Source organism: Hydra vulgaris, chromosome 03 (assembly GCF_038396675.1).
Source record: "Hydra vulgaris chromosome 03, alternate assembly HydraT2T_AEP".
NCBI lineage: Eukaryota > Metazoa > Cnidaria > Hydrozoa > Anthoathecata > Hydridae > Hydra > Hydra vulgaris.
This window is the reverse complement of record NC_088922.1, coordinates 23768216-23840304: the sequence shown is the minus strand read 5'-3', so window position 1 is coordinate 23840304 and position 72089 is coordinate 23768216. Positions and strand designations below refer to the sequence as shown.

At 29.1% G+C, this 72089-nt stretch overlaps 2 protein-coding genes across 3 annotated transcripts in view; both read left to right on the top strand.

Annotated features, from left to right (window-relative positions):
- LOC100197018 (palmitoleoyl-protein carboxylesterase notum2) overlaps positions 1-8021 on the top strand; it is a 29135-nt gene extending 21114 nt beyond the window's left edge. For both annotated transcript variants that reach the window (XM_065792708.1, XM_065792709.1), the window contains exons 9-12: positions 2589-2671; positions 2792-2957; positions 6773-6820; positions 7346-8021. In XM_065792708.1, the coding sequence (XP_065648780.1) occupies positions 2589-2671; positions 2792-2957; positions 6773-6820; positions 7346-7649 (601 nt within the window). In that variant the 3' untranslated portion in view covers positions 7650-8021. The remainder of the gene's footprint in view (positions 1-2588; positions 2672-2791; positions 2958-6772; positions 6821-7345) is intronic.
- Positions 8022-19527: 11506 nt separating this feature from the next.
- LOC100202929 (PC3-like endoprotease variant B) lies at positions 19528-67022 on the top strand. The gene is made up of 14 exons (XM_065792707.1): positions 19528-20100; positions 25125-25229; positions 25344-25433; positions 36807-36915; positions 37017-37054; positions 39338-39411; positions 59160-59248; positions 59340-59512; positions 60298-60519; positions 64154-64254; positions 65019-65240; positions 65325-65712; positions 66011-66191; positions 66381-67022. Exons 1-14 carry the CDS (start codon positions 19759-19761, stop codon positions 66845-66847), a joined length of 2601 nt encoding a protein of 866 aa, XP_065648779.1. The 5' UTR covers positions 19528-19758; the 3' UTR covers positions 66848-67022.
- Positions 67023-72089: the final 5067 nt, after the last annotated feature.

Sequence of the window (72089 nt, the reverse complement as noted above, 5' to 3'; positions counted from 1 at the left end):
AATAACTGTAGTGTTTTTCAACCAGGAAATTGCATCAACTACATTAGATAATTAAAAAATCATGAAAAGAATTTTCTAGAATTAAGATAAATTTGGACTGGTCATTTGTTTTTATAATTTTTTAAAAGGAACTTATTTTCAAGTCTGTATTTAGAAATTAATTCTGATTTTTACTGAATAAAATTTTTTTACTGATTTTTACTGAATAAAAAATCAGAATTAATTTCTAAATGCAGACATGAAAATAAGTTCCTTTAAAAAAATTATAAGTATCGATGTAGCAGCACTCCCTTGCAAGTCAGGCTATAAGATAGTCGATGTAGCAACACTCTGTTGCGAGTCAGGCTATTTGTCAGTCGATGTAGCAGCACTTTGTTGCAAATCAGGCTATAAGATAGTCGATGTAGCAACACTCCATGCAGATTTACAGTAAAAAAAATTAAAATAAAAACATTGTTTATATTATTAAAAACATTCAGAATGTTTTAAAAACATTCAGAATGTTTTAAAAACATTCAGAATGTTTTAAAAACATTCAGAATGTTTTAAAAACATTCAGAATGTTTTAAAAACATTCAGAATGTTTTAAAAACATTCAGAATGTTTTAAAAACATTCAGAATGTTTTAAAAACATTCAGAATGCTTTTAAAAACATTTGGGTCAATTAAATTTGCGTTTTTGCGGGGTTTTTTTTTAATGATTAATTTGTAATCAAATTAATGGTTTTAACTTTCTGACAACACGGAAATGTTGGACTAAAGTCAAAAGTGTAATTATAAGTGAGGTATTTGTTGGCATAAGAATCATTTTTTTCCGTACTCCCAAATGCAACAATCTATAGAACTATATATGTATATATATATATATATGTGTGTGTGTGTGTGTGTGTGTGTGTGTGTGTGTGTGTGTGTGTGTGTGTGTGTGTGTGTGTGTGTGTGTATATATATATACAGTGGTGTACCCTCCGATTGTTTATTGGTCACCCTGCAGGCGACTAAAACAGTTTTTATTTCTCATTTGAGTCGTCTGCTTTGATAATCAGTAGTCTGGTTTTTTTGGGGTATCTTTTCTCAGGTGCAAATACTGAAGAAAAATAATTTAAAGGTCTGACTACTAAGATGTCTAATAAAAAAAAGTTTATTTAAAAGTAAAATTTAATAAATTTTTTAAATTAATTGAAGATCATCATTTTTGTTGTAGTTGATATCTGTTTCAAATTTTTATTATTATTGTTTTTTATAGTATTGTTTCTTTTTGTCAAGATTTTGTTAGGTGAAGCAAAAAAGTTGAAAGCCATAACTACAAAGAAGCGTTTTTTAAATAGAAAAATATTCTATTATTCATTCTCAATCTTCAATCAAATTTAATTTAGTTGAATGTTTAAAACGTGTTTTTAATGTTTTAAACATTTTTTATTATACTAAGAATTGTTTGTTGTTTTTTTTTCAGAAAAAAGGAATTTCCAAATGCATCATTAATTGCATTTTAATAATGATTTTTTATGTGCATCTTAGTGTTTTTTATTAATTTGTTTGACAAAGTTAAAATAAAAATTTATTTTACTAATGAAAAACAAAAGAAATTCTGTGTTATTAATCATTCAACTGTCCATTCACATGACTCAAAATGCGACTATAAGGTTTAAAAGATAATGATATATTAGTATTTGGAATTAGAGAGAATGAAAGAGAAAAAAAAAGAAATTTTAAGACTTAGTTTGAGAAGAAACGTGCTTCAAAATGCAACAACAACATTTGAAAAAACAGTAAAGTCGTACTTCAAAATATTAAATCGCATGTTGGCTTCTTTTTATTAAAATTGGTAAAATTATATAATGCACTGTTGTATACTTAATTAAACTAAGTGTATTAATTAAATAAATTAAATATTAATAAATTAAATTAATTTAATAAATAAAACTCATTATTAAACTAAGCTTTAAATGCTTTTTAATTTTTCTTTTAATAAATTGTAAGAAATAAAATCTTCATAGATCAAAGTATGGTTTTAATAATAAACACTTTTTTGTAAGTAAGAAACTATCTGGTCGTCCTGCCAGGCTACTAATAGGCTTTTTTCAAAAAATTTTAGTCGCCCTTGCAGAAAACCAGTCGTCTCATGCCACTGGATGACCAGGAGTGTACACCTATGATATATATAAATTATAAATAACCTTTTACTATTAAAATGTACATCATGGCGACAACGTAATTAAGGTCTTTTTGGCTTAATAAAAGCTACACAGTGTTACGATAAATTTTCCTTTTTTTTAATTTTTAATTTTGGAATAATTTACAGTTGTTCTATAAATGTTTACAATAAAAGTTCAATAAAGTTTATTAATGTGCTTATATTATAATTAAAATAAACATTGAAGACATTTTTACTAAAGTACTTTAACTAATCTTGCAGCTAATAGTAATAAATGTGTTGAATAAAAATGCAAATAATAATAATAATAAAGTAAAATTAGAAGTAAATTATTAAATAGTATTTTAAAAAGAAACAATAAACAAATGCTTTTTGACAAAATATTTAAATTAGAACTTAAAGCCACAAACCGTTTATTTTTTTAAATTATGTTTAGCTATTGGGGTGCCTTACTAGACTCTACTTGTGATAAAGGTTACCGTTGCTTGTTCGCAGAAAACATGCTGCTCACAGTAAAAAGTAAACTTAGTCTTAGTTCATATTTTGAATCTATTATTTATTAATGTTCATTTTGTTTATTTTTGCTCAACTTATCTTATACTAAATTATTTTAGTTTATTTTTTGTTTCCTGATTTCAGCTCCAATATTCATGTTCCAGTGGCTGTATGACACAGTGCAAATTATGGCTGATAATCGAGCATTAGAAACACATTTGGATGAAATCTTTCAGCCTAAAAACATGGCCTTTGTTCTGAAGCTTGGAGAAAAAATGAGGAAATTGCTAAAAGAAAGTGATGAGAGAATGTATAGTTTGTATTATCTTTATTTAGTTATCCAAATAATCTTTTTAAACATGTTGCTTACAAGCTAGTTACCAACTTGCAAGGTTAAGTTAAGTCAAGTTAATATGTGCTTACAAGCTAGTTACCAACTTGCAAGGTTAAGTTAAGTCAAGTTAATATGTGCTTACAAGCTAGTTAAGTTAATGTGTCCAATAAATTTTTCATTTTAAAAACTAGTTTTGTGCTAAAAAAATTAGTTTTTAAAATGAAAAATTTGTTAATATTTATTAATGAAAAAAAGTGAGTTTTACTAACAACCATTAAACAATATATAACTCACATCTAACTCTAAGTAATACTATATATAAATCAGTAGATAAACATTTTTTTAAGTTTAATATTTATGGTTCCACACTTGTGTGGTTTGAATTGGTTTCCATAATGCTATTTTTAAATTGTGGAAGAGTTCAAGCAGTTTTTTTCAACTCAGATGTCCTTACTGGCATTTGAATATTTTTGTTGTGTTACTACCACTAGGAGAAACCAACTAAAGTTTAAAATTGAAAAAATAGAGATATAAATCCAAAGTCCTTTTGCATCCCTGGTAAAATAATACAAAAAATACTAGGGTGTAAATTCTGTATGTAGGATGTAAACCCTGGTTTGTCAGGATGTTGAGACAAGTAACTTGGTATACAAATAGTCGTTTATGTGTTTAATGTCTGCCACACATTAATTGTTTCTTTAGTTATAATTGTTTCTTTAGTTATAATCTTTCAATAGGTTTACAATATCATTTATAATAGTTTCAATAGGTTCATATTATTATTTATAATAGTTTCAATAAGTTTACATTATCATTTATAATAGTTTCGTTCCTGAACTGCTAAAACTTTTTTTGTATTTTATTAACTTTAATTTACATTTAAATTTTTTCTTTCATAGTTATTGAATTACTAAAAAACTGTTCTAAAGTTTTAGTTTGTCATTGCTTCTTTGTGATGACAAGTTAAAAATACCTTCTTTTGGTTGTATCTTCATTGTCAAAAAGAAAACAAATAAAAATACTGTCAATACATCAATTCATCACAGTTACATCACAATCCAACACAGTCATATCAATCTGCATTATCATTATAATTAATATATTAGATTTATTATTATAATTAATATATTACAGTTATTATTATATTATAATTAACTTTAATTACATTTCATTTTATTATTATTATTTTTTTAATTCTGTGTTCAACTCCCCAATGCTATTTCTTTTTTTAAATTACTCCAAACATGAGCCTTAATAAACAGAGTGTGGTGCTACCAGTGGCATTTATGCATCAAACTTCATATTTCTTGCTTGAAGTAAGCACTCTACCATCATCACATTTACATCAATCACAATACATCACAGTTTTTCATGATATAATCTAAGTTTTAATATTTTATGGTAATTTATTCCAAAACATTAAAATTTCTAAAAAAAATTTTTGTTATGATTTAACTGAAATCTTTTTTAGTAAGATCTTTTAAATTCAGATCTCCAACTTTTTTAGTTTAAATGGTCTTAAAATGAAAATTTTGTTTTAAAATTTAACTAGAATGAAATCCTTGACTTTGGAGGCAGGAAGTTCTGCGAAATGAATCTTGTTCTGTGAAATATTGTTGTTCTGTAAAATGTTCATGTTCTGTGAATTAAATCTTGTTCTCTCAGCCTTTGGGAGGTGAATTACATTTACAAATTAATTTAATGTCAAAATAAATAAATTTTCATAATAGTCCAGTCTCCGAGTCATGTGACCTTAAAAAGGGTACAACTAATATATAATTATTAATTCTATTTCTATTTTATTTACTGATTATCACTTGTTCTATTTGCAAACGTTAAATAGCTTTATTAAAGTGAGTTTGATCTGACCAGTTCTTCTTTTACTGCTGGGAATAGACATGTATACATGATCAGTTACTATCGTTTCTTACACTTAGTTATTTACTTTTACACTGGGCATCTATCCAAATGTTTCCATAGTTACTCAAATATAACTCTTATATAACTTTGCCTGAGGCTGAATGTGTTTCATAAAGTAACTGGACTTTTAGGTCTAGTTGCGAAGTTAAACAAGAATTTTATTACATAAGTCAAGAGCAATATTTATTTGCTATTCTAAACTGCCTCATTTTTCAAAAATGACCCCCCTACAAAATTATAGTAATCTGAAAATGTAGAAAAAACTGTTGAAAAATAAAAGTAGTTCACATGTTTAGACAATCTAATATAAGGTCAATGGTTCCCTAATTTCATAATGCTGTAATTTATTACTTAATAGCAGTTAATTATAATAAAAAATATTTTCACGCGCATTATGTAGTTAATCAATTAGTTTATATGCCATCATCTGTACGTCATTATATGTCATCATCTGGTGAAACATTTTAATATCAGTTTAAACAAAATTATAAAAAAATCAAAATTTTTACTTCGCATTGTAAATGATTATTTAATTACAAACATATAATAAATTATATATTTGTATGATTTTGAATAAATATTATTAAAGTTAATTCTAAATAAACTATTCTTTAAACAGTTATATTATTGAATTCAAAATAAATAAAAATTTTATATGTAAATGATTGCTAGAAACAGGTGCCACCAGCGCCCCTTAATTTAATATTTATTAAGTATACGTAATATATATATACTTCTTTGGCTTTCCTGGCTTCACTTCACTTCTCAAAATAAATAAAATTTATATATATAAATGACTGCTAAAAGCAAGCATCACTGCCTCCTTTGAATTTTTTAATGCGCAAATAATAATAAATGCGCAGAAAAAGAATCTAAAATACAATAGCTATTGGACTTTAAAATAGTAATACAATACACCATAATAGTTATTGTAATTGTTTTTCATCAAAACATTACAATAGTTATTGTAATTGTTTTTCATCAAAACATTACAATAGTTATTGTAATTGTTTTTCATCCTTCCAATACAATACAAAAGTTATTGTAATTATTTTACATCACAGAACAAAAATAATACAATAGTTATTGTAAATGTTTATCATCACAGCAATGCAATAACAATAAATAATGTTTTAATTATATCTGTGGTGTTACAATACAATATTGTTGTTTGTAATGTGTTATTCTATTGAATTTTTACAATTACAATTACATCAGTCCAAACCCTACTTTTAATTACTAGTGGGAGTAGGGGTACCAATAAAATCTTAAGTTTTTTTTTTTTTATACATGACATCTTTTTATTGTTATCACTTCAAAAAATCATACACAGATTTTTTATGGACAACCCCTTAGTGTTTATAAGTATCTAATGACCAATGCAATGATATAAGCTTGTAACTTAATTAACCAATATTGTATATCACCTCTTAAATTTGGCTTTTTTTTAATGTTTTTTATTTTGTAATAAAGGCTATAGCCTCTTTATACAAAGTACACAGAATAAAATTTTATATACAAAGTACACAGAATTTATATACAAAGCACACAGAATAAAATTAGTAAAATTGTTTCAATTTTGTTAAGTCTCCATTTAAAAAATTATGTCAATTATAACATAAGTCTGATTCTCTGGAAAAAACATTGATAATAAAAGTTAATAAAAATAATATATATGACATAGTATATGATATAAACAAAATATATGACATAATATATGACAAAGTATATATTTGAGAAAATGTATGATAAAAATATATAATAGTTTGTAAATATAATAGTTTGTTATAAAAAAAATAATTTTATTTTAAAATTATTTTTCTTTGTTTAAAAAAAATGAACCAACTTAATAAAAACTTTTTTTCTTACAGTGGTTTGTTTGCGCCATCGTGCATTGCCCATACAGCATTGGCTAGCAGGTAAAATTTCTCTTGAGTTTTCTCACATTTGGACTCAAATTTCATTTTAAGCCAATTTCAGGCAAGAATGAGAGACTTTATCTTTACAAATTTTGTTTTCAAAATATGTATGTCTGTTTGCATGTATGTATGTACCTATATGCATACATAAATATATACCATACATACCTTACACATGATTTTTTCTTTGTGCCTGTTGTAAGGAAATTTGGCGGAGACATTGCCTATAAGCATTTTTTCGCCAAAAAAAAGGCACTTTTTCGCAAAAAAAAACAACAGCAATATTTGCTGCAAAAAAAAAAGGTCCTTAATGTCTGAATTTGGGCGTCTCCCAAATATGTTCAACGCCGTCAAAAAGGGTCTAAAATACACCCGATATATATATTTATATTTATATACATACATTTTTAGGGGAATGTATTAGGGGAATTAGAGGAATTGTTTTTAAAGGACTCAAAGAATTACCCTATTATATTTTCCTAAAAAGTCAGGATTTGTGTATATATAAGTTTGCTTTTTCTTTAGTTCTGTTTTTCATGGCGTTAAAATTAATGGTGTTACTCTTAATCAAGCTTTACAGTGTTGGTTGAGTGAAAGCTCTAATAAAACTAACTCAGGTAAAGATGCCAGCTGTAAAATGAGACTTACAGACAGTTGTCCTCCTATGTCATGTCAAAAAGATTGCCCACCAATCTACGATCCTACAACAGGAGTAGAGATAGAAATTCCTATGACAACTGTTCAAGAATTGGACAAAAAAGAATCTCGACGTGATACTGACTATATGGAATTCTTGAACAGGATAATGAAAGATATTAACACAGGATAAGAAAGCCATTAACATGTTTTCTTCAGACTCGTATACTGCCTTCTAGATAAAGAAGATATTGCTTTCTTAAAGAATTAAAAATGACATTTTTGACATAAAAATGACAATATAAGCACACACGCATACACAGATATATATATATATATATATATATATATATATATATATATATATATATATATATATATATATATATATATATATATATATATGTATGTATGTATATATATATGTATGTATATATATATATGTGTGTGTGTGTGTATATATATACTTAACAAAAAAGAAAATATTTTATAAGAGAATGTTTTGGTATTAAATATGTATCGACTAATATGTAGTTTTTAATATAAATATTGAAAAGAAATATCAGTTATCATTTTTATTTGCTTTTAAATATAAATCAAAGCCGAAAAGAATTTATCATGATCGCTCTTCTTCCAGGAGATTTTATTATATATATTTTCACTTAGTGCATTTTTTGTTTTGGTGTATATTGTTTGCATTTTACCTACACGCATAATATTGGAATATATTATATCCACATGTATGCAAAGTTACTCATATTTTTATGGTTAGAATTTGTCGAGGATTTTTAACATATCACACCCTGTAAATATCCATGGCTAACATCACCCGAAAGGACCGAACAAATCCTTTTAGATAGGCATTATATAGACCTAGTGTGAACATTTAGAGCTGTTTTTGAAATCTTTTAACTACGTCCGAGCCATTTTTTTCATTTTTAAGTTATATAGTGAAAATAACCAAAATCCAAGATTTTCCAAAAAAATAAACAGCTCAAAATCATAAATTACAGTGATTTTTTTAAGTTGTAGGTATATAGAGATCATAATAAAATAATTTTAAGTCATTTCAAACATCCCAGAAGGTCAAATAATTATTGGAAATTTAAAAAAATGAATTTCATTTGAATTTAGTTACTTTATAATGACTAAGCATCAGCAATGATTTTATGTACATGTACGCATGCACACACACACGCACGCATGCATGCACTAACTTTTCAAATTAAAAAGGGTTAAATCCTTCCCTGTCATCCCCCTTCCATTGGCATGAAGTACACAATAAGATTATGTACACAAAAAAATTATGTACACATAAAGATTATCATGAAATTTATGAAATAAAAAACATTCATAATTATTTTTCCTTGTTGAATGAAGATCATTTTTTAAAATGAAGACATAAAGCATCAAAAATGCCAAATAAAGCAAAAACACATGAAGAATGCAGAAAGTCTGTTTGTTTTCTTTGCATGAGGAAAGGAGACCGAGAGTTAAATGACTTTATCATTGGAAGAATTCACAAATTGTTGAAAACAGACATTGACTTTGCAGATGAAAGAGTCCCACAGGCTATTTGCAATGCTTGCCGAACTCTCTTGCAAAAAAGAGATGCTGGGGACATGAGTGTTTCACTTCCTGCAATCTACAACTTCTCTGCAATCATTGTCAAGCCTTTGACACGAACATCTGGTCCATGTGACTGCCTCATTTGCCAAATAGCAAAACTCAAGCTCAACCAGAAACATCCCTTGGCACCAAAAGAACAGAACAGAAACCTTGACCAAGGTGAATCTTCTAAGCCTGGCCCTTCACCAAAGTCCCGCTTACAGTCATCAGAAAAAAGATGCGCACAATGTTTGTCCATTCTTACAAGAGGTTTCAGACATTCATGCACAATCGGAACAAGACACCAAAACTTGCAAGCATCGGTCCAGTCAGATCCTGTTGGTGCTGAGCAAATTGCATCTGCCATCATCAGCTCAAAGGATGCATCTCCTGTAGGAACTGTCCGGCTTAGTCAAGCAAGAGGAGGGCAGTTATTTCCATTAACACCAGGTAATAATAAACTTCTGTGGGAATCACTTTTACTCATAACTATTGTTGTTGTAATCATTCACAAGTAACAAAAAGTTGTTAAATTTATTTCATTTGCTTTTTAGGCCCAGCATCTGCACGCAAATCAACAAGTTCAACACATACAATGCAAAGCTTGTTAAATGTTCAGTTGAACACAGGACTATCCAACACGGGAATGCGACAACTTGCCTCAACACTTAACAAAGCAACAGAAACTCGACTAGTTGAGCCATTTTTCCAGCAAAAGTTTGCTGCTGTAGGAAAATCGTTGAATGATTTCTTTCAACTATCAGTTGTCAACATTTCAGCAGAAAAAGGAAAAGCTGAAGAGAAGAGAACAATCATTCACTGCAAAAATCTTGAGGACTTAACCAACAAGGTGTTGTTGTCAAGGGAATACGGCTCCAATCATTTTGTCAAGCTTGGCATTGATGGAGGAGGATCATTCTTGAAAATGAGCTTAGCAGTTATCAAGGTAACTGATGAAGATGATGAAACAAGAAGTCCTCAACAAAAAAGTCTTCGCTTGCTGACAAGCTCATCTGCCCGAGACACAGGTGTCAAATGGCAGCTCATAGTTGCCATCGCTGAAAATGTTTCTGAAACATATGAGAACGTCAAATTGATGATGAACATCATTCAATTAAATGATGTTTCTTTCTGCATTTCATGCGATCTCAAGATGGCCAACATCATTTGCGGAATTCAATCCCATTCAAGCAAACACCCTTGTTGCTGGTGCAACATTGATTCTGACAATCTCTCAGAATGTGGAACATCCAGAAGTTTTGGATCAATCAAGGAGAGATTTGAAGCCTATGTTGCAGCTGGATCGGATACAAAATCAGCAAAAGATTTTGACAATGTAATCCATCAACCACTGATTAAAATGGATGACTCAACACTCATTTTGGATGTGACTCCACCAATGCAACTCCATCTTCTTCTTGGAATTGTCAATCATCTTTTCAAGAATCTTTCTGAGTTATGGCCTGGTGCCAAAGAATGGCCAACTTTGCTGCACATTCAGCTCCAGCCATACCATGGCGGACACTTTGCTGGCAATGAATGTCATAAGCTTTTGCAAAACCTTGACATTCTCCAAAGATTGCCAGAAAAAGCTTGTGCCTATCAAGCATTTGGTTTCATTGAAACTCTAAGACATTTCAAAGAAGTTGTCACTTCATGCATTGGAACAACTCTGCAGGAAAACTATAAAGAAACGATTCAGAAGTTTAAAACTTCTTTCCTATTCTTGCCAATATCGGTGACACCTAAGGTCCATGCTGTTTTCTACCATGTTTCTGAATTTGTAGAAAAACATCAAACCTCCCTCGGAATCTTCAGCGAACAAGCAACCGAAGCAATGCATTCAAGGTTCAAGGTTCACTGGGAGCGGTACAAGCGCATCCCAACTCATCCAGAATATGGAAAACAACTCTTCAATTGTGTTGTTGACTATAACAGCAAGCATCTGTAACAAACAACACCTACAAACTCAACTTTTTCAGAAATATATGTTTTGGACTAAAAAAAATTAGAACTTGTAAATTTTTTGAGAAATTTAAAAACTGTTTTTGGATTATGCATTTTGTGAAGAAAGCTTTTAATTCTAGTCTCAAATTTGCAATATGTAAGAACTCGTTAAAAAGAAGTAGTTAAAAGATTTCAAAAACAGCTCTAAATGTTCACACTAGGTCTATATAATGCCCATCTAAAAGGATTTGTTCGGTCCTTTCGGGTGATGTTAGCCATGGATATTTACAGGGTGTGATATAGAAAGAGTTTCTGATGTGGGTTACAGTCTAACTAATATTTCGTCCGATGACAAACTTTTAAGGACTGCAAAATATTTTTTTATAATTTTTTTATTTTAATAAAAGTTTTATACTTAGTTTTTGATTTATTTATTACTATTTAGAGTTATCATTTAGATGTTTGCTTTAAATGAAGTATTTCAGTAAAGGTAAATTTCATATGTAGATATTTTATATTGAGCCATTTTCAAAAATCTTCAAGCTTTTTTAGAATTGATAAAACAAACATTCAAGTATTCTTGACCCATATATTCTACCCTAGATATATACTACCCTATTTTAAAACTATAAATGCAATATCCAATCAAAGAAACACCTGAGTTAGTTGTTAGCAATACAGCTTTGTGAGCAAAGCCTGACCTCTAAAAAAGGTCGATTTGAAAAATCAACTTATTCTTCTTATCTCCGACCTAAATGTTTCTTATCTCCTCAATATTTACTCAATCACAAATGAATCTCAAACTTTAAAAATTTCTTTTTTGATTTAAAACTTAAATGAACTTAATGATTTTGCCATACATTTAAATCCTTTTTGATAAAAATTCCATATATTTGGACCTCGATATGCAATGCTATATTCAGTATATTTATTAATGTTTTGAGGCAGTTTATATGAGTTACTTATATTTGCTCTGAGATAATAGTTTTCATTTCTATTTATTTCAAACTTGTTATTAAGATTTTCATGAGAGAGATTATCAATGAAGCGACATATACAAATTAAATGCTGATAGATATTTATTTCAAGAATATCCATCATCTTCATATCATTCATTATAGGTCTAGCGTGTTCACGCTTATTTTTAGAGTAAATGATTCTGCACGCATGTTTTTGTAAGCTATACATTTTTTTTAGTTTTGATGGTTGAGTACTTGTCCAATATATATTTGCATAACTGATGAAGCAATGAGTTAATCCAAAATATATTAGTTTGAGACTTTGTTTATTAATATACGAAGGAACTCGATACATCATACCAATTATATTGGTGATCTTAGATTGAATATATCTTATTTGAGGAAGTCAGTATAAATTCTCATCAACAAAAATTCCTAAGAATCTTATACTGGCTCGTTTTTTAACTAATTTATCATTTAAGATAAGGTCAGGCAACTTAAGAGGAAGGTTTTCTTATGTTTTTTTATGATACAATAAGTAGTTTGTTTCTCTGAGTTAAGTGAGTGTTTGTTAGCCCTAAACCAATTATTTACTTTATTTAGTTCAGTATTCATGTCTGCATATAATTTCTTAATACCATTGTTAGTAAGAAATAGATTTGTATCATCAGCAAACTTTACTGAATTCGGTTTTAAAGACGCGTTGCAAAAATCATTTATATAAATTAAAAACAAGACTGGACTAAGGATAGATCCTTGGGGAACTCCACATAAAACATTTAATACTCCAGATTGTATATTACATACACATCATTTTCTATTGGTAAGATAACTTTTAATCCAATTGTAAGTTTCATTGACTTTTACTAATTTGCAAATGAGAAACTGGAAATTTCAGCTAACGCGGAATGATGTGCTCATACAAGTTGAATGAATACTTGTTGTATTGAAATGATGCTGTATTAAAATAAAGTTGTATTGAAATAAAACTATTATATTTATAATTCTTCTAACTGTTTTAGTTGATAAAAAGTTAAAAATTAAGTATTAACATTTATCCTTCGAGTTCATAACAATTTTATTAACTTATTGACGTTCTAAAGCTTGGATTATTACACAATCAAAGAAGTCAACAAATAACTTTATTTATTAAATAAATCTTTCAAAATAAACGTTACCCAGCAATTCTGTGTATGTTCGACATGGGATTTCTGTGAGAAAAAAAAAAATGAAAATTTTTTTTTTTTATTTTCGATATAAAAACTTTTACTTGTGAAGCAATCATATTGAAAACACAATGTATTATCTTACAAATAATGGTGGAAAAGTCTGATATAATATAAAATAGTGGAAACTTATAGCAATCATGGTGCAGTGGTAGCGCACTTGCCTCAGAAACGTAAGATCTTGGTTCAAACCCCACCTCTGGGCAACTTTTTCAACATCGGTTGGAAAGGAGGTGTGAACTTCCCATTAAATGCTCTTTAGCGGTGCTCTGTGATAAGACCGTAAGGACTTCTTGGGGGACACCTAAAATTATTAAAAAAAAAAAAAATTTGCGCTATCAGTAAGGAAGGAGGCAGGAACTTTCTAGTTAAATACTTTTCCGCGGTGTTCTGTGACAAAACGGTTAGATCTTCTTGGGGGCACCTAAAACAAAAATTAAAAAAAACAAAACAAACGGCTGCATACAAGCAGTAGTTTTCTATTTTTGATATACCAAATCCTCCTCCATTTGGTTGTAAAAGTAAACTACTAGTAGAACAATATCAAGTTCCTGTAAAAAAGATTCTTATTTACATGTTAACTCAGATAAAATTTTAGAAAACAAAATGTTTTTATGTAATCAATTTCAACAAGCTTCAACATTACTTGTCAAAAATTCTAGGTAATGTAAACAACATCAACATCTAATATCTAAACAATAAAACACCCAAAACTTTGATAGATCTATAAAGCATACTTTTAAATTATCCAAAATGTACTTTTCACCCACACAAGTTAATTTTTCAGGAGATAACTCCAATAAAGTAAGTGCAAATAAAAGGATGACGCTAAGGCAGTTGGCGACAAAACTTTTGGCTTGGCGTATTTTATTTCATAGTCCTTAAATCTTACGAAAAAACGTTCTGCCTACCAAGTCAAACCTGTTTATGCTATTTTTGTTTCGTATATCTGCGAATCTTCAAACAAAGTTTTTCTTTGATTATTCTTTTTTATATATATTTCTTATTTAATTTTGTTTTAGGTGCCCTAAGGCCATGTTTAAATCTAATATCTGGAAGGTCTGCCGCAACTTTATAAACCTTCTTCAAATCATTCAGGTTGGAGCTGGTCAGGCCGCAGATGCTGAATCTTGTAGTTGCGTCTGTCACTTCAATATGAATGGTGGAAACTTTTCAATCTGATCCTTCAACTTGTAGTAGGTCACGACTCCGTCCAACCTCGTAGGGACAGCCAGAAACTCCTTGAAAAAGTTACTTTTGTCCATCGCTACATCTTTGCTCTCTTTTATGTATTAAAACCTAATTGGCCTGCAAAAGAGTGTTGAAGAGGGTTTTGGGTTTGTTCTCTTCTGCCTATTTGGTCTGGATCTGTATGGAAATAAGGCAGATAAGGCTACTTCTACTTCTACTGCTGTTCTGGCTAGTTCAACATCCTCAGATACCATCTGCTTATAAACAGACTGTCCAGTGCAACCAGCATATCCTACTTTAGAGATCATAATGGGGTTTTGAGTTCTGATCTCTGAGCTAGCAGACTCTATTATTCTCAAAGCCGTATAATTGAAAAACTCCTGCATGTCAAATGAGGCATTATAATCTTCTGTAATCATCTAACTTTTTTTGTGTAGGTGAGCCTGGTATGTACTTTTTCTTCTTCTCTTGGACACGGTTATAGGCGGGGTACAGCTTGCTGCCCTTCTTTGTGCCACCGTTTTTCATAATCAAACTTTGAAAACTGAATAAAAAAAAAATCATTGAAATTCAATAAAAAAAACAAGTTGAAATTTTTTTTACACCCTGTTGCTAATATTCACAACAAAACTGTTAATTTTAAAAAGAAAATAACATAAGACTTTTTAATACATAATTAATTTTATAAATATTTGTAATTTTTATTTGTTTTTTAAATAATCATTCAGCAAATCTAGAATTTTAGAAAGAACATTATTTTTTTCTTAATTAATTGCAGTTTTGCATCTAGTCTTCAGAAATATAACTTTTGATTTGATTTAATCTATGTGTTGGGTAATGTATGTATGTATACATGTATATATTTCGCCATAAAGAGTTTTTTTTACAAAATTAGACTTTTACAAAATGTATATACACGGCTGGGGCAAGAAGAAGACAAATTCAGTCTTATCGCCAAGCCCCTTCAAAACAAGAATATAAATAACAGGAAAAAAAGTATTACCGTTATCACAATGTAATATCTGCATAAAATGCTTATATAAATGCCAATATAAAAATTACTTTTTATATATATATAGTTTTATTTTTTTTCAAACTTTTATTTTAATATTTCGAATTTAAAAATAAATAAAAATGAGATAAAACATGAACATCAAAGAAAGGTAAAGATTTAGGTTAAAATCAAAAATAAATATGATCAAAAATAAAGTAAATAACAAGTAAATAAAACAAGTGATTACTCCTATTTAAAAGTTTCAGAAGAAGTCTACTTCTTTGTCAATTATCAAAAGTTTATTTTTATTTTATTTTTAAATTGATCAAGGGAAGGAATTTTTTTTAACTCATTATCCAATAACGTGTTCCATAATTTAGGTCCTCTGATTGCAATCAAGAACTTAGTAGCAGAATGATATGCTTTTGGTTGAATATAATTGTTATTTGAATACCTTGTTGGGTGTAAATGATTTATTTTTTCAAAAATTGAGTTAAATAAAATAGGCGCCATTTTATTATCTACTTTGAACATAAATATAAGAATATGATAAAAAATTAAGTTGAAATACGTTGAGTATTTTGAATTTATTAAAAAGAAATTTAGTGTGCGAGAAGCGATCCACATTTCCAAAAATTCTTAAGCGTGTTTTTGTTTAATTAAAAGCTTTTTATTTTTAGATACATTAGTGCTGCACCAAGCAACGTTAGCGTAATTTAGATAGCAATGAATAAAAGAAAAATAAATAAATTTCAGACTAGTTTGGTTTAACAACTGTTTTGCTTTATATAAGAGGCCTATATTTTTTGAGATTTTATTATGAATTATATGGGTGTCAAGAACTGTTGATTTTTTTTTGTTTTAATTCAACCCAATATGTTTATAAAATCAAGCAACAATTAAATCAGGCTGTATAAGTGCGAATTTCATAAGTGCGAATTGGCATGAGTGCAAAATGCCAAATTGGAGCACTAATACCAAATCACACCTACGTCAATTTTTGCGACTGCTTCTCATTTATGCTTGTTCACAACTATGCCAGATTTTGCAACTGCTTTGCACTTGTTCCAGTTTGCACTTATGCAAGTTTACACTTACGCCAGTTCGCACTTACGCCATTCGCACTTATGCCAGTTCACACTTATGAAATTCGCATTTATTCAGTTGCCCTAGTGTAGTACTCTTGCTCAGTTGTTGAGCACATAGGAAATTCTGTAATTTTTTAAAATTTGAGCGTTCTGTTTCCTTAATTCCCACTTCAACTTTCAGTAGCAGTAGACTTGTACCTAATAAAGAATCTTTCCTGAGTTTTGTTTTTCTTCTTTCTTGTTTTTGGTCCAGGAAGTAGCATCCTCAAAAAACTTATTTTTGTCCCAAATTTCCCAGCTTTTTAGTGTAAATTATTTATGTTAAGGCCTATAGAGAGATTATTTTTGGCATATAATATAATGTTTTTCCATATTTTGGGGGTAATTTAAATAAGCAAAGCACATTTGATTTATATAAAGTAGAATTTTCTAAGTGAAAACGACATTTTAGAAAAGTTATTCAGACGACATTAAAATTAAAAGTTACCGACTATCGACTAGATAGTTTTTTTGCTTTCAACACAACGAGAAGTTAAAAATCTTTTTTGCTTTTAAACTAAGTTCTTTTGACTAAATTAAGCTCCTTTTTTTTACGTTTTTTTTTCAATACATCGTTTTTCAAAACGCCTTTAAGTAAAAAAATTCAAAACTGACTTTTTTAGAAAAGAAGCTAATTTAGATGCCTAGAATTGTTATTGAATAAATTTATTTGTATAAATATGAAAAAATTTATAAAAATTGTTAGTTTCAAAAAACTTTTTACAAGGAGTTTCTCCTAATAATTTTTTTTTTAATTGCGTTTTTCTTTAAATACGTATTAAGCATCTTAAGGCGTTTTAAAAAACGGAGGCAGATAGATACAAATAATAACTCTTCTATTTCATAAATCATATTTTTACACATGACCACATAAATTTAATGGAATACAATTATCTACAAAAATTTACATTAAAGAAACGCTTAAACATAATAAAAATAATTACTAATAAAAAAAACTATTAAACAAAAATCACATAGTCATTGAAGGTTCTTTAACTTTCCACAACAACATTAAATTCTATAATACAGCAATAAATCCTATTTATATTAAATCCATTAGTCTATTAATAGGTTTTATGCGTCTAAAATGTATGATTAGATATCATTTCTAATAAAAAGCTTAGTGACTATTGCGCTCAGTTAAACTCAGAAAATTTGGTTTTAAAGTTTTATAAATACATGAGAGTGTAATTTAAAGTTGATTTGTATGTATAAAGATAGGTGTTAAAAAAAGGTTGCACATATTAAGGGATTTTATTAAAAAAACACTTTAATAAAATGCAAATATAAAAAAAAAGTTTCATAATTCTTACTCTTATTTTAATATATGATGTCTATAGGTTGTCAAGAAAATAAAATCTTCAAAAATTGTTTCACTGACCTCTTTTTTATTTATATAATTTTTTCATTTTGACCAATAATTAAAGGGCAAAACATTGCCATTTTTGTTTAAAATTGGTATACTGAGCTTTAAAAACATAGTTGGGAAAAAAATATATCAGTTTTAGAGTGCTGGAGATCTCTAGATTACATTTGTAAAAAAATATTACCCCAAAATAGAAGTTGGTTACGAGTGGTTTAACTCACATCAGGCCCACTGTGCGAATTGCGTTGACACAACGCAACAAATATAAAATATTATTTTATAATAAATATATATCTATATATTTTATAATAAATATGCTATTATATATATTATAGCAGCATATATTATAACAGATATGATATATCTTGCATATATTATAGCTGACATAGCGCAATGGTTAGGGCGCTTGCTTTAAAAGGAAAGGTCTTGGGGCACCTAAAAGAAAAAATGCAATCTTGATTCGTCGTAAGATATTATAATTTACGTCGTAAGATATTATAGTTATTATTAAAATACAACGTTTGGCTATCGTTGGTTTTTGTAGTTGGCGACGCCGCATTCCTTACCAAAATGATAAAAAAACAACGTTGGCGACCTATGCTCTAAAACTATGTTATAAAAAAGACATATAAAAAAAGAAGTGGTAAAGACTGAAATGCGTCAATGAATTAACACCATGAGTTTTATGGACATTAACCATCTTTTATTTGTAGAAGTTTTGATATTTTAATATTTACAAAAAGATTGTATTTAAGTTATATAGTTTTTATCATTGATATCATTGCTAAATACATAAATAGGATCAAGATTGAATTTGCATCAGAAAAAAAAAATCCAACGTTTTCGATGGTTTTACATACGTTGGCCCAGTGTATGAGTGCTAACTGTGCAAAGTTAAAAAGTTAAATGTCAATTTTGTATGTTCTTCGTAAAGAATATAAGTATCATTTAGAAAAAAAATATTGTTAAGTTTTTTGTTATTACAATTTATATATTTTTGTTATATATATATATATATATATATATATATATATATATATATATATATATATATATATATATATATATATATATATATATATATAACATTACGTCTTCTTGAAATATAACGTCAGAACTCATTCTAACGTAGTTTGTAATTTTTAAACGGTTTTTTATATTTTTGATTTTGTACTTCAAGGCTGATGATTGTCGATAGGCATGAAACTTTAATTTCCATTAAAAGTTGTTTTTTCTAAAATTTAATTATAATTATAAAACGCTCTGTTTTGAAAAAATATATATTTTCTTAAATATTGAGCACTCTACAACAATCAAGAGTTTAGTATTTTTAATACTAAATCATACAACAGCAATATATATATATATATAAATTTCTAATAGAGTTGTTCCAAATCCTTTTATATTAATTTATATAATTGTTTTATTTATTTCAATATCCTTTTTATTACTTTTTTAATCAAAGTATGTTCAATTTATGTAAAAATTTAATAATTTCTAATCTGAATTCAAATTAAGTAGTGAGTAACCAGGGCTTGTTCAAATAACAAATTTGAAAATATTTTGTAAATTGTAAATCACTGCAAGTTTTTTGCCAGCTATAAATGTATGGGTAAATCTGCACGCATCAATGCTCTCCTGCGAACAAAACACCTGTTAAACAACAACGTTTCATTTCGCTTCACTTCATTTTAAAAAGAGCAACTTATATGCAATAAATGATTGCAATTTAAAACAAATATATATATTTTAATGCAAAATAGTGAATAAATATTTATTTTTGTAAATTTATTAATTGCAAGATACTTTTTCGATTGTTTCATCAAACGTTTACTATGCTAAGTTAGAAAGAGTAGAACAATAAGTAAAACCGGCTGCAGCAGCATGTTCAACAGATTGACTTTTTTGTTATGTATCTTGCTACTAATATTAGATATTACTATTGCAAATAATAAACATCATAAATCAAAAAAAAAAGTACATCGTGAAGATGTCATTAAAGTCTCTCATGAATATAAAGATGGACGCTTTACTAAAACCCCAAATTTTAATGCTCGTCAGCTTACAAAAAATGACAAAGTATATTTAGGAAAGTTAGAAGACGCTCTGCAGAGCAAAGAAGGAAAATTGTTATATACAAACTCATGGGCTGTTCAGCTCAATCCAGCCGAAGTTGCCCAAGCAGATAGAATTGCCAATAACCATGGTTTTGAGAACTTAGGACAGGTAAAAACTTTTTTATTTTTACAAAGCTAGTTTTAAAAATTTTTTAAGATCTTTTAAAATTAGAAAGATAATATGGATCAAAAAACAAGCAAATAATAAAACCAAATATAGAAAACTAATTACTCGCAATTATAGTTAAAAAACATACTTATAACATTATGTATGTTATATATTTTGTATTTATTATTTTGTAATAAAAAATGCATCTTAATAGTTTGCTTCTCATATTATGTTTGCTTCTTCCAGAAGTATTTTATTAAATAAAAAAATGACATTTTTTTTTAAATAACTTAGATCTATGCATGATTCTAAAGAATATTTTTAAAGTTACACGGTTGTTTTTTTTTTTAAATAAGATACCAAGCAAATGGGCTAGTACTAAATGTTTCTTTAGAGCTTCTTTTCAGAAAAGTTTCAAATTATCAAAAAGAGATAACAACTAAATAAAATACAATTTGAAAACATGTTAATAAGCAAGATTACAGTTAGTCACTCAATGTAATATGATCTTTGGAATTGTCTTTAAACAGAACTCAATATTTTTCTAATTTTGTGTAGTACCACGTAATCCTCCCATTATACTACAGTTTTGAAAATATAAACTTGCTAATAGGCAAGAAAAATTTGTAATACAAGAAAAAAAAACGTTGTTAAACTAGTTTGAAAAGAGCTAGACAGCTAAAAGAAAAGTGGTTTGACATTTATTTAAAAAAAAAGTTTAATCCTTGCGTTCAGTCTAAATATAGACATATGTTTTTTTTTTAATGAGATACTTATAAGATACTCTAAATCCAAATAGTGGCTAAGTTTTTTGTAGTCTTTTTTTTTTTAAGGTAAAAGTGAAAAATTTTATGTTTTTTTCCTTCTTTGATTTGCGAACGCAATAGCTCGCAATAGAACGCAGCAGTAACCAAAATCAAAATTTTTACTAGATAGTGTTAAGATTATTTTTAACACTATCTAGTAAAAATGTTTTACATTTAATGTTGGTTTATAGAATAGACATTAAAAAAACTCTTTAAAAAAATTAAAAAAATCATTCTTGTTCAAACTCAACAACTAAATTGCCGAAAAAAGATAGATATTGAAGCTGCAAAAAATGCCTCCATCACAAAAACTGCATTCAAGTGTGGGGTTCGATTTGTTTGTTGCTGCCGACATCGAACCTTACACTTGGTTCTGAGCCAAAACTCTAACCACTGTGCCATGGCTGCTACAGCATTTTCAATACTAATAAGTAAAAAAAAAAAGAGTCAACAATGGTGAATGTATTTAAGTTCGATAATCGGAACATAAACGCATGAAATCGTTTAGTAAATGTGTAATTAATTAGTGGCACTTATGTTTTACATCTAGACGGATCTCGAACGCTAGTTTGGAAACGGTATTGCAATGTTGTCAAAATAATATTACTATTCATTTGATATTCTACAGCAATTAAATGCAGACCAAACAGTACCAATTAACCTTAGCTATTTCTGAACCGTTTCAACGACGTTTCAAATTTTTTTCTCAACAACACAGTCTTTACCTTTAAACCAGCCATGTAAAGCAGTTTCTGTTTTATCAGGTACATTAGCTTTAGGGTTTGATAAGTGTGAACCACTACAGAAGAAAAATAAGAAAAAAGAGGGATAATAATATGAAGATTTGTTTCCAACAAAATAATCATTTTATGCAAAGCTTTGTAAACTCATAAATAATTCTTAAAATCTAAAAGCATTTAATACGCAATGGGGCAGTCGTAGTTCAAATTAATTTATTATAAAAACGTAAAACAAAACTTACGCTAATATTATTGGAACGGATGAAAACATGCTTTTTGATTTATTGCTGTTTAAAGATGTTTTGAATTGACGATATAAAGATAATTCTCTATTACTATTACTGAGACACAAAGAAGAGAATGCAAATGTAAACTTCACAATAAAGATAGTGATGAGTTAATGAGCATGTTTGGTGATGTCCATTAACTCTTTACGATTTTTTAGAAATTCAGGTTTCAATTTTGCTGACTTATGCTGGCTCAGCGTTTCTTGTAGCATGATTTTTGTAATAAAAGACTATTATTTAATGAACATAATAAAGTGTTAACCTGAAATTTAGTACATACTCCAGTAGCAATAATGTTAGCGCGATAAAGTTTAAAGTATCTAAGCTCTAAAAACAATGCGCCAATATTGTTTTCTACTCGGGTAGACAGTTTCAAATCACCATAACAACATGTAAATTGAATTAAAAAGGTATATATTTAATGGTATTTTGAAATAGATAATGTAATTTTTTGCACTTTCTGTTATTTCGTAATACAGTCGTATGTAGAGCTTATTTATATGCATAAAACGAGTCACCATAAAATTTATTGCTAAATTACTTGAGTAATTATACAAAAGTAGCTGCATCAAGTATTAAGTTGTTAAAAGTCGTTTTTGAGGTCTTTTGAGGTCACTAATAAATTTATTTAATAAAATACTTAATAAATTCTTAATGATAATTTTGATGTACCAAGAGTAGGCTCACGGTTAAGGGTTGTATTTGGTATTTTTCTAAATCTCCTCTTGTTTTTTAATAATAATAAAAAAAAAATTAGTGGCGTACAAGATGGTGTGAATGTAGTGTTAGAATTAATACCAGGTTTATATATATCTAGTTATTTTGTTTGTTACTGGTTGGGTAATTTGTCTCAGTAATTTGCAGCTGGCAAAGTACTGAGACAATCAATCAATCAATCAATCAATCAATCAATATATTTCTGAAATATTTGGTATTACATTTCAAGGTTGTTTACAAATAGTATAAACTACTAATATAAAGTAAACACCTAATGACAATAATTAAAATAGTAATGGTAATAATAATAAAAATAATATTTATAATAACAATAATAATTGTAATAATAAATAATAATAATAATAACATGTTATTTTAACAGTAGTAATAATAATAATATAGTAAATATAATAATTTAAATAAAACCTTGCTTATGATAGGAAGAAAACTAATGGGACATTATTACTCTCCATAATTTTTGAAAATAGCAATAACAGATACTGCTTTCCAGCAGGCTGAAAAACAACACTCTTATAAGCACTAGTTGATTAATTTAAAAGTATAGATGACAGCTTAGAAGAACACTATCGCAAGACTAAAACATTCCGTGCCAGCCTGAATCCAAGAAGTTATGAAAAAAATCACACAAAGAGTCCAAGTCAGCTTTAAGGTAGTTATAAGAGGTACAATGATAAGGAGATTCTGATGATAAAGAAAAATGAGATAATAGTTTTAGAAAGATCAAACCATGATCAGAAGCACCTAAGGGTGGATGTGAAGAAACTGAGCACTGACTAGAATCAAATACAAGACACTTGAGTAGAGAAGATAAATGATTTAGATTGTTTGGAAAACAAGTTGGAAAGTTGACTTTCCAACTTGTGTTAGAGATTGAAAAAGGCAAAAGTTGTGGGTCTTTATACCTGCAGATTAACATCACACTAGAACCAAGCTACTTAGTGTGATGAGCATTAAAGTCACTAACAACAATGATTTTGGCTCTTGGATATAGAGAAAGGGCTTGGTCAGTTTGATCAAAAATAACATTGAAATAGAGTTCAGTTTTAAGAAGAAGGAGAGTGATAGAATAAAGAGAGAGGTGATAGAATAAAGTGGTGCTAAATGAAAGCATATAAAAGAATAGTCTGTGGATTCAAACCTAGTTTCCCTATAAATGAGTGAATTGTAGCCTCGACAATGCACATCAAAACTATGAACAGGGACACTATTTATGCACAGCATGACACTTTTAGTACTCTGATATTTTACAGCTGTTGATGGAATCAGCCTTGCTGAGAGCTACCTAAGAATTACTTTGTTATTATATATGATAATTATTTATTGTTACTATGTCTTTATTATTAAATTTACATGTAGCTATTGTCCTTTAATTTTTTTCTTTTTTTGCTGGTTTGACATGGAATGCCCCCAATTTGTTTTGGGTAGCTAACCATACATTTTTATCAAGCTTTATCTTAAAGATTTTACATCAAAGGTTGGTACCAATCTTTAAAATGAAATGCTTCTGATTTACTTATCACAAATTATTTACAATTTTTTTAATATTCTTTTATAGAAGGGGGATGAGGGTAGAGGTGAAATGTCTCTTCCCTTAAAAAAATATTGTTTTAATTTGTAAACTACTTCCACTTGTTTTAATAAAGATAAAAAAATTTACAAGAATAAAAATTTTTTGATACTAAAGTGTTTAACAACTTTTTTGTATGATAATATGCATATTTTATAAAAAAGCATTATTTTTAAAAAAAAAGTATGCAATTTATATATAAAAATTACAGATTTCATAAAAAGCATTGTTTATCTTCAAAAAAAGTTTACTTGATATCATTTCTTTCTATATTTCTAAAGTTACTTGTAAGCTATGGCCAACTGTGTAAGCACTTATTTAACATAAATTAATTGTTCACTAACATGCTATTAAAAGTTTTCTCAAGCATAATATGAATAAATAGTTTATAAAGATGTGTTAATATATATATATATATATATATATATATATATATATATATATATATATATATATATATATATATATATATATATATATATATATATATATATATGTAAATTATGTTAGTGTATTTTACAAATAGAGTACTCAATGTTCTTAAAGAACAGAGCAATAATAAATTAAATTAATAAAAAACACTTATCTAACTTTTTTCTTCTACTTGTTTCACCATTGCTGGATCATCAGGAAGAGTCCTCTTCCTGATGATCCAGCAATTGTGAAAGTTCAAGTAGAAGAAAAAAGTTAGATAAGCGTTTTTTACTAATTTTATATATATATATATATATATATATATATATATATATATATATATACACACATATATATATATATATGTATATATATATATATATATATATATATATATATATATATATATATATATATATATATATATAATATTATGTAAAGGAAATGTAGTTAAATATTTTATATGTTTTAGATTGGAAATTTAGAAGGATTCTTTCATTTTAAACACAAAAAAACAAAGAGCAGAGTAAAAAGAGCTTTGCATCAAACAACTAAGAAGTTACTAGAAGAGAATCATGTAAGTTTCAATGGTTACATATGTATTTAAAGTAATGTTTGTAAGTATTTGTAAATATTAGTGTCATACACTCTTTGCTTTATTATTGTTATTTGTGTTAGTTTATTAAATCAGGTATTATGGGCTGAGCAGCAACATCTTCTTGATCGTCGTAGAAAAGATGGAATACCTACAGATCCAAAATTTAAAGAGCAATGGTATTTAGTAAGTGCAGTCAGTCTAAATAAACTAATTCATAACATTAGAAAAAATATAAATTTTGTCAGTTGTCATGAATTCCAATATACTATACATTCATAAATAATGCAATAATTTTGTGCAGTAGGCCAGTTAAGAAACACTCAGGCTCACAATCTAGAATTTTAAAATTCAAATCCCTATACGCATCTGGTAGTACTGCTCTCAGTCTGTTTCTCTGCTCAGTGCCCTTGTATAACAAGGTTTTTATATCAAGTTTCAGGTTGATAGTAAGTTACAAATAAATGTACCTAAATAAATGTAAATAAAAAAAAAAGAGTAGCTTTCTTGACTGTAGTGCCTTCTCTGGAGTCTTGAAAGGTGAATTTAATAATAATAAAAAATACCCTCTCATACCTTATTTGTTATAGAGTTTTAATATTAAAATAATTCCCAGACATTCGTACACTTAGATTGTTATTAGCCTAAGTGGATGTATGATGTCTAAGAACTTTTGTTAAATGATTTTGTCATACTAGAGCAAAGGTTTGATATTGATTTTTGGCCGAAATTAAAAAAAAAAATTTGATAATTTTTTTTATTATTGTATTATTAAATTCTACATTATCCAAGTTTTATACTTAAGCTTGAAAGAAAAGTCAATAACTGTTTCCAAAAGTGATTAAAAATATTTAGAGATTCTTTTTTATTAACAAAAATTATAGTAAAGAGTTTAATTTGAAATAATAATAACTTTTTATAATTGAATATTTTCATAAATTATTTTATGTTTTAATATAAATAAATGTTTATTATTCAATTTTAACTTCATCATAAAACTTGAGTCCGCATGCATGACTTAATCAAAATGATTTTATTAAATCTCAATATACATATTTTTTTGAAAAAAATATCAGCATGCATATATTATTATGCAAGCCAACTTTAAAGCTTTTAAAACATACCTATTTTATTTTTTTTTTGGAATAAAAACTATGGTATTTTGAAAGTTTGAGGTAAAAAAATCATATAACATATGCAAAAGTTTTATTGTTTAGTTCTTTTAGCTAGTAATATTATAAATAGTAAATTTATTGAATATGGAGAAATGTGACATTGGAAAAGCCATAAAAACTTTTATTTAACTCAAAGTTCTTATAAACAGCAAGAAGAAATAATGTAGCGATAAAATAATGTAGTTCATTTCAATTATATGCTGTCATCATGAGCAATTTTATAGAAAAAATTTTGAGAAAAATTTTTAAAAAAAATTAAAGATTTCTCTTAACTTTTCTTGTAAAACTAAAGTTTTACAAAAAAAAAAAATGTATATGTAACATCAAGTTGGAAGTTCTGCAGCAAATATTAAAAAAAAGAAAATGGTGGAGATTTTAGTTCACAGGTGGAATGGGAATTAAAAATGCAAGAATAAGGTTAAGTTTGATATCTCTATAAAATTGTTTAGGATTTCACCAGTCAAATTGAAAAGCGTTCCAAAATAATGCAAAATACCTGCAGCAAAACAAAAGTTTGGGGACTCTATAGACTCTATATGTTTTTAAATAGTGTTAAAATTTTGATGCCAAAGTGGTTAGCTCACAGCGTCTCTGAAGTGCATTGCCGTGGTTTAAATCCTTATGCTTGCACATTAAAATTTTCTTTAAAAGCTTTTTCAATTTTTTAAAATAGAAAATAAAACATTTTTGAAGTTCTATAAATATTATAAACATAACATATGTAAAGATATTATATACTAAAACAAATGAAAAGAAGAGAATATTTAAAAAAGCCTAAAATTTCTAAAAACATTAAAACACTGGGAAAAATTTGTTGCGCGTATGTCATTATTGAGATACTTATGTTATTAGTTAGTTATGTTATTAGTTAGTTATTAATGTGCTTAGACAATTAGTTAAGTCTGTGTGACAACTTTCTTTCTTATAGAAAAAAAAGATTATACATTCAAATTTTTATTTTTATTCAAAATTGAATTGAGGCTCCTAATAAGTTACAGATAGTCTGAAATAAAAATTATGGTCTGAAACTTGATAAAAAAAAAATTAATAAAAAATTAAAGTCTGTTTCCATTTTTTTTATAGAAGTTTATAATTTTACAATAAAAATTTATAATATCTCTTCATCTTCTAGGATTAACTCTTACTTCCGATCTTTCTTGGAAACCATATATAAATCTGTTGCAAAATTAGCATCTGCTAATGTTGCATCTCTTTGTTGAGCTCAACACTTTCTTACTCTGGATTATATTCTCTATCTCTATAAATCTCAAATTCGTCCTTGTATGGAATACTGTTGCCATATTTGGGGCAGATCTTTAAATGATGCCCTTTCTCTTTTAGAAAAGGTGCAAAAACATATTGTAAACATAGTTGGACCTGCTCTTGCAGCCAACCTCCAACCATTATCACATCGTCGTAATGTAGCTTCTCTTTCTCTTTTCTACAAATACTATAATGAGCACTGCTCTAAAGAGCTAGCTCTCTTGTGCCATCTACTAAAATTCATTCTCGTGTTACTCGTCATTCAATTAAGTCTTATCCTTTTTCTGTGACTGTTCCTAAGTGCTCCAAAAACTCTTATTTGTCTAGTTATTTTCCTCGAACATCAGTTCTTTGGAATTCGCTTCCTTCATCTTGTATTCCTGATTCATACAATTTGCAATCTATTAAGTTGTCTGTCGATCGTTATCTTGCTCTGCAATCTTTATTTTTTCTCTTCCAGTAACTTCCAATTCTAATAGTGGTTGCTTGCAGCCTTGTTGGAAGTGAAGATGTTTAAAAAGAAAAAAAAAAGAAAATATATGTTTACAATGAAAATTTATGTTTACAATAAGAACTTACAATGTTTACAACAAGAATTTATAATGTTTACAATAAGAATTTATGTTTACAATAAGAATTTATAATGTTTACAATAAGAATTTATAATGTTTACAATAAGAATTTATGTTTACAATAAGAATTTATAATGTTTACAATAAGAATTTATAATGTTTACAATAAGAATTTATAATGTTTACAATAAGAATTTATGTTTACAATAAGAATTTATAATGTTTACAATAAGAATTTATCATGTTTACAATAAGAATTTATGTTTACAATAAAAATTTATGTTTAATTTATGATGTATTGAATGTCTTTAATTCAAAACTAAGTTTTTTAAGATTTGTATTACTTAATAGAATTTTTATTACTTACTACTACTTACTAAAAATTATTGAAATAAAATGATTGTATAAAGAATAAGTATAGAAATGGTTAGTGTGAAATAAAATTAATGTTATTCGTATTATAAGGGTCATGGTATGTCCATTTATTACACATATTTTAAAGTCTATTCATATTTTTAAGTCTATAACATGTTTTTTAAACTTTTTATACCGGTTGTAATTAATCAACACATTTTAAGTAGGTATTTTAAATATTATTTAGTCTGGTACTAATATCCGAATCACTGATAAAAACGAGCAAGGAATTCTATCATTGCCAGAGAAAAAATAAGAAACCCTATTTCACTAGAAACAGCCAAGTTAGTATTTCAGGGTGTCCACTCTGCTGGAAAAACAGGAAAAACTGGAAAAAAGGTTGTTTTTAAAAAACACTCTGTAAAAACTGGAAAATTAATGCTTTAACCAACATTGATGCTGGAAAAACTAGAATTTTTTTTTTAATTTCTGTTTAGTAGCTTAATTTGTGTTCAGTTATTGATTTTTGAAGATTATTTTAAATCTTACTAACAATATTTATTCCTTTTAAAGTTATATATTTTTAATTTAGATTAGTATTGTTATTTTAGTATAAATATGGAGTTAAAAAAGTAAAACATCAAAAATGATTTAAAGATGACTGGTTGACCGATGATAACTTTAAAGATTGGCTAAAAGAAGATCTTGAAGATATTACAATAGCAAGATGTGTGGTTTACCACAGGTCAATAAAACTCTCTTTAAATGGGCGCTCTGCCTTAACAGATCACACAAAAGCAGCAAAGCACAATATAGAATTAAGAAAGTTAAAAGGGTTCTTTGCAAAACCAAAAGAGAAAAGTTCTTTACCATCTGCCTTTCCTAACTTTAATGAGTCAATTACAGAAAAACGAAAGACATCAGATTCGTGTCAAAAAACTAGATGTTAATAAGGCTGAAATTATTTGGCAAATGTAGATAGTGGTTTTTCTCTATGTTAAAATGATGACTTAAGCCATGCTTTTACAACTGTTTCCCAACAGTGCCATAGCTTCACAATTTCAGATGGATCGAAGCAAAACTTCATACAAGTTGAATGATGGTTAAGCTCCTTATTTTAAATCAATTTTGTTAGAAATTTTAAAGCTGCTAGACATCCATGTCTATTCTTTTGATGAAAGTTTAAATGAGGTCACTTTAACTTCTGTAATGGATATTTATATTAGATTCTGAAATGTTAATAGAAATCGTGTAAATGCATGTTGTTTTGGATCAGGTTTCTTAGGTCATACAACACACCAAGACTTATTATGCCAAATATCAATGGATGGTCCCAATGTCAATCTAAAATTTTTTGATGAATTAAGTTCAAGTTTGACTGAAACTATTTTACATTCTCTTATTAACATTGAAACTTGCAGTTTGCATATTGCCCACGGCAGTTTAAAAACTGGAGAGGCTGTCACAGAATAAAATCTGAAAAAAGTTTTGAATTCTGCCTATTGTATTTTACATGATAGTCCTGCAAATAGAGAAGAGTATAACTCTGTTTTTTCTTTTCTTTTTTTTTTCAACATCTTCGCTTCCAACAAGGCTGCAAGCAACCACTATTAGAGTTGGAAGTTACTGGAAGAGAAAAGATGAAGTTTATAGAGCAAGATAGCGATTGACGGATGACTTAAAAGATTGCAAATTATATGAATCAGGAAAGCAAGATGAAGGAAGCGAATTCCAAAGAACTGATGTTCGAGGAAAAAAACTAGACAAATAAGCGTTTTTGGAGCACTTAGTAACAGTCACAGAAAAAGGATGACACTTAATTGAATGACGAGTAACACGAGAATGAATTTTAGTAGATGGCACAAGAGATGCTAGCTCTTTAGAGCAGTGTCCATTATAGTATTTGTAGAAAAGAGAAAGAGAAGCTACATTATGACAATGTGATGATGGTTGGAGGTTGGCTGCAAGAGCAGGTTCAACTATGTTTACAATGCGTTTTTGCATCTTGTCTAAAAGAGAAAGCACATCATTAGAAGATCCGCCCCATATATGGCAACAGTCTTCCATACAAGGACAGATTTGAGATTTATAGAGATAGAGAATATAATCCGGAGTTAGAAAGTGTCGAGCACAATAAGAAATACAACCTTAGCAGATGCTAATTTTGCAATGGATTTGTTATATGGTTTCCAGGAAAGATTAGAAGTAATAGTTAATCCTAGAAGATGAAGGGTAGATGACTCGTTGAGTACATCACCGTTCATAAATATAGAAAGATCTAAAATATTGCAGTAACGATCGGCTGAAAAAAATTTGTTTTTACTTGAATCACTTTTCACCAGCCACTGTGAGCCCTATGTCAAGCTCAAATACCCCCTCCAAGCGATCAGAGAGAGTAGACTTCTTATCAAGACAAGAATAAATGGTAGTACATCAGCAAACAATGTCACCTCAGATGTGAGAATATCTGGAAGATCATTAATGTAAATTAAAAAGAGCCTATTTATATATATATATATATATATATATATATATATATATATATATATATATATATATATATATATATATATATATATATATATATATTATAGTATATATATATATATATATATATATATATATATATATATATATATATATATATATATATATATATATATATATGTAGGGCCATTAAAAGGCCCTATATATATCTATATATATATATATATATATATATATATATATATATATATATATATATATATATATATATACATACATATATATATATATATATATATATATATATATATATATATATATATATATATATATATATATATATATATATATATATATATATATATATATATACGTATATATATATAAGATCTAGTGGAATCAAGAGATGATATTAATGAAAAGTTCTTAGCAAAGTCACTGACACTAGAGCCAAGCCATTTAGTGTGATGAGCATTAAAGTCACCGACAACAACAATATAGGCTGATGGATAAAGAGAAAGGGCTTGGTCAATTTGATCAGAAATAACATCGAAAAGAGTGCAGTCTTGAGATTAAGGAGAGTGATGTAGAACAAAGAGAAAGGTGATAGAATGATTTGGTGCTAAATGAAAGAACATAAAATAATAGTCGGTGGATTCAATCTAGTTTCCCAACAAATGGGCGAATTCTCAGGAATGTAAATGCCCAGGCCAAGCATGTGACTATTGGAGTCTTTACAAATTAAAGGAAGATAACCATCAACATTAAGATCACAAGATGAGACAGTCGAACTTAAATTTGTCTCAAAAAGAGCAAGTAAGTCTGGTGAACTTTGTAAGAGATAAAGCTTAACATAAGTATAGTTACTTTGAAGTCCGCGAATATTAGTGAATGATAGGTATAGAGAACTTGGTGATGACGATGGTTTTTTGTGTTTTATAGTTTTTGGTACTTTGCTCTCTTTTAAATTTGATAAAGAACTTGACTCAAAAGCATAGATAGTACTCAGTACACTATTTAATTGTCCAAGCAATTGCCTCATTACTTTTAATAAACCCTTAGCCATAACAAAGGGCTCCAAATGTGGCCTCGACAATGCACACTAAAAGTATGGACAGGAACACCATCCATGCACAACATGGGACTGTTGTTACTCTGATTTTTTTCAGCTGTTGATGAAATCAGCCTCTCTGAGAGCTACCACAGAATCCGGGAAACCTGACTACCAGCCGGCCTCAGAACCATAAAACTGAGTTTTAGTGCTCTACCCTTATTAGGAGATAACAGAATGAGTTGCCTAGTCATAAAAACAGAGACACAAGCAAAACCCATGCATTGAATCAAGAAAGTTCAGCATTCATTATGCTAAATTGGAAACAATGTTTTATAAATACATCTGCCCCAGCCTAGTAGATGAAGAAGGGGTGCGAAGCTGAATAACAGATAGGACCTGTTTACCCCTTAGATAGGATCTGTTTACCCCTGTTACTGGTTCTCTTGTCTGTCCTCTTAACTTCTGCTCAACAAAGTAGTTACTTCTACTGTACTAGCTCCATTCAAAACATAAATTCACATGCTTAAGATGATAAAGTTTTTACATGACATCTAGTTACTGGCAATTATAGTAAGACAGGCGACATTTGTTGTGAATCATCTGACTCGCTGACTGATACAAAAGTATTGACAAGAGAACCAATATGACTAGATATGATTTCAAATGTTTCTAAATGGTATTTGATTTATACTTTATATGGGTTGAAAACAAAAAGGCGGTTAACAGGATGATCGAAGTGTGGAAAAGTTTATTTTTTTTCTGGAATGCTTTACTTAAATCCAAGTAACTAAAATGTAAAAGCTATGAGAAATCAAAAATTGCTTTTCAAGATCACTTAATGCTTCCTAAAGTTCATTTCTTTGCTTATATTGCAAATATAGTTGAGCCTTTTCTGAACAAATACCAGACAGACTATCCAATGGTTCTATTTTTATACTTTGATGTAAAGGAAATAACAATAAAGTTGCTTGAAATTATTGCTAAATTGGCTGTCCTTGAAAAACGCAGAAGCTGGAAAATGTTGAAAGATTTGGATCTTTCTTTGACTAATAATCTGTTACCTGATAAAAAGCATAATGCAGGATTTTCTGTTTCTAAAGAACTACATCATCTGAAAAAGAATAATTTAATATCATTGTCTCAAAGCATAGAGTTCTTTAAGGTGGCCAAGAAATTTGTTGTTTTAATAGTGAAAAGCTTTTGTGACAAATCTCCATTGAATTATTTGACCCTAATGTCTTGATGGAGTTGACAAAACAAAAATTGGTTGATCGTTTGAAAACTTTACCTGGGTACTTCAAGAGTTTAAGGATTTTATCACAACAGCAATGTGGCTTGATGTTATCTCAGTTTAAAGATTTTAATCATAATGAAGTCAAAGCCATAAAGCAAGAATCTTTTAAGTTTATTTATTTAAAGGATCATCATGATAATTTTTATTTTCAACATGATTTGTTATCAGCAATTGCATTGAATTGTGTTTTATCATTAAATTAATTTTAACATTTAGTCATGACCAGGCTGCTGTTGAGCATGGTTTTAGCATAAACAACTCTTCTGTTAAAACAAACATGACACCTTCAAGTATTATCTCCGTAAAATTGTAAAGGTCCATTTAATTGCCAATTATTTAAAATAGCACACAGTCCAAATTACAGCACCATTGGTCAAAGCTTTTCGATCAGCCCATCAAAAATATATAATTGAGTTGGATTCAGGGATGCGGAATCCCAAAAAGGACTCCAGATTTGAAAGTCACAAAAAGATTACATCTTTCTAGTTTTTGGTATCCAGGAGCTTTAAAAATATGGGCTATTAATGGGGAAAAAATCAAGACTTAATCAGAAGAGCAATCAATTTTTGAACCCGGAATCCTCAGGTATAATGGCAGCAAGGACTCCAGGCTTAAAAACAATAAGTTCATTAAATATAAATTTTTTTCTTATAGCAGATCGTTAATCAACCAACATGTTTAGAGCTTCTGGACACCAGAGACCATTTAAAAATAAAGTTTAAAGCTAGAGTCCTTTTGGAACTCCGCATCCCTAGTTGGGTTATCCTAAAAAAGAGAAAATGAAAAGAGAGCAAAAACAAAAAGCAATGCATATCACAGCCAATACCAAAAAATTAAATCAAAAAGTTAAGGTTGCAATAAAACCTATTTTAATGATGGAAAACGAGATTACAGAGTGTATGGAACTTGCAGAGAAGTAAAGTGATCTGAGTTAAAAGTACAGAGTGTATGGAACTTGCAAAGAAAAAAAATGATCTGAGTTAAGTAAAGCAAGGTAATATATTAAAAAGAAAAAGTATTGAAACTAAAGGTTGAGTTTATAGAAAAACAAATTGAAGAAAATAAAACTAAAAAAAAAATTGATAATTTAGTTTTTATTATTATAAGTCTTATTTTATTTCAGTATATTTTATTGTTATTATTATTTTAAGTTATTTCTCCTTTAAAGTTTTCTGATTTTGTGATTTATTAAGAAATTTTGCAATTTATTAATCTTGACTAAGATAAAAAATGCTTTAAATGAATTGTGCCTTCCATAAGAGTTTTTTTGATATAATAACTAGAAACCTGGTAAGTCTACAAGTAGTTCTTTATTTTAAATAATTATTAATTGGCCGCCATGAATGTTTTGTTTTTATTTTTAGCTTTTTTTAAAGTTAATTGCTTAAATTTGTGCTTCACTCATTGTTATGACTGACTTTACAGACTCTTCAGAGTTTCACTAAATTTAATTTGTTTTAGTAATTCTGAAATTTGTTATATTAAAAAAAATGTCTTATTCTAGTCCTTGCTTTTGTTGTCTTTTTTTCTGAATATATAATTCTCAATGGTGTTAAGTATAGTATTTACAGTGTTAATGCCTTTTTAATTTATTACAGTTTTTTTCGATTAAGTTGAAGTACACAAATATATCTAGTATTTAGCATTTAGTTTTAGGTTACTTACTTTTATGTTTATAATTACAGTGGTTGTCTTCAAGGCAATTTTTGTATTACTTTGGAAATATTATTAGTGCTGGAATTTAAGTGCTTTTTTAATACTGATGCTGGAAAAAGATATGGGTTTCAGGACCAAAATTCTGGAAAAACATATCTAAATGAAGTAATAAGTGCTGAATATTTTTTTAAACTTTGAGTGGACACCCTGTAATTAACTTTTATCAAAATGATGAGTTTTCAAGAATAATGCTAAGAAAAAATAATTTTGTAAGTATTAAGAAAAATCAACATGTTCATTAATGGTTACTACTACTCAATCTTAATGAATTACATGCTGCATTTAAAAATGACTATTCTAATGTTAAGGTCAGTTTGTTAAAGTTTTGTACTCTAAAACCTAAGTGGTGCATAACTAATGCACCAGGTACTCACAATGTATGTATATGCATACATCACTAAAATAAAAAGTAGATAAACTAAAATACAAAATTGATGCAATTTAATAGAATAAAAGTTGCAATTTAATAGAATAAAAAAGATCTCAAAGATTTTGAGTTTAATTGTTTGTTCTCTTGAAAATGGGAAGTGTATGCACCGATTTAAGCTGAGTACTGACCGTATGACACTACTATTACAATTGTTGTCACTAAATGATATTAATAATTTATTATGTGATAGCATTGACAACTTACCAAACATTCATTTATAGCAAAAAGGGTTTGTTTATAAGATTCAAGAAGATATAGCTATATATATTAAAAAAAATCTACCAGATGTATCATGTGTGAAGTATTTTTCTGATGGTTGTGCAGCGTATTTTAAAAACTTTAAAAACTTTATCAATTTTTGTGATCAAATTAGAGACTTTAAATTAAGTGCCGAATGGTTATTTTTTGTTACTGGTCAGGGTAAATCCCCATGTGACGGTATCATCTCTCTGTGATGGTATTGGTGGGACTGTTAAAAGAGTAGTCTCTCAAGAAAGTCTAAACAAGTAACTATTTAACAGATTTTGGAATACATTTGATTTAAGTTATTTTTAATGGAGAAAATTGGCCAAACTCAAGCAAATTTAGAAAAAAGATATTTTGATGGTAGAACAGTTCCTGGCGTATCATTGTTGGCGTATCATTATCCTGATGTATCATTATTTTATTTAAGCGCACAAATTATCATCATTTAAGTATTTAGTATCATCATTTTATTTAAGTACATATACAATGTTATAAAAAAACAAGTGCGAATACATGTACTGAAGTATTTGATACTATTCCAAAAAAAAATTAATAATAATAGTGATAAAGAGATTTCATTAAACATTGTTTTGATGGTAAATGGATTTGGTGGATAGGGATTGCTGAAAATGTAATTTATCTTGATATTAAAGTTAGATTCATTTTCTAAAATTAATATTTTTGCGAGAATTTTTTAAAAGTTAATACTTTTGTGAGAGCTATAAGTTGCTCCCATAAACAACTTTAAAGGAGTGTGGGTGAGAGCTAAATCTCTCATTCTTCATGAGGCCTTTATATATATATATATATATATATATATATATATATATATATAAACCAAGTTTTATATTTAGAAAAATATTAATGTTATTTAGTCAATCATGTTTATGTGAAAATCTATTAAAGTTTATAATAAATTTTTAATTTATTTTTTACTCCAAATTTTAGCTTTAGTTTTTGTTTTTTAGCTTAATAATGGTCAATCTACTGGTCCATCTGGAGTTGATATCAATGTAAGGCCTGTTTGGGAGCAGGGTATTACAGGAAGAGGAGTTGTTGTAAGCGTCTTAGATGATGGTATAATATTAGTTAGTTATTTCTGCTTTATTTGTGTAGAAAAAAAGCTGTTTTTTTAAAAAAGAAACAAGATGACAATTTATTTTTTATAATATTGTTAGGTGTTGATCATAATCATCCTGATCTCAGAGATAATTATGTAAGTATCTCAATCATACTGTCTATTTTGTTGTTGCTATTAGTCAAGTTTTTTGTTTATGCTTGTTATTAAAATTTAAAATGTTAAATGGAAATGTTGAGAATATTATAAGAGTTAAGGACATACTAGCACTAAAGAAATCATAAAACATTTTAAAATATATATTATGTTTATTCATACTTAACATGTAATGATTAATAACAATTTAATATATTAGTTAAAAATTTATTTTATATTATATTTTAATAATATACATATTTTCAACTAATTTTTAATAATAAGTTGCTATAATCTTCTTACAGTAAGTGGCTCAAAATACTCTCATATTTTTTCTATGGGATTAGGGTCATAAACTTGACCAATTTAAATAATTTAGGCTAATTTAAAAAATCATGACATGATTTTTGGTATGAGGCATTATCCTGTTGAAATATTATTTCATTACCATTTAAATCTTCTAAGGATGATAATAAGGGCTCTTGTTATATTTTAATATATTCTTCAGAATTCATTTTCATGCTGCTGCTGACCTTATGCAATTTTCCCATGTCTTTAGGAGAAAAACAACCCCATACCATAATTCCTAGATTTCTGTTTACTCTTTTCTGTAGACAAACAGGATGAATATGCTCATAAGACTTTTGGGTGCACATTTGTGAATGATATAAGTGCACACAAAATAGCCATTTGACTTTAGTCCAGTTTGTATTTTTGTTAATGTTTGCCCACGTTGATCAAGCTTTTTACATTTGTAGATTTTTAACCCTTGGTTGCTTATAAAACCCTTGGTTTTATAAGCACTAAGAAATTATCACACTGACTAACTTTATACTTTCAGAAGATCAAATTAATAGATGTAAATTAATAAAATAATCGATTTTAGCGTCTGATAATACCGTTTAATTATAATATGATCTCAACCTTCTAAAGGAAAACAAAAAGATGCTGAGTACAAGCTAGTTGACAAAATACAAATCATAGTGTCGCTAAGTAAGTTAAGGGTTGGCTGGAAAACAAGTCACAAAGTTCTATCTGGGTAAGAGATAGAGAAAGACACAAATTTTGTCTTTCTTATCTATTGGAATTTTTGCAAATCAAAGGGTATTAACTCTTTACACTAAGATTCGAAGATGAAACAGATTCAGAATTTAAAGTCTTGAAAAGAGCAACTGGATCTGGAAAATTTTGCAAGAGCTAACATTAAAAGTGTTGCTTCGAACAATTGATTGAGACAGTCTGGTGGTAATGATGCACAACAGTAATTTAATGCATAACATAGTACTATTATTACATTGATATTTTACAACTGTTGTTGGAATCAATCTGTCTGGAAGCTGCCATAGAGTTCAGAAATCCTTACTACCATCAAGTATCGGAACAATTAAACTGAGAGCTATACCCTCATCAGTAACAGAATGTCAGTGGTATTGAAAAACTTTTAGAGCAAATTTAAAAACATAAGAGTTTATACCCACCAGGTTTTTATTTATGTAAAACTTTGAAAAATATTGTTTTATAATTGCTTCAACTCATTTTTCAAATTGTTTGTGCTTCAAAATTAAAATTTTTTTGAAAGAAAATGTGTGTTCAAAGTATCTGCAATACTAGGCTTGTCATACACTGTTGAACTGCTATTGTTCTCTCTTTTTACCATGTATAAATATAGTAGTTTGTGCTCTTTTTCACCTTATTTACTAAATTTTGCTCATAATTTACAACAGCATTACTTGTTTGTTTTAGATTATTTTTCTTTCATTTTATTTCTCTTTAAAGCCACATATAAACCAGTTCATTTTTATTTGTCCAATAATTATTTTTGAACTTGATTTTTTTTCTCAAATCATTTGACATCCAAACTTCGCTTTAATTTTTAGTTTTACACTGGGAATATATTTCTTGCATGATAGGTTGTAATGATATAAAAACTTATCATTACTTTTACAGCCAATGAATAAATTATGAAATTCTCAAGCCCAATTTATGCTTTTTATGTAGATAATAATTTTAGCATAGTTCCCTCGAGAATATGAAATTTTCACCAAATAATGGTGAAGAACCATTATTTAGATCTGTCATTTTAAATAACCATTATGCTTGTTTATAATATGATTTTCTTTGCTACTCAAACCTAGTGGTGGCAAATGTAACTCATATATATGATTTATATTATCTACAATTAATAGATCAAGTATGTTTTTAGGTTCACTTTTGTTTATTTTAAATTTAGCTTTGCTTTTTTTTTTTCATATTAATGTGATAAAATATGAATGATTTCAATTTTAGGATCAAAAAGCAAGCTATGATTTTAATGACATGGATGCGGATCCAAAACCAAGAGATTCTGATCCAGATAATTGGTAAGTACACAAGTGTAATTTTTTATTTAAAAAAAAAAAAGAAGTTTTGTAACTTCTGCGACAACAAAAATTATTTTTCTTCATCATTCTAACATTTAGAGTTTTTGATTACTAAAATTTATTTATGAATCTTTTTTTATGCTTTTAGAAAAGCAATAAAAAATCGAAAAAAGTGTTTAAAGTAAAAAATGTGTGCAATTTTTTTATTTTTGTGTTCTTATTTTTTATTTTATGTTTCTTTTTCTCCTCCTCTCCCTCAGTAAGATGCCATCAGATCAATATCAAGTGCAGAGGCCATTCTATAAACAAATTGAGAAATGGAAAGTACTGACTGGTTCCTTAAAAAAAAAAAACCTTCTTACCCCAGACACCCCTCCCCCCTTAAATCGCTTCTGATCAAGCGTGGATATATTATGTTTGTATGTATATGTGTATATATATATATATATATATATATATATATATATATATATATATATATATATATATATATATATATATATATATATATATATATAGGGTTCCCAGACGTCTGACAAAAGGAGGACATGTCCTCCTTTTTTATCCTTTGTCCTGTGTCCGACAGGTGAAGCTGAAAACATTTAAAATGTCCAGCTTTTTTAATATTTTAATTTTTCCATTTATTTTATTTATTATTTTTTTTTTTGCTTTTATTTTTTTATTTAAACTTTGCTTTTCAAATTATATTGCAACTATCATTTTGTCTTAATTCAATCATTAGTCAAACAGTTTGACAAACAAAAATCGAAGCAATAAAAGTTAGAACATAATTTCATTCCATTCAAAACTGTTTCATTCCATTCAAAAAAATTGCATCCCTTTCAAAAATGTTTCATTCCATTCAAAGCTGTTCTCAAACTAATAATTTAAATTGGTGAAATCATTTGATAGCACATCATGTTTTGGTCTTTTCACATATGCTAGCAATCACGGTTCACAGAAAATATTTCTGATTGTTATTCAATACTTAGGCTGGAAGGCAGGTGGTATCCAAACTAATTTTTTCACGTTAGATAGCACACCAAATGAAACCTCTGAAGCTATATTACAATATATTTTGAAAAAACTCTGAACATACGAATTGTTGTCTAAGAGTGTTGTTTTTGCTGAAGACAATGCTAATGTAAATTTTGGATTAATTAATTAATAGAAAAGTAGGCAAAAATGTGTTCTCATATTTGAAGGAAACCTTAAAAAAACCATTGGTAGGTGTTGGATGTTCTGCCCACATTTTGCACAACTGCATTCAGCATGGTACAGATTTAATGAAGGTTGATGTTAAAACTGTGTCTTGAAAATATTCAATTATTTTTCTTTAAAGATTCTGTTCTAACTGTGTATATAACACACTTAGAACAGAATCTTTAAAAGATTTATGCGACTATGTTGATATTAGTTATCATCAACTACTCTATCACTCTAAGATGATTAGTTTTGTTTCCTGCTATTGAAAGATTGCTGAGGTTATTTGATGTTTTGAAAGTGTATTTTTTTTGTGTAGATCAACCACCTGTTACGATAAAAATATTTTTTGAGAATGAATTTTCAGAAGCTTTTCTTTGGCTTTTGCATTCTTTGATGTCTGTCTTTCAAATAAATATTGCAGCAGTTGAAAGGGAAGAAATGTCAGTTTTTGAAGTTGTGAGTCTTCACTCTACCTTGGCAGTTTTAAAAGGCCGGTTAAATGAAACATTCCTATCGCTTAAAGTCAGAGATATGTTAAAAAGGTTTAAAGAAAGTGACAGAGAAGAAGCTAGTGTACGAAGCATGCATTCTTTATTTAGAAAAGTAGTTAAAACATTTTGATAAATTTCAGTGCTTTGGTTGGATGTTTTTAAATAAAGTAAAAGACTGCACATTTGATGATCTTTTGGTATTTATTTTATACCTGAAAGAAAAGGTATCATTTTGGATAATGTACAATTGTTCGACCAATACTGTAATCTAAAATTATTTGTGATTGGGAAAAATAAGCAGTTTTTTAAAATACCCTTGCATGAACAGTGGGTTTTATTTTATAAAACTTGTCCAAAGCAAGTTGCTTCTCAGAGATGCTTAATATTTTTCTGCATCCCAGGACACAACGGAAATGTTGAAAGAGTTCTCATTGATTAATGCTCAATGGGCAAAAAAAGGAACCGAATTTTAGTTGACTCTGTAAAGGGCATTGTTCTTACAAAGTATAATTTAAAGAACCTTACCTGCAAACAGCTTTATAAATATATGATTGCTAACAAAAATCTTTTGCGTAAAGTTGGCTCCTCCAAGAATTTGTTATTTGACAAACATGTTATTCTAAATAATATAATCTATTAAAACACTGTATACCTGAATGTTGCATTCTTTTTTTTTGTATAGAAAAGTATTAATTGCAGTTGTAATTTGGAGAAAGTTACGCGAGTTTGCAACAACTTGATTAAATAGATGCATAGTCTGCAAAAAAAAACACATTTAAGATAATTTAAAATCTCGTTAGGATATTTATTGTTCTTGCAATACTTTCGATATTTTTTCGTTTTTATTATTATTAACCCTTTTGCTCTGCTCATTTTTTAAGGTTTAACTACTCAGCGCGCAGTATTTTTAGCTAAAGTTGTAGGTATATTATAAATAAAATTTTGTTATGTTATCGTAATATCTGAACATTGATTAAAGTTTTTCTGAAAGGAAAATGAGTATATTTACATAACTTATATAGATTTACACCATACCTATCATTAAATTTATACAGTGTTGGTCTAAAAAACTTTTATTTTTTAAGAAATACTTTACATAGCACTTTTTTCGATAAAGAGACACTTTTTGAGAAAAAAACAGGCGGAAACATATATGTAGGTAATAAAATTAAACTTTTTAACATTCCATAGGCATTTTTACTAGAATTAATAAAACATATTTACAAAACACATTAACAAAACCTTTTTTAGTTTTTATTTAAAAATTTTATTGTGTTACTAAGCTAACTAATAAGTCAAGTTTCTTAAATCCTCGAAAAGCCTCTAAAGAAAATGATGCAGTACTAATTGCTACTATCCAGAAAAAGAAAAAAAAGAGAGAAAAACTTGAAAAAATTTGAAAACAATGTTTTAATCTGAGGAGTACTAGAAGATGCAGTGGAAAGTGATTCAGACACCCAAATGGTTGATCAAATTCTAAATGCACTAAAGTTAAGAAGAGAAAATGTTAAGAAACAAGTAAGGTTAAAAAAATGAAAGATTATGATGAACAGAAATGGCATAAACCCAGAAATGTATAAACACACAACAACACCAGGAAATTGATTGAATAAATCACTAAGCCAAGTTGATAAAAGTCCTCCTCCCCCGCTAATACTCTTAGAATTTAAGGATCATGCCACACAACAAACAGCCATCCTTAATGCTAAAGAATAGAAACATTTTGAAGCTTTACAAATTATATACATAATGCCAGACAGAACTGAAAATGAAAGATTAATTGAAACCAAACTTAAAATTGAAAGAAACAATAGAAACAATGACCTTCCAAATGAAGTAGAAGGATCAAATGGAATGCTTAAATAGGGAACAAAGTATGGAAATAAAAGATATTTGGGGCATACGCTTTGGAACACTTAGATGGATTGAGCTCAAACAAAAAGAAAGTCAGTAACCCTAAGGACATGCATAAAAATTGTTATATAAAAATTAAAGAAAAGAAAAGTTGTCTTCTTTAAAGTGTTTTTATTTTAATGCAACATCTATATGCAATAAATAGGATGAGTTCATTGTAAGAATTGAACAGCTTAGTTTTCCACACATTCTAGGCATTACTGAGACTTGTTTCAATAGTACCTCTGAATGCAATAGAAAATTACACATGCAATTTCAATAATAAAATGCAATAGAAAATTACACATCCTATTTCAATAATAAAAGAACTATCAGTGGCGGAGGAGTAGTAATTTATGTGGGAAATGATCTTTTATCTCATGAGATTGATCCTTTCTACTTAGATAGTGAGCAAATTTGGTGCAAGGTCAGTATTGGTTCAACTACTATTTTAGTTGATTGTTTATACAAACACCCTCATGCTTCATATGACCTAAACAAAATATTTAATGACTCAATTAGAGAAGCGCATAGATTGGTCAATGGAAAAAATTTAACTAACTTATTAATAATGGGTGATCTAAACTACCCTGATATCTTTTGGGATGATACAGGAGGTATGTGTTGTGGTAAAGGATAAGTTTCAAGCCAAGAAATTTTAGAAAGTATAAACGACTGTTTTTTATTACAAGCAGTTTATAAACTTTCAAGCATAACTTTCTTGATATAATTTTAATTGATGATCCTGATCATCAATTAAATCCAATATAGGATCCTATTATATAATCCTATTTCTACTGCGTATATACGCAGTAGAAATAGGCCGCCATATTGGATCCACGGAGCCAAATTAGTTCAACAAGACATTGTTGTGGGAATATTGAGTTAAGAATCCTTCCTGTTCACAAAACAATCAAAGAAATTTAGGAGATTACAAATTTGGTAATTATGAAATTATAAGTGAAGCACTTAATGATATTAATTGGCATACGAACTTCTATGATAAAGACGCTAACCAATGTTATAATATTTTCATTGACTTTTTTAATAAATTTGTTGAGAAGTTTGTTCCCATGGAATCCCTCTTCACCCTCGACTTATCCAAATCAGTACCCAGATGGATGAATAAAGATATCAAATAAGCTTCGAGATTAAAATTATCTATTTTCAAAAAGATGATTGCAGCATCTAAATTAAATAAAGGCTTAAAAGCTTAAAACTGAATTCAACAAACAATGTAAATTAGTTAAAAAAATTAGTAAATAAAGCAGTTTTACAATATGAAGAAAGTATTTCAATGTATTCAAAACAAAATCTTAAAATTTTATACTTTACATCAACAAACAAACAAAAAAGAAAAACTGATATCAAGACAGTATTTGATGCTGACAGGAAACAAATCACAGAGAAAAAAGATATCACTTATTGTTTAAACCAACAGTTCCATAAAGCCTTTACTCAGACCCATAACAGAACATTTATGTCAGATTTCAAGCCAAAAACTCAAACTATATCTTATGTTGACAGTAAAACTCTATTTAGTAATACTCGAGTAGCCACTCTACTGTGCAACTTAGACAAATCGAAACCGCCTGGAGTAGACCAGTTACATCCTTTTGTTCTTTCAAAATGTTATAAGAACCTGAGTTTTCCATTATCTTATATATTTACCAAATCTTTTGAAACAGGTATTGTTCCCTCACTATGGAAAGATGAAAATATCTCACCCATCTTCAAGAAAGGATGTAAACTTAAACCAATAAATTACCCTCCAATCTTGTTGACTTCAATTGCAAGTAAGATCATGGAGAGAATAGTGAGAGAATACATGACAGAGCACCTTACTAAACTCAAACTACTATCTATTCACCAGCATGGATTTGTTAGTGGTAAATCTTGTGCCACAAACCTCTTAGAGGTGTTAAATATAATTACAGAGGCACTAAACCATAATTTTATGGCTGTCCTAATCTTATTGGACTTTTCCAAAGCTTTTGAATATAAAACTTAATGGTTGTGGGTTTGATGTAAAATTAATTGCCTGATTTTTTAAAAAGTAGGCAGTGAGTAGTCTTGGGTGGTGTGTCTGACTGGGCAAAGGTAACGAGTGGGGTACCACAAGGATTGGTTATTGGTCCTCTACTGTTTTGGGTATATATAAATGACATGCCGAAATAGTCAAGAACTTTTGTAAGCTTTTTGCAGATAATAGCTAGCTCGTTGCTACAATCAAAAACAATATGGATATCATATCAGTTCAAGATGACCTTTACGCACTCATAGACTGGTCCAAGCTATGGGAGATGTTCTTCAATATTGAGAAATGTAAAATTATGAAATTCGGTGAAAAACCAAGCAAAAATCTAGATAACTGTTTATTCACTATTAAAGACGGTATTGGAGCTGTTTTTAACTCTAAAACAACAAAAATTGAGTGAAATCTTGGTGTAATTTTTAACAAAAAATTAAAATGGAATTACCACATCAGACATGCAATAAATAAAGCAAATATAATCCCAGGTATGCTTAAGCGAACATTCAAATCTTGGACGGAGCCTATTTTTGTTAGATTGTTTACAATCTTTGTTCGACCTCATTAGGAATACTGTATATCTGTTTGGAATCCTTTTCAAAAAAAAGACATAAGCTGTCTAGAAAAGAGCAACTAAACTTGTTCCAGCAATAAGAAATTTAGATTACAAAGCCCATCTAACTTATCTCAATCTACAATATCTAGAACAATAAAGGCAACGAGGGACATGATACAATATTTTAAAGCATTTAAGGGGTTTAATGAAGTAAATTGGTTTCATATCAATGCCATACCACATTCCCTTTTAGCACAAGAACCTGCAAGTAATGTTAGAGGCTCTAAATTAAGACTGTCAAAATAATTCACAAGAAACCAAGCTAGATATTACTTTTTTACAAACAGTGTTGTATTCTTATGAAATAAGTTGCCAAATCAAGTTATCGATTGAAGAAGCATCAACGAGATCAAGAATCGATATGACAAGTTCATTGTCGCCAAACAGACATCTGCTAAAGTTTGCTAGACAGACTTCATGAGAAATTTAATTTTTTCTCATTACAGATTATTGTATTATTATATTATATTCTAATAGTACTTTTGTTTCTTATATATTTTGAAAAAATATAAAAAAACTATGAGTAAATATTTAAGAAACCAAAAAAGTACCTTGTTGCTTTGAAAATATATTGACACTAAGAACATGAATATACATTTCTATGGAGTACTTGTGTTTTACCTTAATTAAATATAACTTTATTACATGTTCTTTAGAACTTTTTACATATAATTATGTATAAATAATGTCTCTAAAACAAAGTAGATAAGAAGTGTAAATAATGTTTTAGATTTCAAGTCACAAGCTTAAATTAACTTTCTAAGGTTAGAAAAATAGAGCAAAAATATATATACAATCATGAGAAATCAGTTATTTAACATTAAAATCCTTATTCTTACTATTTTTGAGCTCATCAATGTTTTTAACTTGGGATTGTGTCAATCAGCAATCTCAGGAAGTCAAAATGTAACTGGTTTTCAAAGGAAAAGGAAAAGCAAAGTTTATAATAAAACCTTGTGAAATTGTTGTTTTTCCGTACTACTGTGAACAATTGATTTGAAATCGAAAGTCAGAAATACAATGCAAACTTTAGTTTTTCAGTTTTAGAGTTAAATGAATGTTTTCATCAGTTGCTATTCATATCAGTTAAAATTAATTATTTAAAATTTTACTTAAATATCTATAAAAGTGAATTAAAAAAAACAATATAAAATTTAATTTTCTGTGTACAAGCTATTAATAAGATATGAACCAGAAAAATCTGCATGTGTTCTGATATTGTGTTTACTGAAACCGTGAATTATTTTAGCTAATTGTTTTAAAATGTCATACAATGACATTCAAAAAAAACTTTTTTACCTAAACAATTAGTTTTATTTAAAATCTCAATAAGATCAAGATAAGTAGCAAGAAAATATTTTGCATTTTTTTGTAGAATGTTCTGGTGTATCATACAAAACTATTTCTAAAGACTTACAGGTTGCTTTTAAAACAACGCAGAGCATTTTAAAATGATTAAAAGACACTAGTGCATTAAAAAAAAAATCAGGATGTGGAAGGAAAAAGTTTTTTGTTTTTTTCGTTTTGAGATCTTTTTAAAAAAGTTAAAGATGTCTAAGAGAGAAATCTGGAGATTTCTGTTCGAGCTTAAGCGAATAAATTTATGATAAGTGCTTCCACTATTCAAAGAGTGAAGAGAAATGGAGGCCATAAATCTTATTAAAAAAAATTCTTCGACATGAAGAAAAGCATGAAAATGTTGTAGTTTGTCGTTCAAAGCTGCTCTATAAAAATTTAGTGCTAAAAAACTTTGTTTGATTATTGATGATGAAAGTTATTGTCCAGCATTATTATTAGCATTATTGTATTATATACAGCATAGTTATTGTGCTGCATATTTCCCATCTCCTCCAGGACACCAATAATATTCAGCAATTAATTGCAAGAAACTGAATTCCAAATTTAAACGCTTTGGAATGTAAAAATAGCTAAAATATTTTTAGTTTGGGAAGCAATTTGTGAATGTGGTAAAAGAAGCATTTGTTTAGTGACTACAGGAAAATTAACACCAAAATATACATCAAAGATATATACATTCATGCGTCTTTTTCTGTTTTAAAAATATCATACATGTAATCCGTTATTTTGATCCAACTTAGATCATGTCACTACTCTCGTACAACTTTAAACTGACTTAGAGAACACAAAGTAGATTTCATTGAAAAACTCTGCAATCTGTCAACGTGTTGCTAATTATGTCCTACCGAAAGATATTGGGTTATTGTCAAAGGAAAACTAAAGTTCCATTATATGACCAGGCAAATCACATTTTGCTTTGACGATTTGACCGCAGCTATTTCAAAAAACATTTTAAAAAAGCGCTGAATGAAAAATATTCTGAATTATACCTTAGGTGAAGTAAATTACATCAAAACTTCTTATCTAAAGTTTTTATATTAGCGAAACGCTTTTAAATAAAATAACAATTTACTATTAATATACAAAGAATGAAATGGTTTTTTAATGCGTAATTATTTACTTGTTTACATTTACATGGAAACTGATATTTTTAAATTAAAAAGAAAAAAAACTGCAATTTAAATCATTAAAAGTAAATTGTTCGTTGTTTATCAATGTTTATTAATGTTCTAAACATTAATAAACATGAAAAACTATTCCCATCGTAATTAAAAACATGATTAAAATAAACTAATTAATATACTAATTAATGAAACTGATGTATATATATATATATATACATATATATATATATATATATATATATATATATATATATATATATATATATATATATATATATATATATATATATATTTATATATATATATATATATATATATGTATATATGTATATATATGTATATATGTATATATACATATATATACAGTCCTTAGAATTAGGTTTTAAGTTAGAATGAGGGTCAGCATTCAACAATGCCAACCTAAAAGTGTTTGAGGTTGGCAAAAAATTGCTGACTTGGTTTCTATGTTTTATGGTAACCCTTTTGTGTCAAATTTTTTTTGCTGATCTGAAGCCAATCTCTAACAGTTTGAGGTCGGCAATAAACTGCCAACCTCATTTTTTCTGATTCCAAAGGTTATATATATATATATATATATATATATATATATATATATATATATTTTTTTTTTTTTTTAACATCTTCGCTTCCAACAAGGCTGCAAGCAGCCACTAATTAAAGTTGGAAGTTACTGTAAGAGAAAAGATGAAGATTGCAGAGCAAGATAACGATTGACGGAGGATTTAAAAGGTTGCAAATTATATGAATCAGGAAAGCAAGATGAAGGAAGCGAATTCCAAAGAACTGATGTTCGAGGAAAAAAACTAGACGAATAAGCGTTTTTGGAGCACTTAGGAACAGTCACAGAAAAAGGATGACACTTAATTGAATGACGAGTAACACGAGAATGAATTTTAGTAGATGGCACAAGAGACGCTAGCTCTTTAGAGCAGTGCCCATTATAGTATTTGTAGAAAAGAGAAAGAGAAGCAACATTACGACGATGTGATAATGGTTGGAGGTTGGCTGCAAGAGCAGGTCCAACTATGTTTACAATGCGTTTTTGCACCTTGTCTAAAAGAGAAAGGGCATCATTAGAAGATCCGCCCCAGATATGGCAACAGTATTCCATACAAGGCCGGATTTGAGATTTATAGAGATAGAGAATAGAATCCAGAGTAAGAAAGTGGCGAGCTCGATAAAGAGATGCAACCTTAGCAGATGCTAATTTTGCAACCGATTTGATATATGGTTTCCAAGAAAGATTGGAAGTAAAAGTTAGTCCAAGAAGATGAAGAGTAGGTGACTCATCGAGTACATCACCGTTCATAAATATAGGAAGATCTAAATTATTGCGATAACGATTGGCTGAAAAAAATTGAGTTTTATCTGAATTAAAGTTCACCAGCCACTGTGAGCCCCATGCTGTAGCAGAAGTGAGATCCTTTTCAAGCTCAAATGCCCCCTCCAAGCAATCAGAGGGTGTTGGTTTCTTATCACGACAAGAATAAATGGTAGTATCATCAGCAAACAATGCCACCTTAGATGTGAGAATATCTGGAAGATCGTTAATGTAAATTAAAAAGAGTATAGGGCCAAGGATAGAACCTTGAGGAACCCCTGAAGTTACAGAATAAGAAGAAGAGTGTTGTCCATCGAGGACAACTTTTATGCTACGATTGGAAAGGAAGGATTCAATGACCTTAAAGATGTTGCCGGATACACCATAAGTAGAAAGCTTATGGAGAAGACCAGCATGCCAAACTTTATCAAACGCTTTTGAAATGTCAAGAGCGATGGCCTTAACCTCTCCACCTTCATCTAATGCACGATAAAACCTGTCAGTTATTACTGTTAGCAAATCAGCTGTAGAACGAGAAGATCGAAATCCATATTGATGGTCAGAAAGTAAGTTATTAGATTCAAGATGAGAAATTAAGTGTTTGTTAATTAAAGATTCAAAAACCTTGCTTATGATAGGAAGAAGACTTATGGGACGGTAGTTAGACGAATCAGATTGCTCCCCAGAATTTTTGAAGATAGGGATAACAGATGCAGCTTTCCAGCAGGCTGGAAAACAAGACTCTGATAAGCACTTGTTGAATAGTTTTGAGAGTATAGACGACAGCTCCGGAGAACACTTCTGCAAGACAATAACAGGTACGTTGTCCAGGCCACAAGCTGTAGAAGAGTCTAGGCAGGAAATCACTTTAGATACAGATGCTGGAGTGATATGAATGTCAAGCAATGGATCAACCTGTTTGTTGGCAATATCAGGTAGAAAGCAACTAGTGGAATCAAGAGATGATATTGATGAAAAGTTTTTAGCAAACAATTCAGCTTTGTCTTTAGGTGAGGTGACAAAGTCTGAACCATACAAGAGAGGTGGAATTATAGATTTGCCCTTATTATTGATATTATTAAAGATTCTCCAGAAGTCAGGAGAGCCTATTTTTTGAGGTGAGATTTGAGATTTCATGACCTGAGAATAGCGGGTTTTGGCGTTAGACAAAACCTTTTTAGAGTTGTTTCTAGCAGTAATAAACAGACGTCTGCTTTCTGGAGAATTGTTTTGCTGATAAATATGGAAGTAACGGTTTCGATTGGCAATCGCAGCAGCACAGTGTGAGGAAAACCATGGAGGAGAGTGAGGCTTGACCTGGAATCGTCGAGAGGGAATAAAAGATTCCATGCCAGCCTGAATCCACGAAGTTATGTAAGAAGCACATTTGTCGACAGGAAGTTGAAAGATTTCTACCCAAGGGCCATCACGAAGAAAATCACGGAAAGAATCCCAGTCAGCTTTACTGTAGTTGTAAGAGGTTCGATAATAGGGGTATTCAGGTGATGAAGAAGAATGAGATATTAGTTTTAGAGATATCAAACTGTGATCAGAAGCACCTCAGGGGGAGAATGTGGAGAAGCTGAGCACTGACTAGGATCAGAAACAAGACATTAGTCGAGTAGAGAAGGTAAATGATTCGGGTTGTCTGGAAAGCGAGTTGGAAAGTTGACTATTTGAGTTAGGGATTGAGAAAGGCAAAAGTTGTGGGCTTTAATGCCTGCCGAATCACTGACACTAGAGCCAAGCCATTCAGAGTGGTGAGCATTAAAGTCACCAACAACAACTATATTAGCTGATGGATAAAGAGAGAGGGCTTTGTCAATATGATCAGAAATAACGTCAAAAAGTGTGCAGTCTTGAGATGAAGGAGAGCGATATAGAACAAAGAGAAAGGCAATAGAGTGAAGTGGTGCTAAACGAAAGCACATGAAAGAATAGTCTGTGGATTCAAACTTAGTTTCACGACAAACAGGTGAATTCTTACGAATGTAAATGCCCAGGCCTAGCATGTGACTATGGGAGTCTTTACGAATCAGGGGAAGATAACCATCAACACTAAGATCACAAGATGAGACAGCCAAACTCAAATTAGTCTCACAAAGAGCAAGTAGGTCTGGTGGTCTATATATATATATATATGGTCTATATATATATATATATATGGTCTATATATATATATGTGTGGTGGTATATATATATGTGTGTGGTGGTATATATATATATATGTGTGGTGGTATATATATATATGTGTGGTCTATATATATATATATATGTGTGGTCTATATATATATATGTGTGGTCTATATATATATATGGTCTATATATATATATATGTGTGGTGGTCTATATATATATATATATATATATATATATATATATATATATATATATATATATATATATATATATATATATATATATATATATATATATATATATATATATATATCAGGAGCGGATCCAGGCTGTAGCAAGTGTAGCAAATGCTACAGTCAGTTTTTTAAAGTACATTTTTTTTTTCATGCAAAAGAGAAAAATAATTTCAATAATTATGCAGGTTACAAGTAATCAAAATTCAGCGCTTCAAAAAATTTTTCAAAACTGTATCTGAGCCAAGTTGACTATGTTACGGAAATATTTCATTCGGAAAAAAGAAATACTTCATTGAAAAACCCATGTTTTTATCTGGTTTTGTCTCACATGCCCATAAATTTTTAAAGGAATGTCAAACATTTCGCAACGTATCAATTTAAATTGAACTGGGAATTAAGTATAATGGCAAATCGACTGTAGCAACTGTAGCAAAAGTCAATTTGTCATAATTTGAAACAACTTTATACATGCCCCCGATAATTTTTTGTATATTGAGGCTATTGACCTTCAATCTTTTTATTAACAAGGAGGTATTACGTAGTAACTAAAAGTCATCAAGCGAGAATCTGTAGCAAAATAAAAAATTGTGTAGCAAAGACAGAAATTCTGTAAAATATTGACTCTCCGTTAATAAAACTTTTTTTAATAAAGTGGGTAGCAAACATTAAATGAAGAGGTTTTATAATTATAAAGACTAAACTAAATAGCGCCGTCTGTTGGTTTATTTATTTAACCTATTATGAAAATGGTGAAATTTGTTTATGTTTATGAAAAATGGTGAAATGTGTTTATTGCTGTTCTACAAGTTATTTATCATTGAAGAAGTCAAACAATTTAAAAATGTTTTAAAAAATTTATAGACTTCCCAAAGACAAAGAGAAGAAAACAGGTTGGATAGAACGTTTACCTAATGCGAGTTTTAAAATGTCTAGCAACACTTTATTATATGATAGACATCAAAATTTTAAAAAGGTTAAACTAGAATGCACAATTTTCCTCTCAGATAGATTTTTAGTTTATTCTAAAATTGCAAGGAACCTTCTACTACTGTTTTTTAATTTGGAAATTTCTACTAGGAAATTACTACTATTATTCTCTGTGACAAGGTGTGTGTTTCAAAAATGTTATTGTATCAGGAAGTTGTTGTTTTTGGAAAACCAATGGTATAAATTCTCTTTCAAAAATGATTATAATATAGGTATAAGTCAATGTAATAAACATCTTTCCATGTTATTGACGCATTTCCGATCAAGATGGAAAGACTAGTATTTGAAGAATCTGCACAAATATCATAAATCTTCTAAAGTTAAAGGCTCAGCTCTAATTAAAAATTACGATACAGTTTTATTAGACGATTCCCATAGGAATTGTCTAATAAAACTGTATCAAAGGAACTTTCTATTACTTTTTTTTTTAACTTCTACTAGGAACTATTGTTCCCTTTGGCAAGGTGTATGTTACAAAAATGTTATTGTATCAAGAAGTTACTGTTTTGGGAAAACCATTGATTTTAATTCTCTTTTGAAAAGTATTTTAGATGTTATAATAGCTTGTAATACAAGTTATATGTTTGATGGTCCTAAATTTCTTTTGAAAGTATTGTAAAAACCTGTAAACATATGAATTCTTAATTTTTTTTTCTGATAATACTTACAATGTTCTTCTTAATCAACCTAAAACTTCTACTATCTCAAGCGTTAACAAGACTGTTGATTTTATTAAACTTGCTTTCACATAATGGAAAACTTTTAAAAAGTGTGGGCATATATTTTAGGTTCAATAATGATCAAAAAACTTCCTCAGAGATGTAAATGATAAACAAAGAAAGTTTGTTTCGGATTTTGGCGATACGGCATTATGCATGAAAAAAATCAGAAAATAGGCATAAAATATCATCACATGTCACAAAGCATTTTGCAAATTACATGAGGAAATAATCTAGCTGATTAAAACGCTATTAAGAGAAACACTTTTGTTACAAATATGTTAAGTTAGGAAAATAACAGAACTACTTGAAACAGAATTTAGAAATTTAAGAAAAGTATTGTTAGACATATTTTTTAAGTATTTTTCAAAACCAAAGAAGTCTCTTGTTTACATTAACATGTACTTTGAAATTATGATTTGCTTAACGAATATGAAATTTTGCCAGTATAATGATTTATTTTTTTAACATTTGGTCAATATCTAAAATCATTTGAAATAGGTGGATTAAAATGTCCTTTTGACAATACTGTTCAATGGTTTTTCTTCAATTTGATTAAAGATAAAGTTTATTTGACTTCCATATTCAATACTTTTATGCTTTAATGCATTACTTGATTGAAATTGAGTGTTATTGTCAGATAGTTTTAACATCGCGTAAATCAGGTAACGTTCTTCCGCTCTAAACGGATGAAAGAAGAAAGCAGTGGTAGGGGACTTCATGTATCACTACAAGCCACTGTACATCCAAGGCTGGTGCAAAAAGTGTGTGATTCCCTCCCCCACCCCCTATCGATGAATTTTATTTTATTATGTCTGCAAATTTAGCTCTTTTAAACCAGTAAATCGGCATATGTAGATCATATAGTACAGTCGGCAAACTTGAACTTTTCGTACTGTTGGCAAATGTGAAAAGCGAGGACTTTTTTTTTTTTTATAAACCAAAAAATATTTATGGCATTTTTGCTACAGTCAATAAAAATCCTGGATCCGCCCCTGTATATATATATATATATATATATATATATATATATATATATATATATATATATATATATATATATATATATGTATGTATGTATGTATGTATGTATATATGTATGTATGTATATAGATATGTATGTATATATGTACATATATATATATATATATATATATATATATATATATATATATATATATATATATATATATATATATATATATATATATATATATATATATATATATATATATATATATATATATATATACACTGAGGCATATTCGTTTAGACGCATCAATTTTTTTCTCTTTATCTTAATTTTTTTCTATGTACTGTCAACTGATATGCATGCAAGTTATTATCAAAATAATTGTTGTGTTGTGGGCTAATAAAAATCACAACAACAAAATTTTCTATGTGTCTTTATTAACATGAGAGTATGTTTGATATACAAAAGTGCATTTTTTAATTGGAATATATCTATAGAGGCAATCAGGTTAATAACGGTAATTATTGATTTTTAATCACTTTTACACAAATAAATTGATAAATTTTAGTGTAATTTGATCTTTTGCTCTGCCAGTATCATTTTTATTGCATTTTATGAAATGCCTAAAGGAAAGTATTTGACAGATGCTGAAAAAATACAAATTAATTTATATCGTGGCTCAGAAATCTCACCAGCACTTTCTATACGAGAAATAGCAAGAAAAATTGGAAGATCTGACCATGTTGTACGAAACTGCAAAAGGTGACAATTACGGTGTAAAAAAAGCAACAAACGGCAACAAAGTATTAACAAATCGGCAAATTAATCGAATTCGCTTCGAAACAACCAAAAATAAATTGAATGCAACACAAATAAAGGATAAATTTTTTTTGCCTGTCACCAATAAACATGTTGCACATATTCTACGTACAACACCAAACGTAAAGTGAAAGAAACCACACCAAAAACCAATGTTAAAAAAATACAATGAAATTGCTAGATTACAGTTTGCTAAAAACCATATGCATTGGACTCATAAGTGGCAAAACATTTTTTCAAATGAAAAAAAGTTTAATTTAGATGGTCTGGACTCTTACAGTTGTTATTGGCATGATCTATGAGGAATAAATGACCCACAAACAAAACGAAATTATGGAGGAGGAAGTTTAATGGTTTGGGGTGGATTTTCTTATTCAGGAAAAATGACTCTGTGTTGTGGTTTACCTAAAATGAACTCGATAAAGTATACAGAAATGTTGGATGATGTTCTCATAACTTATATGGATGAAAACATGGACGATAATGCCATATTTCAGCAAGATAATGCTGCAATTCACACATCTAGGCATTCTATGAAATGGTTTAAAGACCACAACATCCCGGTTCTCGAATGGCCAGCTTGTAGCCCGGACTTAAATCCAATCGAGAACGTGTGGGTAATGCTATAAAGAAAAGTTTATGACGCTAAAGCAGTCGGACACCAATTTAAAACTGTTACTGAGTTAAAGTGTAAAATCCTTGAAGCATGGTCCGAGTTGGATCAAACTACACTTCAACGACTAGTGGAGTCAATGAAAGGCAGAATTTTTTAGGTGATCCAGTGTAATGGAAGACATACGCATTACTAATTTCCATCTTTTAATGTCAAAAATATTTATTTGTCATTAAAAGATGGAAATTAGTAATGCGTATTTATTTGTCAAATTTATTTGTGTAAAAGTGATTAAAAATCAATAATTACCGTTATTAACCTGATTGCGTCTATAGATATATTCCAATTAAAAAATATGCTTTTGTATATCAAACATATACAATATGCCTCAGTGTATATATATATGGGCAATGAATATGCTTCAGTGTATATATATATGGGCAATTCCATTTTTAACTTATATTAACGAATATGCCTCAATGTATATATATATGGACAACGAATATGCCTCAGTGTATATATATATGGGCAATTCCATTTTGAACTTATATTACACTCGCAACAACTTTATCAAATATTTGTCCATTTAAACTGTAAATTAAACTTTAAGCTATTTTGTATGAAAGCTGTTAGTCTAAAGAATAAAATAAGCTAAAAAGTTTTGAATCTGGGCAAAAGAGGGCAAACTTATTACTGAAAATGCAACTTAACTTACATTACATGGAAAACAAAGAAAAAAATTGCTTCAACTTTTAGATCAGATTTCTGCATATCTGTAAAGCAGTTTGTATTAGAAACTTTCACAAGATGTTGAGAATTCTATACTAAATTAAAAAATATATAAAAATTTATCAGAGGTGACTGGGTAAGGAAAATAAACAGTTTTTTTTTATACTATATATTTAACTTATGTTACCGAGCCATTATTAGTGTGGATTTTTTATATCCATTATTAAGTAAGAGTTACGTAACTAAAGAATTGCAAAAGTATTGAACTCATTCATTAAAAAATAATTATCAAAAGAAAGTTTTAAAAGACTGGTGGCTCTCTTCCTTCTCACTCCTCCTGAGTGATTTTTTATAACATTTATGAAAGTTATCAAATCAAAAACACACGACCAAGAGCTACTGTAAAAAATTACTTTAGTATTACAAATTTTTTAATACTTATTTGACTCATAAGAAAATAATTAGTCTGTCGAAGTTTTTATTTACACTTCTTATGTTTATGCGTATTGCATTATTTTCATTAGGTTGAATTTTTAAAATGCTGCAAAGTATTTACATTTAAATCTTTTAAAATATTTTTGACATAAAAGCTGCTATCACAGTGTATATCACAGAAGGGAAAAGGGGTTCAGGTATATATGTGATCATTTGTGACAGGAGGGAAGGGTTTAAGAATTGATAAATATAGGGTGATGTGCTTTATGGATGACCCCTCTTGATTGCATTTACAAACGATTTGTTGTACTAAAACAAAAATAAAGGTTCTGACTGATTTTTTGTATTAGGAGAATAGCAAATAAATCTTTTTTTTGTGTGTGTGTTTAAATAAAAATATTTATATAATTCTTATTTTTATTTATTTATGTATATTCATGTCAATAAGAATATTTAAACAAATAAAAAAACAATATAAATAATTTTAATTAACATTAAAAAAAAGCGATTTTTTTTCTAAATACTCCTAACGAGTTTCTCTCGATACTAAATTTATTTTTATTTTTTTATTTATTTTTATTAAAGAAATTTTCGCTGGATTGTTGTGACCAGCGTCTTCAGCTTTAAATTTTTTTTTTTTTTTTTTTTTTTTTTTGTATCTTTTTTTTAAAACAGCAGTTTTATTTTATGTCAACGGGATGGTTTCATCTTTTTCTGACATAAGTGAGCCATAAATGGTGTCCAAAATTTTGTTGACACATTGACCCTCATCTAAATTGATACCGTTTTGTTGAGGGGCACATTGGTGGTACTGTATTTCGAGTGCCTTACTAACGTTCCTATCAAACTTTTTAGCATCAACTTTTAGAGTTCTGCAATACAGTACCACCAATGTGCCCCTCAACAAAGCGGTATCAATTTAGATGAGGAGCAATATGTGTCAACAAAATTTTGGACACCATTTATGGCGCACTTACGTCAGAAAAAGATGAAACCATCCCATTGACATAAAATAAAACTGCCGTTTTAAAAATAAGATACAAAAAAAAAACAAAAAAACTTTAAAGCTGAAGACGCTGGTCACAACAATCCAGCGAAAATTTCTTTAATAAAAATAAATTTAGTATCGAGAGAAACTCGTATTAATTGATGTTTATAAAATAATAATTTACATACTCTCATGATGTCTACATTCAAGAATATATATATATATATATATATATATATATATATATATATATATATATATATATATATATATATATATATATATATATTTATATATATATATATTTATATATTTATATATTTATATATTTATATATATATAGTAGTTTTAATGAGAGCACTAATAAATCAGACCAGAAGAAGTTTAAAAACTAGAATAAAATACTTTTTTCTTAAATAGATAGATTTTGCCCAAACCAAACCCTATATAAGCTATAAGATAGTTGATGTAGCAACAATCCCTTGTAGTAGCAGGTTATAAGATAGTCTATGTAGCAAAACTTCACGCTTTTTTTAAAAATATATTTTATTAAAACAAAAACAAAAACACTATTAATTAAAAAAAAACGTTCTAGTCATTACTATTGCGGGTTTTAAAATACGATAAAACTTAATGTACTTCTGCATTATTTTAACTGTTTTAACTTTTAGATGACATTAAAATGTTGCTTTATTGTTGAAGTTGCGTAGTTAAAAGGGGCTTTTTTAGCCATAAAAGTCTCTTTTGACTACGATATAAGGATATATATATATATATTGTTTTTTATATTTTATATGTGGGAATGTGTAAATTTATCACCTGAGTCTTTTACGGATAGTTGTTAGTAACTAATTAGATAGCTAGGAATAATAATCAATAACTAATTAGTTGATGATAATTACTCAATTTACAATTTCATATAGTTCACATGTCAATATGAAAAGTTTTGCTGCAGAAACAGAAGTTTTTGGAGTTTCTTATATGTTGATGTTTTATTTGATTTTTTTATTATAATAACTCAAACAACTATGATAATTGTTTATTTAGCCATGGAACACGATGTGCTGGTGAAATAGCAGCAGCTGCAAATAATTCTAATTGTGGGGTTGGTGTGGCCTATGATGCAAATATTGGTGGTAAAATGAATTATGATGAATTATATTTTTTCTATTCTTTTCTATAGAACACTAAATAAATTATACTGTATAATGTGTAACAAAATTCAAGGTGTGCGAATGTTAGACGGGCAGGCAACTGATATCTTAGAAGGAAGTTCTTTAAGCTTTCAGTCAAACTACATTGATATCTATAGCAATTGCTGGGGACCCAAAGATGATGGTAAAACCTTTGGTAAACCTGGTCGTTTGGCTCAAGAAGCATTAATGAGAGGAGCCTTAGAGGTAGTTTTATTTTTAAATAATTTATATAAAATGTTTATATAAATTTTAAATATTTTAATGAAAATAATTATGTTATAAATATTATTGTAAGTAATATAGTATTTTAATATGTTGTTGTTTCATTTAATATTAATTATTATCAGACCCGATTTAGAGTATGCTATGGCACAAAGACTCCCACCAATCAAAGAAATTTTTTTTTATTGACAACTTGATTAAAGTAGATGCTATATCTTATCTGAATGAAAAATTTTATTGTGAAAGATAGACTTTTGATATTTCAGAAAAAAAGTTTTTCATTAATGCTTATGATTATGGTGAAAGAAATTTTATGCAATAGTTTTAGGAATATTGTTTCTTAATAATCAGTAACAGGTGACAACTATTTTGTAATTGACTACTGTCGATTATTAGAATGTAGTCAATAACACATAGTTGTTGACTGTGTAGTTCAATAATTAATGTGTACATTTTTTCTCACTTTCTATTTCAAAAATTTACTTTTCCTTCACTGGAATGATGCTAAAATTTATGTACAGCAAATTTGAATTTTAAAAAATTTTCTGGGAGTCACACCAAAAGACTTCATATCTACGTGGCACAAGGGCCGCCACCTGGGTAAATCTGGCCCTGATTATTATTTTTGTTATCTTATAATAATATATTTTATCCATGTTTGAAATTATATTTCTTTGCTCAAGTTTTATGCAAGAAGGACTTTTTTTAAGATTTGGTTATAAATTATGGTTATAAATTTTTTTAATATTAATTTTAAAAACATTTAGGGTCGAAATGGAAAAGGAAATATCTATGTTTGGGCTACAGGTAATGGAGGTTTGACAGATGATGATTGTAATTGTGATGGTTACACAACATCAATTTTTACAATTTCAATTGGGTGTATCAGCGATCATGGACTGTCTGCATATTATACAGAATTATGCTCTTCAACACTTGCCGTTACATTTAACGGAGGCTCACATCGTGAAAAAGAAGAAAACAAAATGGTACGGTTATAAGTAATAGAGTTTGTCCTATATTATACAAATCAACTTATTAATAGTAATCTGAGTATATATCCTAACTGATTTATTTTAAGATTGCTATAGAAATAAAACCATACACGAAAAAAATCTTCTTTTTTTTCATGAACTCTAAATTCATTTTTCAAAACAAATGGTGTTTGTTTTAAGTAGTGTTTGTGTTTGTTAGTAGTAAAAAAATCATTTAAAATTTCAATGTTTTAAAAGAAATTTCAAGTACACAACTGTATATAAAAGTTTGAATTTACATTGTGATTTAAAAAAATTCAAACTTTGTCTTTTATTGCTTGAAAAAACAAAAAAATACAGCACCACATTATCTGACTAACTAGTAGGCACTAGAACACATTTGTTAAGTAATTTATATGCAGTAGTGGTGTAGTGGTAGAGCACTTGCTTAATAAGCAAGAAGTTCTAAGTTCAATCCCTTCCGCGTCCCTGGTAGTACCATGCTCAACTTGTTTCTCCTCGTAGCAGCCTTGTTTTTCAAGTTTGGAGTTTCAGAATTATAAACTTGAAAGAAAGTTGTAACCACAATTAGTCTCAAAAGTAGTCTCTTCAACTGTAGTGGCCTTCTCAGCCTTTGGGAGGTGAATTAATATTAAAAAGAAATTTTAAAAATTTATTCAAAAAATAATGCAATAATCTCAATACTTAATATGATTACCACGATTTTTCAAAACCAAGACTGTATGAAAAGACTGTGGACTAGTTTAAGACACAAGTCTGGTAATATCCCTTTTGACCAAACTTCAGCAAGTTTTTTTTGCAGATCTTTTATATTCTGAGGCACTTTATTTTCTGACTTTTCATTTGAGTGTTTTCCATAGGTTTGCGCACAGATTGAAATCAGTACTATTTCCTGGCCAGTTTAGAAGACAAATTTTGTTCTTCTTGCACTTGAGAAATAATAATTTTGCCCTTGTGCATATAGTGCACATATAATAGTGCAGTGAAGCAACCCCATACCATTTTAAAAGGTAGATGCTGTACAATAGGCACCATATATTTGTGGACACATCTTTCCCCATCTTGTCTTCTCACATAATTGCATTATGTGCCAAAATGTTAGAATGTACTTTTATTTGAAAACATTACATTCTGTTTCTTACAAAATTCTAACCTTTTTCTTGCAATTAATTTTAATTCAAAACAGGGTTTTTCGATAGTCATTGAGCTGGGTGCTTCAGATTAACTTACAAAACACGTATGTATGTAGTTACGTATGTGTGTATGTATGTATGTATTTATTTTTATTAAGGTTGTCCAGAATACAAAATTCTTTCAAAACCAGCCGTATCTAATTTTTCCCATTTAAATATTAGAGTACAATTTAAAAAGATTTTTTTAGAATTTTGATAAGTATTCTAAACCCTCCCCTACGCAAAGTTCCTGATAAAAACAATAAACAATTTCTCATTTAAAATAATAGGGAAATTCCACATGTTCATTTTAATGACCATTAATTGTTGGTCAATCATGAACAACAACCAAATTAGCAATATGGTATTGAGATAACTGTTAAAGTTATTGTTGCTTATTGATGTTATATGTATTTGTTTTAGTGAAATAAACGAAAATAAAATTGTTGACAAGTATATGTATTTGTTTTAGTGAAATAAACGAAAATAAAATTGTTGACAAGTAGCAATAAAGTTTTAAAAACTGAAGCCAAGTCCTTGCCGACCAGTTCCAGTCATTTGTTAAATGCTGTCATCCAGCCTTTACCATCATCAACAACACCAAGACCTGTCACTTGTGATTCTGTTAACTTTTGGTTGATTGAATAGCTATGATCTTCTATTGTTGGTTCCAAACTACCCAGTTGCAGACAAGTTTTAAAAATTTTCTTTTTTCACGACACAATGTAGAAAATGTCCGAAATTATGTAACAAGTCAAAAAAATGTTATTATTGACACTATGTTAAAATGGCACCCCTCAAAACAAAATCAAAAGAAAAATCTATATTATATCTTATTTTCTCTTGAATAAGAGGCAGAGCTTGTTGAAAAATAAAAAATGCAAAGGTGATCCTGGTGGTAACTTCTTGGCCAAGTTGGTTTGTCTTTTTGATATTGGTTTATTTGATGTTGATCATGAAATCCAGATTTCTGTCTGCCCAATTTAAAGAGTTTATAAGAAGTTATTTGGAAACATTTGGTCCAGAAAGTTTTTATAAACTTCAAAACTGTCTGGGCAGCATTAAATAATCAGTTACCAAATAAGATTTTAGGAGTTGAAGGCATCTGGTTAGAAACAATCAAAAAACAGACTGTACATTATCCAAATGCTGTATGGTCTGTTTTTTGATTGTCATGATTTGCCTGGAGAAATATTCTTATTTTCCAGACAAATCTCTTATGATGAGGATATTGCAGGGTGTCCACTCTGTTGGAATAACTGAAATAACTAGAAAAGTTTTTGAAAAAAGAAACTAAAGCTAAAGAAACTTGAAAACGTATTTTTTATGCATCATTGATTCAATGATGCGCAAAAAATTCATTCTCTAGTTTTTCCATCATGTTTTTTTAAAAACAGCCCTATACATTTTTTCCAGTTTTTCTAGCTGAGTCGACACCATGTATTAAGATTAAACTTTTTAGAATGAACAAGTTTCTTTCTTTTCCACTCACCAGCTTGGACAAAAGCTAGAATTGGTGCTATGGATCTATGAATGACTTAAAATTCATCCACAACATGATTAACAAATTAATGGACCAAGAAGTTGCTGTTGTAAATCTCTCTAAGATAAACAATTACTAATGGTATTTGACAGAGGAAGTAGTCCCATTTACTTTGTTCAGTAAACATGTCAGCTCCATTGTAAAACAAGATACGGCAGCCTAACACTTGGAAGTTCCAGTTCCTAAGAGTTTTGTCTTGGTAAATCAGTTTTTCGAAATATTACTGGCCAAACTGGTTTGTCAAATTGAATAGGATCTGAATCTTACACATTGTTCAGCATCAATACAGACTCGCTTATTAAACCAAATCAGCAATGAGCAAGGCAACCAGGATCCTAAAGACCTAAGAAATTTGTTCTTACAATAAAGTTTCTAAACGATGCTACAGGAAGAGGGGTGCAACTGATTTCAAAATTTGCTAGTGTTAAGACCAGTGAACCAAAACTAAAGTGAATGGTCATTGCATGGAATTAAAAAACACTAGCAGCAATATCCTTATTTTGACAAAAAAAAAACTCTTAGACAATCAAATCAAAAATAACATTCAAAATCACAATTTTCGGTTCAATTTTAGAGTTTCCTTCTGACATTTCCATTACCTTTTAACTGAAACCCAATACTAGCATGACTAAACTTGATAGTTCAGCATTTGTTATTCATGCTGCACATGTGTAAATCAATATAGTTTTTTCTCTGTAAAATGTAAAATAAACAACGGTTTTGTTCTAAACAGGATATTGGGGCTTATCTTCAAGGGCTTTGTAAGGGCTTTAGAATCAAAATTCTGAAAAAATTTTTAATTATACTCCAACATTAGAATGGGAAAAAATTTAGGTATGGTTGGTTTAAAAAAATTTTGAATACTGGACAACTCTAATTGTATATGTATATATATCTTCATATATATGCATAGATAACCACAGACTTACATGGCAAATGTACTGATGAATTCAAGGGAACATCATCTTCTGCACCTCTTGCTGCTGGTATTATTGCTCTTGTGCTTCAAGCAAAGTAACTTTTTATTATTATTATTTTTTTTTTTTGTTACACTCTAAGGTTGACAGCTTTACAATGGAAAAAAAATGGAGCATCTAAAATTTAATTAAATCATATCAAAAATATTAGTTTACTTTTTAATAAATGTAATTTTTATTTTTTAAAGTTTTTTGTAGTTGAAATAGTTTATAATCGTATTGTATAATAACTTAACATTTATAATAATAGTTTCATAAACATATTATTTAATTAATACTGATGTATATGCAAGTATTTTAAAGTTGGTTAATTAAATATTATTTTTCTTAAAACATAAAGTTTAATTATTTTATACGCAATTAAAGCTGAAATATTTTAACAAATCTATTATTTTTTATGCACACGAATCTGCAATGAAACACGACGGGAGAGATATATAGATAAGTTGTGTTAGTTTATTCTACAAAAAGAGTGCTCTTTTCAAGAGATAGCAGGTTAAAGTTGTCATTTTGGAGTACTTTTTACAATTTTGAGTGTTGACTTTTTACAAAGAGCCAAAATATGTTTTATATATTTATATTGGCCTAAAGTTGGCTACTAAAAATATCCATCTGTCAGAGTTTAGACCTTAATTTTTGTTTTCTTCAGTATTCTTTTTTCTTTTTTTTTATCTTTTTCTGAAAACAAAAGGTTGCCACTTAAAACTGTCAAAAGTGTATCGAAATGGCAAATGGCCACCTTAAGCCGCTAACACTTGAAGTGTGCAGTTTATGATACACACATGTTTTATTTAAAAATAGTCCCAATTTGAGTTGGAGAGATGTTCAACATCTGATTGTGAATACTGCACAAGTAACTAGTCCAGTGGACGAGGGTTGGATGGACAATGGAGGTGGATTTCATTTCAATCATAAGTTTGGTTTCGGTCGATTAGATGCAGGTAAAATGGTAGAAGCTGCAAAACACTGGCGAAATGTACCTAAACAAAGAAGATGCAATGGTCCTTCCAGCAATTCTGTTCAGTAAGCTTTATTAGTTTATCTGAAGATCTTAGTGGCATTACAAAGAATATTTTAACTTTGATTGACTTTATGGTTTTTTTTTAGAGAGATTCCTGCTGGAGGTACTCTCTCAATTACTATTGATACAATATCATGTGAAGGAACAGAAAAAGAAATCACAAAATTAGAGCATGTTACATTGACCGTCTCTTTTCAGCACCGACGTCGCGGTGATGTCAGCATTGATTTGTTTTCTCCAATGGGTACTAGAAATGAGATGTTATCAACACGACGCTATGATGATAGTGATAAAGGTCTTCATGACTGGACTTTTATGACAGTTCACAATTGGGGTGAAAGCCCTAAGGGAATCTGGACCTTAAACGTTACAGATAATATCTTGGCATTAACAAGTAAAGGTTTTAATTTAAACGGTTACTTGCAGCATGATACAAGCAAACAAGAGCCAGATGTCGAAGACTTAGAAGAGGAAGTATGAAAAATTATTTATTCTAACAACAAAATTACGTTATTACATTTTGTTTATAAATACATGATTAAAAAATATAAATTTTTCAAGTAACAAAAAGTATAAAATTACTTAGTGTATTATTATTACTTTTTAATTGTTTTAGTTAATTAACTTATTTTCGTACACAAAACATGATAATAATCCTCTCAAACTATTCACTAAAACACAAGTAGTTATTTTATATATTAAAACATTAAATTTGTTGTTTTGCGTATTTATCACACCAATAATAATAAAATTGCATTAACTGATTAAACAGGTAATTGATGACGAAAAGAAAATGAGGGATTTGGAGGAGAAGAAAAAGAAAAAGAAAGAGGCTGAGAGCTCTTCTATTTTAGATGTTCCTTACCCTGATGGTGTTAGAAAGCGAAATAAGATTAGAACTTACTCAATAAAAACAGATGAGTTAGATGAAGACAGAAATATTTTACAAAAAGGTGTTTACTTTTTGATAATCAAGTCTCGAATAATTGAATAATTTTTTTTATCATGTTCTGATTTTTCTTAATAACTTTCTTCTTTTTTTTTAATTTAAAACAACTCTTACTAAAAACTTTTGTTTTTTAATTTTTTTCCAATATATTTCTTTAGAATTTTTGTTATTGTTTTAAACTTTACATTCATAGATGCAGAAATCTTATCTTTACTCCATAATTCTGCTAAAAAAACCGTTGTAACTGACAACAACGACTTAGGTCTTCAGAGTACAGAAAGTTACGGAGAAAGTAACGGAGATGTAAGTGCTGTTGAAGGAGAAAAGATTTTTCAAAATGCGGATGATTTATTTGGAAAATCGAGTATATCTAAAGATACAAATGACGGAGAAAATGATCAAGTTTATGGTTATGATAGAAACTTTGCCCAAATTCAAAAAATGCATGATAAAGAAGCATCTAAAAGGACTGGGCTATCTTATCAAGATCCTCGTGTTCAAGTGCAAGAAGAAACCGGTTCCCAGAGAGTCCAAGTTAGTAACGGTTTTCAAGAACCTTTTTTACCATCTCTAAATGCCAATGGTAGGGTTAGTTCCGGACAGCTTTTAGAATGGAGTTTATGTTTTTATGGCACCGGACCAGAAGAAGAAAATAATTAGAGATATTGAAATTGTTTATATAAATAATTACTAAAAACTCTCTGATGAATCTATACTCTATCCAATTTTATAAAATAGAAAAAACTTTATAAGTCCAGTATAAACTCGCTTTTAATGTTAGTAGGGCTAATTTTTAGTGTATATATAATTGTTAAGAAAATATCTTTTTCGTAAAGTGCGCGAATTTTTTATTTTATTATGCGAAATTATTTATAAATTAATGTATACAAATAATTGAAGCACATGTTAACATACACTTTTTATTTAAGGCTTAATATAGTTTTTAAGAATATTTTTTTTGAAAAAAACACTTTTATTTTGCAAAATACTTTTTCAAAAAATAATTTTTTGTTTGTTTTTGTTTAAAGAAAAATTAATTTTGTGTAAGTTTCTTTCAAAAAATTCTATATTGTTAACTCTGCATTTATTAGAAATTTCTTGTGTTGCTAAGTTTGTATTTATGTTGAATCTTGCTTATTGCATTATCTTTTTTTCAAAAACTATTACCTATATAACTTCCGTCAGTATTTATCTTTTTTTCATTATTGAAGAGTATTAATATAAGTAATTGCTGTAACTGGTGTGAGCCAGTGAGTGTGGTATTAACACACTATGACAGCCGATTTGATTGATTGCTGCTCATCCAGCAATCAAGATCTGCTTAAAAACTGCTAACTGATTGTGCTTTAACCAACTCGCTTGGCAAGCTATTCCATAAGTATCTTCCATATTAGTTTGTTACTGACATCAAGAGTAAAGTTAGATTTACAAAATCATCACAAACATCGTTACCCAGATTAATAGATAGTATAATCATTCTTCCCTTGATAAAATTTTAACTTATTTTTTATTCAAAGAATCATATTTATTTTCTACAATCATTGCTTTATGACACCATTTTACTGAGCGTTCTTAAAGTGTTCTTAGAACTTGTATGTTTGGTGTTGAATTTTTGTATCAGATTATTGCAGATTAATGCCTGACACAAATTATATCTGCTTTGGCTTTATATTATCTTGGCAAAGATATTGAAATCAGTTGTGCTGTTGAATGTATGATGTGTACAGTAGCAAATATGCTAAAGTTACACGAACAGTTTTGTTTTAAGTTGCTATATACTACTACGCCAAGTGTATTTTAAGAATCTATTGAATCTATACTCCGTGTCACAGTAGTAATCCTATAAATGATTTTCTTGTAGGACAAGAAGCATTTGACTTAATTTGTATTCATAAACAACATTGCAGTTAGTTTTAAATTGGCCGAACCCAGCGACAGACTATAGTTTTATTTATTTTGTATTATTTAGTTAAGACTCAAGTTTATTTTAATTAGTTTAGACTCAAGTTTATTTTAGTTAAAGAGACGAGTGTTTTTTTAATGCCTGTCTAATTTGAGCAAACTAAAAAAATTTCTCACAGTTTGAAATTTTTTGTGTTTTCTAATTATCCGATTCATAATTCCATCGGTGGTAAAAAATACGTGTTTTTTATAATTCAAGACACCATCCATTCGTAAATAGTTTTTGAACAAAAACATTCTTTAGTAATTAGCCATTTATTAAACAAGTCTAAAAACTTTGCAACATCCTCGTGTTAAAAGAAGAGAACGATTTCAAACCAGTTGTCTTTATTAATCAAGTCAAGAACAAATTGAAAAACATTTAAGTTTATTTGGGTGTTGCACTTTATTTATTTTTGAGCTTTAATAAATCTGCATCTAAACTAAGATCCTTTTAATTGAAATTCAAGTAATACAACAGATCAAACCTACTAATAAACAGGGTTAACTAAATCTTAATCTCTTGGGCAAACAGCACATTAAAGATTATTATACAACATGGTTGTATTGTTTTAGCATTTGGTAGCTACTTGGGCATGATATATTTGCAATAACTTTGTACTAAATTTTAAATTATTTGCAGTGTTGATCATTTTAGTAAATTGTTAAAGGTTTTATTTTGATAGTTTGGAAAAAACATATATAAAAAAAAATAAGTAAATTTATAAATATACCGTATAGTATACTATCCACAAAAAGTTTTTTGTATATACATTAATTGTCGGGGTGCATTAAACCCCCGACAATTTTTTTAACTAAGACATGTACCAGAAAAAATCTACACGGACATTTTAAAGGATATTTATTTAACTATTGTATTTCTATATTGAGTGTTATATATATATTAAAAGTACATATATTAATATTCTTAAATTTCACTTAAGAAAGTTTGTGAAGTTTTGTACGTGAGAACGCACGCACTTTGCGTTTTACACTCAACATCAGCTATTGCACAGTCTTCGGCTGGACTTTCTTGGTAGCTCTAATCCATTAATTTTTGAAGTCTTTAATGTTTTTGGCTTCTTTTACATTTTAACCTTTTCTTTTGACAAGAGCCCAATATATTTCGATAGGACGTAGTTCGGGACAATTTGGTGGATTGCAGTGCTTTTCACCGAAATCTACTTTATGTTCTCTAAGCCAGTTTAAAGTTGTCCCAGAGTAGTGACATGATGCTAAATCGGGCCAAAGTAACGGGTTACCCATGTGTGTTCTTAAAAGCAGCAAAAGACGTTTCTTGAGGCATTCTTTTATGTATATTTTGGTGTTAATTGTTCCCATAGTCACAAGACAAGAGCTTCTTTCATCACATTGACAAACTGCTTGCCAAACTACGAATATTTTTTAGCAAATTTTTGCATTCCAATGCATTTATAATTGGAATTTAGTTTCTTGCGATTAATTGCTGAATAATATTGGTGCCCTGGAAGAGATAGGAAATATGCAGCGCAATAAGTGTCATCGTCAATAATCAAACAAGATTTTAAGGCACATAAATTTTTATAGGGCAGCTTTGAACAACTAATTGCGACATTTTCTTGCTTTTCTTCACGACGTGGAACTTTTTTCTTTTTATAAGATTTATGGCCACAATTTCTCTTCACTCTTTATATAGTGGAAGCACTTGTCTTAAATTTATTCGCTAAAGTTTGAACAGAAATCTCCGGTTTTCTGTCTAAGGCATCTTTGACTTTTTTTACCAAGATCTCATCTTACAAAACATTTCTTTTACTTCCTGATTTCCCTTTGATTGTACCGGTGTCCTTAAATCGTTTCACAACGCTCTGCACTGTTCTCAAAGCAATCTGCAACTCTTTAGTTATTATTTTGTTTGATACACCAGGATTTTCAACGAGAAAATGCAAAAATATTTTTCGCAAACAAGCATGACAAAATTTACAATATTGAACAGAGCACAGTACAATAGGTAGTTTTTAGCTATTGAAACTATGGGTATATAGTTAAATATTGTCATCTTCGTGATCTTCGACTGTTGGTGCTGCTCTTTTCTTCTTACGTCTGCGCAAGCTTTTTTTTGTTGTTGTTAGTTCACCTCCCCAAGTCCGATAAGGTTACTGCAGATGAGGAGACTACTTGTGGTTATAACTCTCTCTCAACTCTATAACTCCGAAACACAAGCCTTGACAAACAAGGTCTGCTGCGCGGAGAAACAAGTTGAGCGCGGTACTACCAGGGACGTGATGAAGATTGAACTCGAACCTCTTGCTTATAATGCGAGCAATCTACCACGACACCACTACAGCATTGGAACTTTTTTTCTGTCAGTCTCAACAACTTGCAGAATGTTCTGAATATTCACCTCGGTTTCGGCTGCATTAGAAAGTCTGCACTTAGTTTCACGCCGCGTTTTGCACTGTCATTGATAACTTTGTCAGTAATCGTCTTCATGTTTGATGACAGAAATGATGGGTGAACTGGCCAGTTTTCAACGTTATTGTTAAGAAAATCCACGTTTATCTCTAAAAGGCTGAAAATGTACCATGAATCTGCAGTAACCAAATATCCGAGTCTTGTTGTGGCCGTAATTTCAGTCAGGAACTCGGGTTTTCCAAAGCCAGTTCCGTAGCGATCATGCGGCAAAGCCATTCCATCACAAGGCCTCGCTGCCAGAAGCTTCTCGGCTAAGTACTGCAATTCATGCTTTGAAACAATATCACTGAATAGAGTAAGGGGCACCATTTCAGAACATAGGTACCACAGATGACACTTCAGTGCTTTTATAGCGCTTTCAGATATTTCAGAACTCATTTGTGTGTACTTTAGAAGGTTCTAAAAAAGGCAGAGATCATGCCATGAGGCGTCAACTGCAGATCTACACGTTGTCCACCAGGCACTGTATATCAGACACACAAAAGTGACAAAGCTGCGTAACTTCATCTGCTGTGCAGCAGTGGTAATTGTTCCCGCTGGTAACAAACGGATCTGCTATTCAAAAAGAACCATTTGATGGAGTACAAATTTTGGACATCAACCGTGCTTTGTGGACTGCACCCGGTCAACGAAAGTGAAACTGCCTGTTTTCTGGATCAAGGTACAGCAAACATAATTCACTGAATTCTTTATAGTCTTCACGCTGATGCTCTATGGAAGATTCAGCAGCTGCTTCTGCACTTTCTTTCAACATAGTAATCTGAGAAACAGTTTGTGATTCATTCGAGAAAGGTCGAGGGTCGAATGGACTGAGTGTTTCGTCGCTTCCATGAGGAACTGTGTCAAAATGTTTCTTAAATATTCTACATACAGTAACTTCTGATGATTTTGATGTCTCAATGTGCAAGTTGTAAAAAACGCAATTTCTTCATTCACCATACGCCTGGCCCTGTCTGCTGAGGCAAATTATACAGCAATTTTGCTAGCATCACCTCCTCATTCTTCAATTATGGCCTCAGTGAGTGCAGACTGTTGTGCGACGAAATTTTTATTCTTGTTGCTAAAGCCACAATTCTTGGAGATTTGAGAATGTTATAAGGTATATGCTGTCGTTTCAGTGCGAGTGGTTCGATGGTGCATTTTTACCAGTTTCTTTGCGTTTTTACCAGAAGTCTTGAAAGGACTATCGATATCACATTTACTTTCATCACTGCTTTCCTCGCTGCTGTTGCTAGAGAGCTCTACTGTAAAAATAGCAGATACTGTAGCAGTAGCTGCTTCTTCTGCCCTTAGTCTTCTTTTTTCTTGCTTTTGCAGTCGTGCCTTCTTGCGCTGTAACTGTAATGCCGATTTCTTGTCTTGGGAGCCAAATGATGCTGTGCGGTCTGTCTTCATGGGCTCTAAAAACTTTACGTCTTCGTCATTCTTCAACTTTTTCAGCATCCTTTACCCACAGTGGAAATGTCAAACTGAGTTCTTCTGACATTTGTTCAAGCTTGGCAAGTGCTGA

Coding starts and splice junctions, on each gene's coding strand:
- LOC100202929 (XM_065792707.1), top strand. CDS start 19,759: ATGTTCAACAGATTGACTTTTTTGTTATGTATCTTGCTACTAATATTA. Junction 25,434..36,806: donor TTAAAGAGCAATGGTATTTA/GTAAGTGCAGTC, acceptor TTTGTTTTTTAG/CTTAATAATGGTCAATCTAC. Junction 37,055..39,337: donor CTGATCTCAGAGATAATTAT/GTAAGTATCTCA, acceptor TTTCAATTTTAG/GATCAAAAAGCAAGCTATGA.